Raw genomic sequence first — 72,089 nt, 5'->3', positions numbered from 1 at the left:
CTATGACTTTAATGACCCCATACATAGTTAAAGGAATTCACAGTCTAAGTTACTTGTAATGGCACCTACGTGGTGCTGTTTTCATTAATATACGTACCCACAACAGAAAAATAAATTAATAAATAAAATGTACCAGTGTTATTAAAAGCGCTCGCTTCTTGCTTTAAGCGATGAGGCGAGGCACAGGGTTAGCGCTTTTCTGCTAAAAAAGCGACTCACATTCAAAAAGCGTGAGCTTTTCTTGCTTAAGCGAGAAGCGAGCCGATAGAAAAAGCGAGAAAAAGCGTGCTTAAGCGAGCAGAAGGCATCAGCTAGGGTTTTTATAAAAAAATTTGGCAAATAAACCATCTGTGAACAAACAAACATACGCGACTTTTTCTCCAGCGAACTCCAGCGACGACCACTGCTGCTTCAACGACTTCTTCTCCAGATCTCGGTATGTTTCTTCAACTTCTTCTTCTTCTTCCGTTCTTTTGTTCTTCTTCTTCTTCTTCTTCTGGTCTTCTTCTTCTTCTGTTATTCTTTCAATTTTTTTCACTTTTAAGCGCTCATTTTGTGCCCTAAATGACTTCTTCTTCTTCTGTTATTAAAAGTGCTCTGTTTTATGCTGCTGTATGCTCTGTTTTCTGCAATTTATGTTTGTTTTCTGTTTTCTGCAATTTATCAGTTAATTAATTGTTATTTTTTTTTTTTTGGGTTGTTGATTGTAGTAAATTTAATTTGATTATTCAGTGGCATCAAGCCATTTGCTTAATATGTTATTTTTAATGAGTTCTTAGCCATTTATCTATGCCTATTTTATTTTTTATTTACGTGTTAAATTGTGCTTCACATGAAAAAAGCGCGCGCCTCGCTTCTGTGAAGCGAGGCCTCGTCGCTTTTTTGCGCTTAACGCTTTCCAAAACATTGCCTTTTACATTTGACAATCATTGTCAGACATTTGTTCATTCTTGGTAAGATATATGTTTCTTAACCTGTGTCTTTATCACTTTCAGTGTTAGAGCTATATGTGGGCTGGATTTACAGAAGAATTGTGTTCATGGTTCTGACTCACCTCAGTCTGCAGCCCAGGAAATAACTTTTTTCGTTGAAAGGACATCATCAGGTCACTACTAAGCCCATTTTATGCATGTTTTTCTAATTATGTGTCACGACCCTAAAACCGACCCTGTCGTGATGGCGCCTATCGTGAAACTAGGTCAGCCTCCACAACTCCCGATTCAAACCATTATTCTATAAAAGTCATTTGTTAGCCATTAATTGACAAGAAATCTCCTAATATAAGTTTAAATAACCAGTGTGGAATAAATACACAAGCCCGACATCTGGGTGTCACAAGTCACGAGCAACTACAACTCTGTCTCAATACAATAAAGTCTAAACAAGATTGGAAGACCATACTAAATAAATCTAGGAAAGATATGAGGGAGAAGAACAGGGCTGCGAACGCCATGCAGCTACCTTGTCGACTCCGATGAACCTGCCACTGAGTAATCAACACCCGCTACCGGTTTCAGAAATACCTGAATCTGCACACAAGGTGCAGGGAGTAATGTGAGTACGCCAACTCAGTAAGTAATAAGAGTAAATAAAGACTGAGCAGTAAAAAAACACATAGTCCATGTCATAACACCACAATAAGTACAGTGTGTTTCCAAAACAGTATATAAATCAAATCATTTCATTAAAAATCCAGTTTTCGGTAGAAATCGTTTGAAGATGTGTAAAAATCCATTTAAAATATCTTTCAGCAGTTTTCAAACAAGTGATGAAACAGTGAGTAGAAATGATGAAAACATAGTCGGCCCCTCGGGCAAAAACTCACTCGTATACAGCCCCTCGGGCACAATGAATTATAAAGCGCCCCTCGGGCAAAATATCAACAGAACCAGCCCCTCGGGCTACCTCACAATCACTCGTAATCAGCCCCTCGGACTACCTCACAATCACTCATATACAGCCCCTCAGGCAACAACATGAAACAACAACAGCCCCTCGGGCAATAACATATCACTCACACTAGGTACCCGCGCTCACGGGGGGTGTTCAGACTCCGGAGGGGCTCCTACAGCCCAAGCGTTATAACAAGCCATCTTGTGGCATAATCAATCAGGCCCTCGGCCTCTCATATATCACAAATCAGTACAACATGCTGCGGCGCGCAACCCGATCCCATGATATCCTCACAACGCAGGCCCTTGGCCTCACTCAGTCAGAAATCTCTCAAGCCACTCGGGCGATAGTAAAATAGGATGCTCAGCCCCAAAATATCATTTAAAATATCAAAACAGTGTAAATATGGCTGAGTTGTGAAATTAGTAAAGCACAGCATGACTGAGTATAGATATTAAGTCAAAACAGTGAGGAATAGTAGTAAAAAGCCCCTAAGGGTCCAAAACAGTTGGCACGAGGCCCAAATATGGCATTCGGCCCACAACATAGTAATACTTTCCAAAACACAATAGTATCAAATAGTTTTCAATCAAATACGCGACTTAAAATTCGTACGGGACAGACCAAGTCACAATCCCCAACGGTGCACGCCCTCACACTCGTCATCTAGCGTGTGTGTCACCTCAAAGTAGCACCACGATGTGAATTCCGGGATTTCATACGGTCCAAGCTCTAGCATGCGATGTCTTTGCCTCTCGACTCGGCCTCCAAATGCACCAAATCTAACCAAAATCAGTTTCACATCATTAATATACGCTAAAGGAGCAAAACCCAAGCGAAAATAATCAAATTAACTCAAAACTCCCGAAATTAGCTCAAACCCGGACCCCGGACCCCGGGCCCACGTCTCGGATTTTGATAAAAATCACACCACTAGAATCCTTATCCTCCCACGAGTCCATACATTCCAAGAACATCAAAATCGGACCTCAAATGGCCCCTCAAATCCCCAATTTACACTCTCTAATTTCAAGCCCTAATTCCCCTATTTTAGGCTTTAAATCCCACTAATTTCATGTCTAAATAGCTAGAAATCACCATAGAATCGAGTATTGAGTTCAAAAACCTTACCTCCAAGTGTTTCCCTTCGATTCCCTCTCAAAAAGCTTCAAAGCCGTTCAAAAATGGTGAGAAATGGGCTAAAAATCGCGGAGATGAGTTTTTATTCATTCTGCCCAGGTGCTCTCTTCATCGCAAACGCGACCATCCTCTCGCGTTCGCGTAGGCCAAACTCAGACGACCTCCGCTTAACCCTTCGCGAACGTGACAACTGTTTCGCAAACGCGATGCTTAACCAGCTCACTCCTTCGCGAACACGGACCTCACCTCGCGAACGCGTAGACTAAAGACCTGGGGTCCCCAACTGCCTCACTCCTCTTCGCGAACGCGACCCCACTCACGCGTCTGCGATGCACATGCTGCCTTAACCTTCGCGTTCGCGTCCTCTCCTTCGCGAACGCGTAGAACAAAATCCACCACCACAGAAGACACCCTCCGCGAACACGATGAACAAACTCTCTGCAATAGAAAACCAGCAAAAATCTGCAACTCCCAAAACCAAGAATTGGTCCATTAACCACCCGAAACTCACCCGAGGCCCTCAGGACCTCAACCAAACATGTCAACACATCCCATAACATCATTCAAACTTAGTCGAGTCTTTGAATCACTCAAAACAACACGAAAACACCAAATTAACCTCGTATTCAAGCCTAAGAACTTAGAAACTTCCAAATTCCACAAACAACGCCGAAACATATCAACCTTGTCTGAATGACTTGAAATTTTGCACACACATCACAAATGACACTACGAACCTACTCCAACTTTCGGAATTCCATTCCGACCCCAATATCAAGATTTTCACTACCGACCGGAAACTCCAAATTTTCAATTTCGCCAATTCAAGCCTAAATCTACCACGGACCTCCAAATCACATTTCGGACGCGCTCCCAAGTCCAAAACTCACCTAACGGAGCTAACCAAATCATAAAAATCTAAATCCGAGATCGAATACTAAAAAGTCAAAACTTTGTCAAACCTTTCAAATTTAAAGCTTCAAACTGGGAATTGTTCTTCCAAATCTATTCCGATTATCCTGAAAACCAAAACCGACGATTTGCATAAGTCATAATACATCACACGGGGTTAGTCATGCCCGAGAACTGGCGAGCGAAGTGCAAGTGTTCAAAACGACCGGTCGGGTCGTTACATTATGTGCATGACGTTTCTCTTTCCTCAACTCTTTACAATGAAAAGAGAAAAAGGGTGATGGTATTCGTTCTTTTTTGGCTGTGACATGTGTGATGATATTTGGTTTTGCTGGCTGTGACATAGCTGGTCAGCAGTAGTTACTTTTTAGATCCTGCTTGAAATTCTTGAAAAGTTATTTTTATACCAACTGCTAATTACTGCTACTTCTTTGGCACTTGTCTCTTCTGAGATTTTCTTGGCCAAAGAAGTGGGTGCAAGAAAGGAAATAAAGCATTAGTTTGATATTTATCACCCAAATTGATTATTTTTGCATAAAATGCTAATGTAGCTTTTAGCTGCATTCTGTAGCTGATTATCAAAGGCAAATTTTGAGTAAATTGCATTTATTGGTTGTCAGTATAGCCGAATTGCATCAAGGTGCTTTCACACGTACCACATTTAATTAACCTTTTAGATTGAGACAAGTGAAATTAGTTGCTCTGCCTGTTGGTTGACGGAAACAAGGATTCTAACAGTTACACCGGCTTTTAACACCCAGTGCCCCATCTCTGTTGCTTCTTCCCTTGAACTTCTAAATGCTTCCTTAAAACCTGTAACATTGTTATGAATGCATGTTCAACCCCCTCTGAACTAGATTAAATTTCCAGGATAGGAGATGAGATAATAAGATCTACGTCTGACACTTTTACTTTTTACTTTGGGGGTGGGGAGTCACCGGATCATATGGTTTGAAATTTTTGTTTAATTTGATCAACTTCAGCATAAAATGGACTAAATTAGCTCATTTCAAAATTTTATAAGATTAAAAATGTTTTGAACACGATAAGAAGGGACAAAATTTGAAATTATTCTGGAACACGTGGATAGAAAGTTAATAAAATCTACCGATCAGGGAAAAATAAGTGCAATGAAATCCCTTCATTTTGATGGGAGTATCCCGAAACAAATGTCTTATTTGACATTTTACTTTTCCTGCTTCTTTTAAAAGTTGTTTGGAGAACTAGGTAAAATGTCTGTCTCTCCATTTTAAGCGTCCTTCGCCAAATCCCCACCCCAATCAAAAAGAAAAGAAGAAAAAGCATTAGAAGAAAGAAAGAGCACTAGTCTTTTGCTTGTTTGATGTACGATGTAAACTCCCTGTAGATTCTACTAACTAGAAGTAAAATGGAAAGGGGAAATAAATCTGGTGTCAGAAGTTTCCGCTATGTATCTTCCACTTAAAATCAATGAACTAACATCTTATCAAAGTCAAAACTGATCACCTCCATATATCTGTCTTCCATTGTAAGAATGGAGAAACTTTTCAAGAGATAACTTTTTTGCAAGATCAAGCTTAGCAGATTGGTTATTGGGGGTGAGACAGTAGACTTCATCTTGGCAGTTAACTGAAGATGGATGGTGCCTATATTATATGGGTAGAGTTGTCAGTATCTTCGACATGGAACATATATAATGTGTGTGCGAGTGAAAAACAATATAATGTCAACAAATATTATATCCTAAACTCATAATAATGAAACTACAATGAGTTCAGAACCTTAAGGGGTCGTTTGGTACGAGGGATATTTTGGATTAAGTTTGGGAATAAATTTATATCGTGTTTGGTTGGCGGTTTAAATTTATGGGCCAGGATATCCCATCTTATCCAACATTATTCCATCAAACTTGAGATTATTTTATCCCACCTCCCATGTGGTATAAATTAGTCCTGGGATTATAATCCTGTAATTCCGGGATAATTTAGTTCGCGTACCAAACGACCCCTAAAGATTGAATTCATCAAAGTTTAAATTATGGATCCGTCTCTGCAGTTATGGGAATTCCCTTATCTAGTGAATGTTGAATGTTGTGGGAATTCCCTTATCTGTCTAAGCATGGACATACAACATTGTGAACCATGGCAGAGTATCTTAGTGGATCAGTATCAATATATCCATATGAAAGAACAGATTTCACACCAGATGATTGCCTTCGGTATTAGCTCGTTAAATCATTCCCTTTGTTTAAGAAGCCGGCTGTCTTCCAATTTACACATTTTAGATCATGTGTTACACAGACGTACTAAAGTTTGAGCCTCCGAGGCGTTGCTATATTATATTACTGCCTCTTTCTATGGCATGTTTTGGCTTTCTACTACTTTTATCTTTGATTCGTCCCTAGTAGTTTGACTAACACTGGTCATCAGAACACCAACGCCTTGCTTGTTTTTATTGGGATTAAAATGTCTGAATCTAAATACATGATTCAGAGATCGTCTCCAAATATGAAAATTAGATAATTAAGACTATTTGTTTTTTCAACTTTTGAAAAATCTTTATTTAAAAGTCACTGATGAACATAAAATTCATATAAATTGGTAACTCAATATTACATCCACAAACTTTTATAGAAAATGTAAATTTCCATGTTATTGGAAGAACTATTTGCGTGACGAAATGATCGATGCTAGTGATAGAAGTAGTTGGTGGTGGTAGTTGACAGTAGTGGTTATACTGAATTAAAGCTGGTTGTGAATGTGGCTGGTGGTGGTGGTTGCAAAGTGATATTGGCTGACAGTGGAGAGTGGTTATTGATTTTGAATTTTTTATTGTGTAATGAAGGTTTGTGGTGTTGTAAAAGATCACATTCTCAATAATTTTAAGATTTTGTAGAATATCTAAATGAATGAGATTCGAATGATTCTATTCAAACATCCATATTAAGTGAAAATAAATGCCCCTAGTTAATTATTTATCTGTTTCAATTTAAATGACACACTTTTCTTGTTAGTCCATTCCCAAAAGAATGACATATTTCGACAATTGAAAATTATTCAACTTTAAACTCTTTATTTTACCAATTTCTCTTAATGAGAAACTTTTATAACCATACAAATGTCATGGTCCCACAAAGTTTTTACCCCTTAAGTTTTTAAGACCACAAGTTTCTATAGTTTCTTTTTTTTTTTCTTAAACTTGGTGTCGAGTCAAACTACCGTATCTAAATTAAAACGGAGGGAGTACTATTTAGTTAAAACAGTATGGGTTCGCCGGTTTTTAGATTGGTAATTAAAAAATAGTCAATGTTTGCAAAGTAATTGAAAAATAGCCACTATCTAATACGGAGATAAAACCTACAAAACTACCTTTAGCTTAAATACGAAAAAAAAATTCATCATAGTATGTTGGATTATAAAACTCTTGTGCATAAAACTCGAACATATTATGCTAGAATTCAAACTTCAAAGACACCTTTATGCGGATGCTGGAGTTTAATTTATAAAAGTTCAAACTCCAATATATTATGTTGGAGTTCACATACATGGTATTATGAACTCCAATGTATTATGCTGGAATTCCATATATAAAAAGTTCGAACTCCAACATATCATGTTGAAATTTTTTCGAATTTTAACTTAAGGTATTTTTGTTCAGATTTTATTAGCGTATAAGAAAGTAATTAAATTTTAATTAATTTTACAATAGTGACTATTTTCAATTACTAGTTGTAAATCAGGTTAATTTTGAATTTCTCCCTACTATTTATGTACTATTCCCTATTATCTGTCATGTTTCTCTTTTATCCGTCCCTTAAAAAATATTAAATAGGAGAGATTTTTGACTATTTACCCTTATTTATGTCTTAAGATATAATCTCTATTCATTTAATATTTACTCATAATTGAGGTATTTGTAGTCTTCAAACATAAGCGGATCTAGGATTTGAAGGTGGCGGATGCCATATTTTCCTTTAATGTACACCTTGTAATAACTAATATAGAGTTTGTTCGAAAAGTTTGTTCGATTTATTTTCTAAAATTTATCCGGGCAATTTAATAAGTATTTTATTTGCAAATATAAAAATTACATCTCTTTCCCATATCCTATTTGTAGAATTTCACTGGGTATGTTATTGTTTTTGTATGAAAAATTATGTATCAGACATCAAGAAGCAAATGTAATTAGAAGTTTAAAGAAGGAATCACAAGTAAAATCGATATTTTGATTAGGGACTACATCCTTTTTTGTATGCAAAAAATAAATTTGCACAAGTAAATTAACATCTTCATAAAGAAATTCCACCAATCAGAATAAGAAAAATAAAAAAATATTTTTAATAGATAAATTTTACCCCTCAAGTAAATGTAGAATTTAATAAACTACAAGATCCCAAAAATTAAAATCATAAATCTCATCTTTTTCTAGGTAATGCTTGCGAAATATTCATAATAATTTAATAATAAAGAGATTTAAATGGTATTTAAGAATCATAGAATAGCACAAATTTTTATGTTATAATAAAAAGAAGAAATTATTATAATTAAATTTTTCTCAATCCAAAATTCCTATGAAGACCGAAATTTTTTTATTTTTAAAGAAAAAAATAAAATTTGAGATTAATAAATGCTTATTTTATGGAATTTTTAAAATTTGGAGGCTCTTTTTTGAGTGTTCTTGCTAAAGATCACAGATAAAATAATAAAATAGAGAAAAAAATTAAAAAAAATAATAAACGACAAATAGAAAATTGGTAGGTAGCCAAAAAGGAAAATGATTGGGAAAAAGAAAATAAAAAGCACAATGAAAAGGAAAAGTCAGGCAAGGTCCAAGATAAATTCGAACTTGAATTTTATACGAGAAAAGTTTTCAAAATGGTCTGCCAGCCATGACACTTTTGTCTAGTTTGCGACTAGGGGTGGCAGGATCAAATATTTAACCTAGTGTAAAAAATTTTTTACATAAATATATAATAATTTTACCAACCTAGTGGGTGTCATACCACCCCACCCTAAAGGGTGGATCCGCCACTGTCTTCAAGAACAATTAATATTAAGGTAAAATAGAGAAAAAATAATTAATTTAATTTTGAACTTCTAAAACGATAAATAATTTGAGACAACTATTTTTACCAACCACCGCAAATAATTCGAGATAGCTGGAGTAGTAATAATAGATTCTATATGCAAATACAAACTATTCGTAAGTGCAGATGATCAACCAGAATAAAATCTAGCCTAGATTAATGCCGCGTGTCATCTCATTGCATGTTTTGCAGCTTGGCGTAATCAAGAATTTCATAGGGAACATCAATAAAAGTCAATTTATTTAAAATAACATTAAGTAGGAGATAAAATAATGTAAAATAATATAAAAAATATCCAATGAAAAGCGAGCTAGTCAAAGTGAGAATAAAGGCACTTTACTATGGAGGAGACAACTCCACATCATATATAGACTTAGTTTAATTGAAGTAAGGTCAAGAGCATTCCACATCTAGCAAATTCTCTCGATATTAGTTAGTAAGATATGATTTTACAAGTCACTAGAATTCTAGTTGTTTACTCACATGGCCTATCTAATCTTTACTTAAACTTTTAAATTAACCTTTCTTGGTAGGGGTGAATAATTAATTTTCTCACTAATCTCTTTTTTTCAGTCTTACGTCAATCTCGAGGTAAAAAAAGCTTCTAAGCAAATTTTATGACGGTGATTCTTACTCCTTCCGGTTCACAACAATAAATAATTTTTTATTAATTGTTTTCACACAAATTAAGAAATTTAACTTTTAACATTAATTAGCAATAAAATTAACCATATTAACCTTTACTATCTCTTCATATAAATACTCCTAACACATATTCAAACACTATTTACTCCAAGGGCAATGTAGGAAACAATTAATTCATTCATTCTTGAAATCTGAAAAAATCAAGTATTTTGAATCACAAAAAAAAAAATCAAAAAATCACTTATTGTGGACCGGATAAAATACTATTTTCCTTCTTTGTTTAATCCTAATTGAGTTGTTGCAATTAATTTTTTAAGCATTTTGTGGTCTAAAAATCTTTCAATGACGAACTTCATGACGTCAAAGAGTTCTTATTATATATATTTGATTACTTACTTCAACTCCCCATTGGTTAACTTGTAAAGATTCCTAACTTGGCAACACATGTGTCTATACCAAAAATAAAAGTACTTGTGTTGTGGTATTTCTCACATTGAATTCCCTTAAACAGTTTTTTTGCATGTTTTTCTATTATTTATATTTTGACTTTAGTGAAAGTCATGGCTCAGTCACTAGTGATTTGAACTCTCTGACTTAAAGAATATAAAGAGTCGTTTGGTAGGTCTATAAGAATAGTACTGAATAGAGTGTATTAGTAATAATAAGATTAGTTATACTGAGATTATTTCTTATAGATTGTTTGGCTTAGTGTATTAAAAATAATATGTATGGCATAATTTTTTTTTTTTTAAATTGTTTGTTACAAATATGTGTTCCATATTCTTTGGAAAAGGTTTTGAAAGGACAGTTCCATCGTTATATATGCTTGTCCATATATTAAAAATCATGGTATTGCAGTTAGAGACGGATCTAGGATTTGAGGTTTATGAGTTTCTACCGTAATTTTAATTAATATGCAATAATAACCGGGTTCACAGTTAGATATTTATAAATATTTAGTGAATTTCTTAATATAAATACAGGGTCTACGCAAAAGTTACTGAGTTCTCGGAAACCCGTATTCTGTACTCTAGGTCCGCCCCTAGTATTGCTAATGCCATGATTTGCTACGTATAAGAATAGCACTGAATATGGTATATACTTATTAGATGTATTAGTTATACATAAGTCGAAAAATATTATTAAATAAAAGATTAATAATATCAAAACTAATATATATGTTATTTTTCCTAATCCTACTAAACGACCCTTAAGTGTATTATGAGCCAAGATAGATCTATCTAGAGTGAAGATGGCATATGATCACATGCTAATTGTCTCCTCGTAGAAACTTCATGAACTAAGCGTACATATGGTTTAAAAGATGGACATCAAAGAGAGGGTTAATCATCACCACTAATTCTTTAAGAGCAAATTACTGTGCATATTATTGAAACTTGAAATCCAATCATTTCAAATATTATACTCTAGTCAATGGATGAAAGACAAGTCAACTAAACCTCGACTTCATACACGTGTCAATCTGACATAATCAATGAGCTTTATATTTGTTGCTACTTGTGCGGTTCTATCTCCACGTTCTCTATGTGGTCCTTTTCTTTTTTAATTTCTTGAATGGTAGTCCGATGCACTAAGCTTTTGTTATGTGCGGAGTTTAGGGAAGAGCCGGATTATCACGATTTATCGTATGCAATCTTATCCTATATTTCTGCAAGAGGTTGTTTCCACGACTTGAACCTGTGACCTCCTGATTACATGTCAACAACTTTATCAATTACGCCAAGGTTTCTCTTCTCTTTTTTTTTCTTTTATTTCTTATTTCTTGGAGAGGATTTATTAGGTGCTTAAACGAATTCAAAAATTTAAATCGCTAATTGTGAATTATCAAGATTCACGACATTTATTACGGATTACTTATTACTTTTTCCAGTCCATTTTAATTGATTGTTTCGCCTTTTTTTGTAGTACATAATATTTAATTTTTTTTCAAAAATCAAAAAAGAATTTAACTTGTTTTTCCAAACTTTTTTTGAAGCGATAGTTAGCCCTTCAGGCTCTGTCCGGAGCATGAAATACTTTAGTATTTAATACACTGAATAGATTTCAATTATATTAAAATGACATCAAATGGTAGATGGATTATCAAGTAGTAGGTTAATTATTATTTTAATCAGATTATCAATTATTAATATTTTTCGTAGACATTTTATATAAAACAAAAAAATGACGAAATGAGTGATGCAATTGGGCTTGGCACGTGTATAAACATATGGGCCTACTGAAGTTTACCTCCTTTTCTGGGAGATACCTTTTCACTAATTCCAACATTGAGCCCTTCTTGGCTCCTGTCCGTACCTATATTTTTCCGGGATTTTTTTTATATATATACAATAATAGAAATTTATTTACCTATTTATTAAGATTTTATAATTTTTAATAAATATTTAGATTTTTCTTACAAATTATATAAATTCCTTTTTAAAAGGCTTCCATCCCTTTATTAGTGCCTTCAATTAAATGATTTCTTCCCCTCCGGCCCCCCTCTCCTCTCTCCTCTCTCTTCTTTTTTCCTTTCCCTAATTTCTTCAGTTTGTTTGCCTAACACACTCATCCACAAATTGGTCCATTCGAAGACCAAAATACAATGATTCTCGAGCATACATATATATATTTTCGGGTTTTAAGTTTTTGTGATTCACTACATTGATCATGGATTACTTGTTACTCCCTCTGGTCCACTTTAATTGATCTTTTGGAATTTTTTATGGTCCACAATATTATTTTTTTGAGATATCAAGAAAAGAATTAACTTCTTTTTTTCAAGTTTATTCTTGGAGTAAAGAACCTCAGAGTATTTGTTATAATTTTAATGAACAAATTAAGATTAATATGGTCAATTTCATTATTAATTAATGCTAAAAGATAAATTCCTTACTATGTGTGAAAACAGTAAAAAATCAATTAAAGTGGACTGGAGGGAATAATAAAGAGCATTCTTGGGTTAACTTAAAATTTTACCAAACCAGCTTAAAAGCAACACATTGTATTTATTTGTTACACTATTCGTCCAAATTTATGCGTGCACTTTGATTGAGAATGGAGTTTAAGAAAAGAAAAATATATTTTTATGGTCTTAAATAAGCTATAGTTTTCGGAGAACATGTGATGGTAATTAACTAATACTCCTATGTTGATTATAAGAGGCTTGGAGCATATTCTATTACAAATGAAGAAAGTTATTACCAACAAGAGTTGTGGTGCAGTAGTAAGTACTCCTTCATTCTTAATTAGAGGTCTCAGGTTCGAGTACCCCCAAATATAAGACTTTTCAGCGTGAATCCAGATTTAATCGGGCCCCAATGCGGAAACCGAACACCGGAAAAACCTAAAAAAAAGAAAGATATGAAGTATTGAAATTTGGGGGTTGGGGGTGTGGGGGGGGGGGGGGACACAGTACAGTATTTTATTTCTACTTTTATTTCAGTGGCCATATTGTAGAAGAATCTTTTTTAAATTTTTCTACTTTGGCTAGTTATTTAGCTAGAGCCCAAAGAGAAAAGGCCAAACTCCTTTGGAAAAGAATGATGGGTTTCTCATATCTCAATAAGTGCTAATTGAACTTCAAAAGATCATTCATATCCATAAAAATTACTTGTGTCCAACTGCTCTTTGACAACCAAACATCCCTCAGTCACTATGTCTCTTACCGACTGGCCCTTTTTTGTGGCTCTGGTCGGTACACAACTTATTGGAGAAAAGGAAAGAATATTTACGCATATCATGTCGTTAACGGTAAAATATAAAATTTATAATTAAAGAGTTTCCAAGTACAGAAGTTGTCATTTTTTTTTTTGAAATAAATTAAGTGAGCGTTTGGACAGAAGAATTGTAAAAATGAAAATGGTATTTGAAAATTAGAGGTGTGTTTGGACATGAATATAATTTTGGGCTTTTTTTGAATTTTTGTGAGTGATCTGAAGTAAATTTTTTGAAAAAAAAAGCATTTGGAGTTTTTCAAATCTTTGAAAAATTTCGAAATTCATCTTCAAGTGAAAATTAAATTTATGGCCAAACACTATTGTCGGAAAAAAAGTGAAAGCCAAACGGGCCCTAAATATGACAGTGTCATATAAAACGTAATTTAAAGGATGCCTAAAAAAGCAGACTATATCTGATGTAATTCTGAATGGATTCTCTTTTATTCCTGGCGTGGTTAGACCACTAATGATAATTAATCAGAATGTTAATGCCTTTGCTGATAAGTGGAAGGAAAGTATTAAGGATAACAAAATATATTTACCCCCTAAAAGAACAAAAGAAAGAAAAAAAATAAGCGAGTTGTTGGTTATTTAATTAATTAGCTCTTAACCCACGGTGGATAACAGAATAAGAAAATAAAATTCAAGAATGAGATTTGAAAGCAAACTTATAGATACTACAGTACTACTAATGCGTATTCATTAAGTTGGAGATATTTGTTTGATGTCATTAGGAGGGATAGTCATACAAGTCGTGGCGTCACAACAACCGTTGGATAACAAATGTTTTCTTTGAGATTGATTCTCCTCATTCACACACTGATAATGTAAAAGAATGTTTAGGCTCACCTAAACGATAAGTAAGAGTAAATATCATCGGTAAATGGCTTTAGTAACCCGGAAAATGAGACAAATTAAATAATATACTACAACAGGTTAAAATATAGCAATAGCGTGGACGTTCTTTACACTATCGGTGTATATAAAAAGTAGTGTATTAAGCTGCTACACCCGTGACCTTCTGGTCACACGACATCAACTTTACCAGTTATACCAAGGCTCCTCTTTCCACTATCAGTGTATATAATTAGTTAAATTAAATCCATACTTAGAAGCTAGAAAGATGCCTAAAGATTAGCATTAATCTAATGGAAGAAAGCATAGCCACGCATTCCTCTTTCAACAGTGTGGTCACTCAAGTACTATACTGTGCGCGCACATTACTCCTCAATGTGTGCATTATCTTTATTCTACATAGGCAAATTTGCATGTTTCACTTTTGTCCATATAAAAAGAGAAGAAAATGTCTTGGGCTAGTAATAGAAACTAATAGGTCTATGTTTTGATACTACTAATAGTTGACTCAAGAATACTAATAGAGAGTGACAAACTTACACCAATCTTTATTTATTACTACTTCTAAAGTTCCTTTCTCATTGACTTATCAGCTTTCTTCTACTGTCCAATTACCAACTTCTCAAACGTCAATAGCAGATTCATTTCTGGATATGAAGGTTGGTTAAATTAGTATGAAAGTTGCAGCAATTATTCTAAAGTTGTATATTGCTAGGTTGATAAATTTACTCGGTTTTGGTTTGCAGTTCTTAAACTGGATGCATAATAAGTTAAATGGGGGACAAGGAAGCAGAAAATGTAATGCAGTTCCAACCACAAGTAAGCCTTCTTCCTCTTCTCTTATTAGCAAAACCAAACTCCATTCTCTTGGTGCAGCTTTTCCTAGGACATGCATGCAAACTATAGTAGTTAGTAGGTAGTCGAGCATTTTTCTTTTCTTTTCCATACCAGTAGTATTAAGTGTTAGTTTGGTATTTTCCTTATTCCTAGATTGCTATTACTAATACATGTTGTTCTCTTATTATCTTTTACTTCGGTTTTCTTAGTATGTTGTTGTTGTTACTGTTTCTTTTCATCGTTCATTGAACCGAGGGTCTATTACCAATTGCATATACACTATCAGCCTCACACCTCATTTATGGGATTTCACTGGATTTTATTGACATTGCTATTCTCATTTACCACAGAAGTTATATTAGAAGTAAGTTAAAGAATTTTTTTTTCCCTCAAAACATTTATGGGGAAGGATAAGGGCCGGTTTTGGAAAGGTCGATATAAGAAACTAACGCATTATTTACACGTGTAGTGACTATAATGGCAAAGCCAGAAATTTAGTTAAGGTGTTTAAGTTTTAATATACTTGTATGAGAAAGTAATATTTGACTCAAGTATACAATACATTTTTCCTTCAAATGGTGTTCAACTGACCATCTTTTACAGGGGAATGCATTCTAATTTCCTCAAATACTACATTATACCTTAATTAAAAGTAGACAATAAATTTTCGAAATTTGAGAAAATGCTGGACTGTCTCTTTAAGTTGTTAGATTGACTGTTTAATTTTTGGTCACAGATCAAACAAATGAAGAGTTCACAGATTGGCCATATTCATTATTGACAATTGGAACTTTTGGCAATAAGAGCAGTGATTTCAAACAGAGCCAATTACACGTACAAAATGATCATCTCCTAGAGAATTCACCAGATTTAGCAGAGTTCACACCTGAAGAAGTTGGCAAATTACAAAAAGAATTAACAAAATTATTATCCCGAAAACCGGCTGCTAATAATGCTGATGATATTCTTCCATTGGACAGATTTCTTAATTGTCCATCAAGTTTGGAGGTTGATCGTAGGATTAGTTCCAGCAGATTAAGCAGTACTAACTCAGACAATTTTGATTATGACGAGGAAGAAATTGACAGAACTATAAGAGTGATTATAGGAAGATGCAAAGATGTCTGTAGTAAGCACAACAAAATTGGGAAGAAATCTATTTCTTTTCTTCTCAAGAAAATGTTCGTTTGTGCAAGTGGTAATTTTGGTCCAGCTCCTAGTTTACGAGACACATTTCAGGAATCAAGAATGGAAAAGGTATAAATATATTTCTATTAATTTTTATTTCCTATCCTTGTTAAGGTTTTTGCAACTTCTTTTATGTTCTTCTCATATATAGCCGGATCGAAGATTTTAACTTTATAGGTTCAGTATTTATGTTTTTGCCACCGGATCAAATTATGGATTCAATTAATCTTTTTTTCTTCTAATTTTGTTTTCATAGATCTTGAAATCATATTAATATTCATTCCGAGTTCTCTAGAATGTATTAATTAGCTAGACTCATATTGTGAAATGTTTCTCTAAAAGAAATACGTGGTTTTGCTTCTAATAGCAATATGTTTGATCCCGCTTATGGGGTCAGGATCGATTGAAATCCTCTAATTGTTTATACTAGATGGGAGTCTCACTAGTTCTTATTTTGCATAAAATTTGGTTAAATGTAGTATTTATTAAAACTATGCATAATCAAGTTTCGTGTCAAAAATATTGAATCAGCTATACCTTCTTAACTATATTCACCACTAATTTTTCTTTAACAAATTTATCTTGTGTTATTAACAATTGCATCTTACTATTGCAGCTTTTGAGGACAATACTTTCCAAGAAAATAAACTCTCAAAATGCGTCTCGGACATCGACAAAGAGATATTTAGAGGATAAATATCCACAAAAGAAAGAGCAAGAAGAGAAAAAACGAGAGAAAACCTGTAATGATGGATCTAAATGGGTGAAGACCGATTCTGATTGTAAGCAACATTCAATAATTTTTATATCTAAGAAAAAAAACCAAAATTTAGCTTAACTCTAGCTAACGAGAGCTTATTTTTTTTTCATTTTGCAGTTATCGTCTTGGAAATATAGATAAACCTTTCTGTTGTTCCATTTCAAGGAAGGCCAACATATTAGGATACTATCAAACTTTTGAGAGAAAATGGTCAAATTTACCCATGTACTTTCCAAAATTGAGGAACTTTTTTGCTCCGTTAAATTTTTAGTCTAATATTATCCTTGTCGTTAGAAAAAGTTTCAATTTTGTCCTTGAGCCCTACCGGGTGGGGCAAAAATGAGACGTTGTACTAACTGGTAGGGTAATATTAAGATCAAAATTTTAACAGGGGACAAATTTACTCAATTTCAAATAGTCCAAGAATAAATTTGGAGTTTTTTCCAACTTCCTATTTTTTTATAACCATGTTTTGGTTTTTTCTAAAGAAACCACTTTTCTTATAACCACAGGCTCCGGAAATTATGACTCTCCTATGTACAAAGATAACAATATAATTATCTTTTTGGAAGGGTACTTACGTCTTTTTCCATGGTTGTATCCTTTGATGGATGCAACACATGTTGTGTAATGTTTCAAAGGGAATCTTGTGATTTTGTACTACTGTGGAATTGTAGTACAAGAAGTCTCTCCACTCTTCTTTTAGTACTATTTGTGATCTTGAAATTTTTACATTAGTAATGTGCCTTAGTTGGCTATTTGGCGTGATATGTGATGTTATTTAGCTAGTCAAATCAAAATACATTAGTTCATATTTTCAATCAACATTATTTGTTACATAATAGTGTGTATGGTTAAGAGAAGCTGTTAACTTTATGACACAAATAACAGGGCAACATACCTTTTTTTTGACATTTTTCTTAGTAATCTGCATTAATAACTTTTTTTTTATAGTCAAACAAATAAAGGAATAATTGCATGCCGTACAACCAACAATACGACAACAGAATTAGATGCGTTTAGTTTATTTTTATTTTTTTCCTCGTATAGGATCAGAGATTGATTGTGGAACCAAGCATAGGAAATAGGGGTTATGCTAGAATCCGGCCTGGAGATAGGCTAGGCGGAGCAGTTGTTTACTTTCATTTCGATACTAGTATTAGCACCCGCGCGGATGCGCGGACACTAATCATGTCAAATATTTAAGTTATTTGGATTGTATGTAAATAATTTTAAAATTTACACTTTCTCAGTAAATATAGATAATCATTGGATATTAATTACATGAAAAATTAACCATTTCTTATATTTTTCTTTTTTGATACCATTCTTGCCGGTGTCATTGGATCCTAAAAATAGTCAGGAAGTAAAATAATAACTCATATTTAAGTCAAAACAATCAAATGTCGAGACAATGAATGACTCTTTGGATAAGAGTTAACTCTTTTACTACTACTTGAACTCTTATTTGGTGTGTTGATATCTCTTAAAAAATATTTCTTTCTTAAAATTTCAGTTTCTAAAACATAATTTTTCAATAATAATTATTTTTATAATAATGTAATTGAAAATATTATTCTTAATTCAAAACTCATTTTAGTTTGCTATCTAAAAATATAAAAAATTCATTAGCTAGTGAATTTTTTTACTCCATTTTGATATTTGACATTAACCATGTTAAATATTTGGTTATTTGAATTATATGTAAATAACCTTAACATTTAAACCTTCTAAATGATTATAGATAATTGTCAGATATTAATTAAGAAACACTACATGAAAAAAGACTAAAATTATTTCAATTCTCGTAGTGATAATTTTATTTTTGCACTATTCTCATATGTATCATTGGAACCTAAAAATAGTCATAAAGTGAAATAATAACTCATATTTATGGTAAAACACAAAGGTTGACACGATATAAACGATTCTTTGATTACGAAGTAACTCTTATACTACGATTTGAACTCTTATTTGGTATGATTTTATCTTTCAAAAAATATTTCTATTCTAAAATTTCAATTTCTAAATTTTTTTATATATTATAATAATGATTATCTTTATAATGATGCAAATGAAGATATTATCGTTAATTTAAAATTCACTTTAATCGACTATCTAAAAATTTAAATGATTCTTTGGCCGGATTTATTTCAGTATGACTCCGCTTTAAATTTACCGATATCTCTAGCCTCATAATTTGAATTTTTAATACTCTATATATACAAAAAAATTGTTCTTTGAATCATTAAATGTTAAATTAGTTGATTATTATTATAAAATATTGCATATATTGTCTTAAAATTGTCAAGTAGTTTATTTTTTGACACTATATTTGGCTTAACCTCAATGCAAACAACTCAAATTGCATTCCAATTCAAATTCGAATATCATATCAGTTTGTTAGTAATAGTGATTTTTTAAAAACGAGACATAATGTAAATTAAAAAAATATTCTAAGATATCCTTATCTTATAATCTATGTATTTGCGTTGAAAAAAATATATTTGAAATTGATGAGATTAACTTTCAAATTTTTATACTCAACAAAGATGAAACATAAGAAGAAATTTGTTGTCATCTTTTATTTCTCGTTTTTAGATCTTTCTAACATTTTTTTCAATATTTATTTTCTTTTATCTTATTTTTTATGTCATTATTTCTTTTGTTACAAAAATTAATTTATTTCACTATAAAAGGATGAGTTTTAATAAAAATTATCTACATATTAACTTTAATTATATTTTTAGTATCTGGTTGAAATTATTTCATATTTTTCTTTTGGTTTTATCTAATCAGCCTAAATAGGTGCTCACCCGACCACTTAAATTAAAAAATTGAATGATGTGTAATTTATATATAATTCATATATAATATGTGTATAATCGTATGTTATCGGTATATCGTCTATTTATATTAGCTATAAAATATAAACAATAAATATGGCCGGATATTATGTGAATATTCCATAAGATTTAGGTTTTTTGAGTTTATCCATGATATAACTTCTATTATAATAATTTTAAAACTCTCTACTAATGTTCAAAAATATTTTATCTTTTTATTATCTTTGAATTAAAAAAGGTAAAGAGTTTTTTCGAATTATTTTTTTTACAGTTTTTAAAAAATATTTCACGTCATATCAATTTTTTCTTTATATATACTCTTGTTACACTTAGAAGTCGCATTAGAAACTATCAACTAGAAACCAATTTCTCTCTTGTTGAGTTTGTCTTTCACATAATCTAATGATTCAAAACTAATATTCTTCAACGAAAAAATATTATACACTTGCAATATTGGCCTGACTACAGCTAAATGAAGGGGTTTCAGCTTATACCCTTCAATTCCTTGAATGTGCTAAATTGAAATTAATATAGCACTTGTATAGCCAAAGTTTTGTTATTTGTTTGATGTCCATTTATGCAAATTGACTCTTCAAACAAATATTCTTCAAGAAGAAAAAAGAAATAATTTTTTTTAATATTGACTGATTTTGTGATGTTTCTTTCTCCAGCATGTATTTTTACTTTATCATATATGTAAATAAACTTTATTTAGTTTTATAAACTCTTTTTTGTTATTTAGATAAACATAGATGTGTACCCTATAAACATAGATGTGTGCCCTATATATTACATTTGTTTTAAAAAAATTTCGTTTTATTCAAATCCAGCTACAGTGTTTCAAAGAACTATACTTATAGTATTTTAAATATGAAAGAGTTTTATAGTTATACGAAGTAGTTTTTTTTTTTTTTTGCTAGAGGCGAAGTAGTATCTAAATAATTAGAAAAAATAATAAAAGTTCCTAACATGATAAAAAAAGATAATTTTTTTTAATTTAAATTCATATTTAGAACTTTATCTAAAAATAGATAATAACTATATATATATAGATTTTAGAGTAAATTTCACTAAACTTCCTTAACCTATATTTTGGAAACAATACCCTCTTAACCTTTTGATTGGGACAATAAACCTCATCAAAAATACATAAGTTACCCCTGAACTATGGACCAAATTCCTGTTATGTCGACAAAAATTATCTAACACACTCAACCTTTCATAAGTATAGTTAAGATACGACACTTTCTTCTTGACCGGTTTGTCAAAGTTTGTGTGATATCACACACCAATAAAGTGATGGCACATATTATAACTCAAGAAAATTAAAATACATTTTTACCATCCTAATTAATATTTTTTCTTAAAAAAAAGAGTCAAAGTATCCCCTCTCCAACGCATCTCACCTCTACCCCAACCTCACTTTTAGTCATCTTCCCCGTTGTAAGTGTTTTCCTCCATTAAAATCCACCGAAATAACCCCTCAAAATCACTGGCCGTCGGACAACTCCATGTCGGCCGGCTGGCGAAAGTCGCTCCTTTGCCATTGCCAGACAATCAAATCTGGAGGAAACATGTCGAAGAATGGTCGAATCGTGGCCAGATATACAGAATCTGGTCGGAAACGGAGCTTCTCCATCGTTCTTTATTTTTCTATCTTGATGCAAGATCAATGGAACAGTAAATAAAAGCGGAAGAAAAGTTTGAAAATCTAGGCTAAAACTATTCTAGGGGTTAAGTTAGTGATATTTTCATAGATAATAATCTGCAAAATGCAAGGAATTACAAAATATATAGAGGAATATTCCCCAGGTTCATTACTAAGAGATAAGGCTCGTACCCTCCTCTGTTGTCAGTACTATCGAGGACCAAAAATGCCCATCGTACAGAAATTACAAACTTAATGTGACTATGATATAAATATAAAACATAAACCTCAGTGGACTAAAATGTAACAAAAGAAATTTTCAATTTAAATAGACCCCAATGAATTCTAACGGTCTGGTAATATTCCGCAATCCTTAGGTACTATCTCCTCAAGCAAAGTAGTTGCATTTCTTTTTCCTAGCAATTCATTCTGGCATCAGCCCTTCCCTTGCAGAACCTTCTTGTCCTCAAGGAAGGAAAAAAGGAAACTTCAGCTTCATAGTTGAATAATCTTCCCGGGTAGCTTGCTCCTTCAGTATTTTTGACCATAGTACCAAAATTTGAGGGACTGCCTTGTTCCCTCGTTTTATCATCCTTCTGTCCAGAATTTCTTGGGGTTCCACATAGTAGGGGCTGGTGATAACAACAACTGAAGGGTGATTGAATTGAGCAGGGATGTCATATCATGGTTTAAACTGGAGACATGGAAGGTGGGGTGGATAACAACATGGGAGGGAAGTGATAGTTTGTAAGCAATTGGACCAATTTTTCATATAATCTGGTAAGGGCCATAATACTTGGCTGAGAGCTTAGAGAAAGAATTTAGAGAGGGTAATTTGCATATAAGGTTGAAATTTTAGATAAAACCAATCCCCTTCATTGAATTGTCTGTCGGTTATATGTTTGTTCATAGCTACCATTCTTAGTTGTGCCCTGTGAATGTGAAATTTGAGCAATTGGATCTTCAGCTCCCTTATAGTGAGTCTTCGTTGTATTGTACCACCATTCTGCCAGTGATAAGTAAGCAGCCCAATTATGCTGGTTATCCGAACAAAAATATCTTAAGTCTCCATAGTTCTATTGAGTACCTCTGTTTGCCATTTGTTTGGGGATGATAAGCTGTAGCAGTACTGAGTGTTACGCTTTGCATAACAAAAAGATCCTGCTGTATATTGTGGACAAACACTGGATCCCTATCACTAATAATGTTTTCTCGCACATAGGTGGCAGAGTAGGAGTGACTTATGGCCAAGAAGTGGCCACACTTTGTAAGTCTATCCGCCACTGCCAATATGGTTGTCTTGCCTTTAGATTTTTGGAAGTCCATATATGAAAACCATACAAATGCTGGACCAAGCAGTGTTAGGAATTTGCAAAGGTTGTAGCAACCCTGGGTAAGCACTTCTATCATACTTGCTTCTTTGACAGGTAGCACATTTTCTCACATAGACTGTTATGTCTTTCTTGAGCCCCTTCCAGTAGAAGAGACTAGATACACTTTGTAAGTGTTCTCTATTATGGAGTGACCTCCTGCAGGTGTTTCATACCATGTTTGAATGATTTCTTGCTTCAAGAAAGTGTCATTCCCCACAACCAGCTTGCCATTTCTTCTTAGTTGTTGGTTTACAAAAATGTATCCCTTTTGTCTCTCTCCTTATTCTTGGATGTGAGCTATGATCTTTGTAGCCCATGTATATTTTACCCAAATATCCTTAATTTTCTGGAAGATATCATAGTTAGCTAGGGTCAATAAAACCATGGCTAACTCTCCTTAAAGAACTTTGGATAGGGAGTCAGCTGTCTTTTTCTCTCTTCCCTTTTTGTATCTATCACAAAATCAAATGCATATGTTTGGCTATCCACTTCATTTGAGATCCAGTGAGGAGATTTTGATCCAATAAGAACTTCAATACTTTTTGATCAGTTCTCACTACAAAATGTCTCCCCAATAAGTATTGTGCCCACATAGTAACAACCATAACAAGAGCTAACAACTCCTTCTTATAAACTGAAAAGGCATGATGCCTTCCTGATAGACCTTTCCTGAGATAAGTTATATGATGGCCGTCTTGCATCAAAACAACCCCACTGCTATAGTCACATGTATCAGTTTCTACCACAAACATAAATAGATTGTTTGGTAGTGCCAACAAGTGCTGAAGTAAGGGCATCTTTCAACTTGCCAAATGCCTCATCTGCCTTGCTTGTCCACTGGAACCTATCCTTTTTGAGTAACTCTGTCAATGGTCTACTAGTTACCCCATATTGTCTGATGAACCTTCTATAGTTACTTGTCAATCCTAGAAAGCCTCTTAACTCCGTGACATTCCTTGGTATTGGCCAAGAGTGCACTGTTGCAATCTTCTTAGGATTAGTGGCTACCCCTTCACCAGATATTATATGCCCCAAGTACTCAATTTTGCTAGCCCCAAAGAACAATTAGACTTCCTGGCAAACAACTTGTGTTTTACTAGCAACTCAAAGTTCATCCTAAGATGTACCAAGTGTTCAAACAGATTTTTGCTAAACATCAAAATATCATAAAATAACACCAAAATAAACTAAGGCGCTCTTTGAACACATTGTTTATCAAACTCTAGAAATAAGAAGGAGCATTGGTGATCCCAAAAGGCATTACCAAATACTCATAATATCCTGAGTGGGTTCTGAAAGCTATCTTAGCTACATCTTCTGTTACCATCTTAATCTGGTGGTAACCAGGCATGAGTTCTATCTTTGAGTAAAATTGTGATCCACCTAACTCATCAAGTAATTCCTCAATAATTGGGATAGGGAACTTATCTTTGATTGTAACCTTATTTAGGCCCCTATAGTCAACACATAGCCTCCAACTTCTATCCTTTTTCCTTACCAAGACTACTAGAGAAGCATAGGGGTTGGAGCTTGGCTGCATAATCCCTTGATCCAACATATCTTGTATCAACCTCTCAATTATATCATTTTGTCGTGAAGAATACTGTAAGGTCTGAGGTTAACAACATCGTACTCTACTGCCAAGGAGTCTTGTGATCAAATAGCCCCCTAGATTGAGGTAATCCTTGAGGGTCGGTAAATAGTTTGTGGTATTCCTCAGTGAGTGATTGAATATGTAAAGGCATGGTAAGATCAATCTCTGTCTGCTCCTCTTCCCTGGGTATTAGCACCCTAAGCATAAACAATTGTCCCACATTGTTAGCCAACTTATCTAGTTTCTTGGCTTCCATAGTTTTGATTTTCTCCACTTCTCCTTTCAAAACACATTCTCGTCCTTGATAACTAAATCCCAAGGTTAGCTCCCTGAAGTTCTAATTAAGATCCCATAATGGAAGCAACCACTGCACACCTAAGATTATGTCATAAGAACCTAGAAAGAGCAGTAAAAAATCTGTTGTATAGGTAACCCCTTGCAATAACCAAGACTATTTACAGACCTCATCAGTTTGCCTATTGTTGCCATCAGTCACATTCATGGTTTAAGGATTAATCCTCATTCTTGTGACCCCCAACTCCCTAGCTACTTCCTCATTAATAAAGTTGTGTGTGCTACCATGGTCGACCAAAATGCTCAGTGGCCTTTTCTCGCAGTAGCCAGTCACTCTCAAGTTATGGAAGGTTGGTACTTATAGAGCATTGACTGAGATTTCACATACTTGACCTTTTACTTCATTTCCTATTTCCTCGGTCACTTCTACAGGTTTCTCTATCACCGCTAATTCTCCTATTTTTTCTTCATTTTGCCCTTTTTCTTCTACCTCCAACAAGTACAATTGTTTAGCTCTACCGCATTTGTGACCAGGAAAAAACTTCTCATCACTGAAGAAGTATAACCCCTTTTGCCTCTTTTCATTCATCTCAGTTGTGGTGATTTTCCTAGTGTTCCCCTTGTTTCAATTAGCAGCAACATTCCTTTTTAATAAGTTCCCATCATTCTTGTGGAATGCCCTCTTTGTTGCATATCTATATATGTTTCCCTTAGTATAAGATGACTCCAGTATACAATTTAGGCCAAGTCATCTTCAACTGAGCATTCACCTAAGCCTCAGTGTTTCTAGCCAACTGGTAAATTTGAGGTAGTGAATAGAGTTGGTGGGTTTTTACTATAAAACCAATCTATGGCGTGAGGCCAGTGATGAAGGCATTAATAGCACACCCAGGAAGGATGTACAACCTTGTCATAATTCTATCAAACTTCTTCTGTTAGTCCTCCACCATTCCAGTTTGTCTTACTAGCTTAAGCTCTGATATGGGGTCATCATACTCGGCCTCAAACCTATATATGAGTGCATAAATATACTCCTCCTAGCTAGGGTAAGGCATGTGAGATCTACTTCTCAAGTATGCAAGATGACACTTAATGGCTGTATCATCAAAGTGTATTGAAGCTATCTTAACTCTCTGGTTATAGTCAACCTCATCTAAAGAGAAAAATTGTTCTACCTTGCAGATCCAAGCTTTAAGATCGAGGTCACTGAAGAGAGGGAACTCCTGTCACGACCCAAATCTCCCTCCGTAAGACGTCGTGACGGCACCTTGTCTCTACGACTAGGTAAGCCTAACAAATTGCGATATAACAGAAATGAGAAACAGAATTTAACAACTAGACTGCAACAGATAACTATAAAATAATAAAATGCTGCTTAGCATGTACAAGTAACCCAGTACTCGAGTACACATAGTATTCCCAAACCCCGGTAATCATAAGTCACAAGCTATAGAAGAAAAACTAAGTATCTCTATACACCAGAGTCTAAGAAAGTACGGAAAAGCAAACGACATAAGAGGGAATAAAGGGGGACTCTGAGGTCTACGAACGAGAGCAGATATACCTTGAAGTCTCCAAAATCTCACTACTCACTAATATCGAGGATGATAAGAAGCACCTGGATCTGTACACAAAACACGTGCAAAAGAGTAGCGTGAGTACACCACAATGGTACCCAGTAAGTACCAAGCCTAACCTCAGTCGAGTAGTGACTGGGTCAGGTCAAGGTCCTACTAGTATATAATAAATAAGGTAGAAGAATATGGCAATGCAATAAGAGAATGGACAATTTTCAAGAAACAAACCACAGAAAAATAGCAGCAGAACACAAAGGGGTAAACAACAAGGATCTCCCGAGATACCGTCTCGTAGCCCCAAAAGTAAATATGCAAGGAGATCTCCCGAGGTACCGCATCATAGTCCCAAAAGTAAATGTGCAGGGGGATCTCCGTAGGTACCGCCTTGTAGACCCAAAAGTAAACACACGGCTCGAAACCGATGAATACAACAATTAACAGCAAGGATTTTACTGTTAAGACTGATACAAATCAAGGAAAACAGAAAATCAACTAAGCATGCTGTACAGATTTCAAATAAGCATTTAAGACACATAGACATGCGATATTAGGCTAAAATAGGATAACTACACATGTTGATATAACTCAATTAAGATGTAACAGGTTACTACTCAGTGAAAACCAAAATTTTCAATAATTAGCCCGTGTACGCACTAGTCACCTCACGTACATGACGCTCACATATCACAGAAGTATCACAACAGTACCAAGTCCTAAGAGGATTTTCCCCAAACAAGGTTAGGCAAGCCATTAACCTCGAACCAAGCTCAATCAATCGGTCAGAATGCCTTATCCATAATTTTCCGACACCGAATGGCCCAAATCTAGCCAAAAGCAATTACATAACATAAATATAACTATAAGAAACTAATCTAATTAATGAAATCAAGACTTTAACAAGAAATTAGAAAATCGCCCCAAAAAGTCGACCCAGGCTCACGTATAGGAATCGGGTAAAAGTCACAAAATACGAACACACATTCACCCACAAGTTCACTCGTACCAAAATTACTCAAATCCGATGTCAAAATCCCAATCAAAACCCAAAAATTTGGTTGAAGAACTTTTTCCCATTTTTTTTCAAATTTCCCAACTCAAATCCGAAATTAAAGGATGTAATTAACGATAGATTAGTGGAATATAACCAAAAACAAGTGAAGAATCACTACCCAATCGGTGCCTCTGAAAATCACTCAAAATGTCTTCTAAATCCCAGCTCTGTATCTCAAGTTTTGATAAAAATAGCTAAACCCTCATTTTTGAAATGTTATAGCCTGCCCAGGCATTTCCTTCTTCACGAAAACAACCACATTATCACGTTCGTGTTGAACAAATAATCACCGACCAAAAATCCCTCCTTCGTGAACGCAAGTAACCTCTCGTGAATGCAGAGCTTCCACAGCTTGTTGCTTCGCGAACGCGTTTACCACTACGCTTTCGCATAAGCCAAATGCCTGATGACCCATCTACCCCTTCCTCTACGCCAATGCAAGGGCCCAATCGCGAACGCGTAGGCCTAAGACTATAGTGCCTCGCGAACGCAGAACATCCTTCACGAATGCGAATGCCAATTTCAGTAACACTCACACTTCCTCTACGCGAACGCAGGAGAACCTTCGCGAACGCGTAAAAGGAAGCCACACGCAAGATATTCCTGGAACTTCAGCTGTAACACTAAGTCCAAATTGATCCGTTAACCATCCGGAACTCACCCGAGGCCCTCATGACCTCAACCAAACATGCCAACAAGTCCTAAAATATCATACGAACTTAGTCGAGCCCTTAAATCTCATCAAACAACAACAAAAACATGAATCACACTCCAATTTAAACTAAATGAACTTTAAACTGTAAACTTCTACAACCGATGCCGAAAACTATCAAATTACGTCTGATTGACCCCAAATTTTTCACACAAGTCATATTCGATATTACGGACCTACTCCAACTTTCGGAATCGGAATTTGACCCCGATATCAAAAAGTCCACTTCCGGTCAATCTTCCTAAAAATTCAACTTTCGCCATTCCAAGCCTAATTTAGTTACAGACCTTCAAAACACAATCCGGACACGCTCCTAAGTCCAAAATCACCCAACGGAGCTAACTGAACCGACGAAACTCCATTCCAAAGTCGTCTTCACACAGTTCCAACTATGGTCAATATCGTAGAACTTAAGCTTCTATTTTAGGGACTAAGTGTCCCAAATCACTTCGAAACCAAAAACAAAACCTCTCGACAAGTCACATAAGCAGAAAAAAATACGGGGAAAGAAATAAATAGGGGATCATGGCTAATACTCTCAAAACGAACGACTGGGTCATTACATCTGCCCCCTCTTAAAACAATCGTTCGTCCTCGAACGAGTATAGAGACATACCAGAAGTGGTGGAAAGATGAGGATAACGGCTGCGCATATCATGCTCGGTCTCCCAAGTCGCCTCCTCGACCGGTTAACCCCTCCACTGAACCTTAACGGAAGCAATGTTCTTTGACCTCAGTTTTTGAAGCTGCTTGCCCAAAATAGCCAATGGCTCCTCAATATAAGATAAATCCTTATCCAACTGGATTGAGCTGAAATTCAACACATAAGACGAATCGCAGTGATACTTCTGGAGCATAGAAATATGAAATACCGGATGGAATCCTACCAGGCTGGGAGGCAAGACAAGCTCATAAGAAACCTCCCCAACACGCCGCAACACCTCGAACGTGCCAATAAACCTTGGGCTCAGCTTGCCCTTCTTCCCGAACCTCATAACGCCCTTCATGGGTGACACCCCGAGCAGGACACACTCTCCAACCATGAATGCAAAATCACAAACCTTCCGATCTGCATAACTCTTCTGTCTGGACTAGGCTGTGCGAAGTCAATCCTGAATCACGTTAACCTTCTCCAAAGCATCCTGAACCAAGTCTGTACCCAATAGCCTAGCCTCACCCGGTTCGAACCAACCCATTGGAGACCGACACCACCTACCATGAAGAGCCTCATACTGTGCCATCTGAATGCTCGACTAATTACTGTTATTGTAGGCAAACTCCACAAGTGGCAAGAACTGATCCCAAAAACCTCCAAACTCCATTACACACGCACAGAGCATATCCTCCAATATCTAAATAGTGCGCTTGGACTGTCCATCTGTCTGAGGGTGAAATATAGTGCTCAACTCAACCTGAGTACCTAACTCATGTTGTATAGCCCTCTAGAACTGTGATATAAACTGTGTACCCCGGTCAGAGATGATAGATACTAGCATACCATGAAGCCTGACAATCTCGCGGATATAAACTCGAGCCAACTTCTTGGAAGAATAAGTAGTCATCACATGAATGAAATAAGCTGACTTGGTCAGCCTATCCACAATCACCCAAACTGCACCAAACTTCCTCTGAGTCTGTGGAAGCCCAACAACAAAATCCATAGTGATTCGCTCCCATTTCCACTCCAGAATCTCTAGCTTCTGAAGCAATCCACCTGGCTGTTGATGCTCATTCTTCACCTGCTGGCAATTTAGACACCAAGATGCATACTACACATGTTCTTCTTCATTTTTCTCCACCAATAATGCCGCCTCAAGTCCTAATCCATCTTACCAGCACCCAGATGAATGGAGTATCGCGAACTGTGAGCCTCCTGGAGAATCAACTCATGCAATCTATCTACATTGGTTACACATAGCCTACCTGCATCCTTAAAGAACCATCATCTCCAATAGTGACCTCCTTAGCATCATCGTGTTGAACTGTGTCCCTAAGGACAAGTAGATGAGGGTCATCATACTGATGTTCCATGATCCGATCATAAAGAGAAGACTGAGAGACCACACAAACCAAAACTCGACTCGACTCAGAAATATCCAATCTAACAAACTGGTTGGATAAGGTCAGAACATCCAACGCCAATGGCCTCTCTACTACTGGTAGATATGTTCAGCTCTCAAAACTCTTCGGCCTGTGACTCAAAGCATCGGCCACCACATTGGCCTTCCTGGGATGGTGCAAAATGGTAATATCATAATCCTTAAGCAGCTCCGACCACCTCTGCTGACGCAAGTTAAGATCCTTCTATTTGAATAGATGGTGCAAACTCCGGTGATCGGTGTAGATCTTACAAGAGACACCATAAAATAGTGCTGCTAAATCTTCAAGGCATGAACAATAGTTGCTAACTCAAGGTCATGGACATAATAGTTCTTTTCATGCACCTTAAGTTGTCTGGACACGTAGGCAATCTGCCTACCATCCTGCATCAACACCACGCCGAGACCAATCCGCGATGCATCATAATATACAGTATAAGACCCTAAACCTGTAGGCAATACCAATACTGGGGCCGTAGTCAAAGTTGTCTTAAGCTTTTGAAAGCTCTCCTCACACTCCTCTGTCCACCTGAATGGACCACCCTTCTAGGCTAGCCTGGTCATAGGTGCGGCAATAGATTAGAAACCCTCAACAAATCGACGATAATATGCTGCCAAGCCAAGAAAACTCTGGATCTCCATAGCTAAGGACGATTTGGGCTAACTCTGCACTGCTTCAACCTTCTTCGGATCCACCTTAATCCTATCACTCGGTAATACATGACCCAAGAATGCCACTAAGTCTAGCCAAAACTCACACTTCGAAAATTTTACATATAACTTCTTTCTCTCAAGGTCTGAGCATAGTTCTCGGGTGCTGCTTATGATCCTCCCGAGTTTAGGAGTACACCAGAATATCGTCAATAAACACAATGACGAAAGAGTCAAGTTAGGGCCGAAACACACTGTGCATCAAGTGCATGAATGCTATTGGGGCATTGGTCAGCCCAAATGACATCACAAGGAACTTGTAGTGACCAATACCGAGTCCTAAAAGCAATCTTCAAAATGTCTGGCTCCCGAATCTTCAACTGATGATAGCCCGAACGTAAGTCAATTTTGGAAAACACTCTGGCACCCGGTAATTGATAAAATAGGTCATCAATACGAGGCAATGGATACCTGTTCTTCACTATAACTTTGTTCAAATGGCGATAATCAATGCACGTACGCATAGAACCATCCTTCTTCACAAACAAGACTGGGGCACCCTAAGGTGACACACTGGGTCGAATGAAGCCCTTATTAAGCAATTCCTATAAATGTTCCTTCAACTCCTTCAACTTAGGAAGAGCCATACGATATGGAGGAATAGAGATAGGTTGAGTGCCTGGCAAAAAAATCAATACCGAAGTCAATATCCCTATTAGGTGGCATGCCCGGAAGATCAGCTGGGAATACATCTGGATAATCCCTTACTAGTGGAACTAACTCAACTGTAGGGGTATCAATACTGACATCTCTCACATAAGCTAGTTATGCATCACAACCCTTCTCAACCATTCATTGAGCTTTAAGAAATGAAATAACTCTGTTGGGAGTATAATCTAAGGTACCTCTCCACTCTAACCGTGGTAATCTTGGCATAGCCAACGTCACGGTCTTGGCGTGACAATCAAGAATAGCATAATGGGGCGACAACTAGTCCATGCCCAACATAATATCAAAATCTATCATACTGAGCAATAATAAATCAGCTTTCGTGTCAAAACCACTAAGAATCACCAAACACAACTGATACACGTGTTCAACAACAATAGAATCTCCCACAGGTGTGGACACATAAACAAGAGAACTCAAAGAATCACGGGCTACACCCAAATATGGAGAAAAATAAGACGACACATAGGAATAAATGGAGCCTGGATCAAATAAAACCGACGCATCTCTATGACAAAATGAAACAATACCTGTAATGATAGAGTCGGAAACAACTGCCTCTATACGAGTAGGAAAGGAATATATCTGGTATGGCCTCCCCTCTAGGGCGACCTCTACCTGCCCGACCTCCACCTCGAGCTGGCTGAGTAGGTGGAGTGGTTGTTCGGGCTGTAATCATACCATGAGGACCTAGTGGGGCACGCGATGCCTGAGGAATCTGTGGAGGTGCACCCCTCCTAAGTCTAGGGCAATCCCTTACCATATGGCGAGTGTTGCCACACTCAAAACAAGCTCTCGGAGGGCGTGGCTGCTGTGGTTGGCTCGGGATAGGTCGGCTGGATTGACCGCTGAAAGCACCCCATGCAGGAGGTGCACTAGACACTAGTGGTGCATAATAAGGCTCCTGGGGCCTAGGAGTAGCCGGAATACCACTGGCGGCTGAAAGTGCTGAATGGACAAGGCGACTCACATAGCCCTTACCATGATGAACTGCAGCTGGGGCAGAGTACCACTTTAAGTGCCAGACTCTCGAGACCTCTTAGCCCCCTCTCCTCTCTCTCCTAAGAAAGCATACCCTCCACTCTCCTAGCAATACCCATAACCTGCTGGTATGAAATATCCATCTCCAACTCCCGGGCCATGTTAAGCATGATACTGGGGTGGAGCCCCTCGATAAATCGACGGACCTTCTCTCAAACTGTAGCAACCAAGACTGGTGCATGCCTAGCCAAATCATTGAATCAAACCGCATACTCTGACACAATCATAGCACCATAGCACAACTGCTCAAACTCTATGCGCCATACATCTCTAAGACTCTGGGGAACATACTCCCTCAAGAACATATGCGAGAACTGAGTACAAGTAAGTGAAACTGCCTCAGTCGGACTACCCAACTCATAAGCATGCCACCACTGATAGGCTGCTCCTCTAAGCTGGAACGTAGTGAAAGAAACCCCAATCGACTTCGCTACACTAATAATACGGAGGATACGGTGACACTCCTCAAGAAAATCCTAGGCATCCTCTGGCGCCAAGCCACTGAAAGTAGGAGGGTAGTACTTCTTGTACCTCTCAAGCCTGAGCTGCTCCTCCTCTAAAACTGTTGCCTTAACCTCGGGCTGAACTGGAGCTATCGACTGCAACGGTATGATCTCTAGAACCTAGTCGACCTGAACCCGCTGCTCTGGGGTACGAGAGGCGGGACTCTGTACTCCTCCCCCGACCTGAGATGGGGCAAGAGCAAGTGGAATGAATCCAGCCTGAGCCAAGGTGCTGAACATGCTCAGAAACTGGGCTAGAGTCTCCTGGAAGGTTGGTGCAGCAATAGGTGCCTCAGGTGCCTACCCTTCAGCTGGAGCAACTAGGGTCACCTCTGTAGCACCTCGTGGGGGTGCTCTAGCTGCACTGCATGGACGTCCTCGGCTTGTACCCTAGCCCCGGCCTCTCGCGGCTCTAGTAGGGTGTGCGAGTGCCAGTTTATCAGATCCGCCTGTACGTGTTATCACCATCTGTGAGAGAATATAAAATAGAAGTTTAGAATTTCGAAGTCAACAATTTCGCACGACAAGGGATCAAAGAAGTGTAATTTTCCTAACAGTTCCATAGCCTCTCGAAGATAAGTACAGACATCTCCGTACTGATCCGCGAGACTCTACTAAACCTACTTGTGACTCATAACACCTATGAACCTAGAGCTCTGATACCAACTTGTCACGACTCAAATCTTCTTTTATAAGACATCATGATGGCACCAGTCTCTATGACTAGGTAAGCCTTACAAATTGCGGAATAACATAAATGAAAAAATAGAATTTAACAACTAGGCTGCAAGAGATAACTATAAAATGATTAAATGCCGCTCAACATGTACAAGTAACCTAGCAGTCGAGAACACACAATATTCCCAAAACCTTGTAATCATAAGTCACAAGCTATAGAAGAAAAACTAAGTATCTCTATACACCAGAGTCTAAGAAAGTACGGAGAGGTAAACGACATATGAGTGAATAGAGGGGGACTCCAAGGTCTGCGGACGCGAGTAGATATACCTTGAAGTCTCCAAAATCTCAGTGCTCACTGATATTGAGGCTTATAAGAAGTACCTGGATCTACACACAAAACATGTGCAGAAGAGTAGCGTGAGTACACCACAATGGTACCTAATAAGTGTCAAGCCTAACCTCGGTCAAGCAGTGACGAGGTCAGGTCAGGGTCCTACTGGTATATAATAAATAAGGCAGAATAATACAGCAATGCAATAAGAGACTGGAAAATTTTCAAGAGAAAAACCATAGAAAAATAGTAGCACAACACATAAGGGTAAATAGCAGGGGATCTCCCAAGATACTGTCTCGTAGTCCCATAAGTAAATATGCAAGGAGATCTCCCGAGGTACCACCTTGTAGTCCCAAAAGTAAATGTGCAGGGCGATCTCCCGAGGTACCGCCTCGTAGTCCCAAAAGCAAGCACACATCTCGAAACCGATGAATATATCAATTAGCAACAAGGATTCTACAGTTAAGACGGATGCGGATCAAGGAAAAATAAGAAATCAACAAGCATGCATCACAGATTTCAAATAAGCATTTAAGACACGTAGACATGCGATATTATGCTAAAACAGACTAACGACATATGCTGGTATAACTCAATTAAGATGTAACATGTTACTACTCAGTAAAAATTAGATTTTTCAACAATTAGCCCATGTACGCACTCGTCACCTCACGTACACGACGCTCACATATCAAAAAGTATCACAACAGTATCAAGTCCTAAGGGTATTTCCCCCACACAAGGTTAGGTAAGCCACTTACCTCGAACCAAGCTCAATCAATCGGTAAGAATGCCTTTTCAACGATTTTCTGACTCTGAGTGGCTTAAATCTTTCCAAAAGCAATTACATACCATAATTATAACTATAAGAAACTAATCTAATTAATAAAATCAAAACTTTAACAAGAAATTAGAAAATCACCCCAAAAAGTCGACCTGGAATTGGATAAAAGTCACAAAATACGAACACCCATTCACCCAACTTAAATCCCAAATTATAGGATGGAATTAATAATAGATTAGTGGAATATAACCAAAAACAAGTGAAGAATCATTACCCAATCGATGCCTCTGAAAATCCCTCAAAATTTTGTCCAAATCCAAGCTCTCTATCTCAAGTTTTGATAAAAATGGCTAAACCCTCGTTTTTGAAATGTTATAGTCTGCCCAGGCATTTCCTTCTTCGCGAACGTGGCCACATTAACGCGTTTGAGTTGAACAAATATCACTAACCAAAAATCCCTCCTTGGCAAATGCGAGTAACCTCCACGAATGCGAGCTTCCACTGCCTGCTGCTTCGCGAATGCGTTCACCACTATGCATTTGCGTAGGCCAAATGCCTAATGACCTATCTGCCCCTTCCTGTACACAAACGCAAGGGCCCAATCATGGACGCGTAGGCCTAAACCATAGTGCCTCGCAAACTCGGAACATTCTTCGCGAACGCGAAGGCCAATTTCAGTAACAATCACACTTCCTCTACGCGAACACGGGAGAACCTTCGCAAACGCATAGAAGGAAACCAACACCAGATATTCCTGGAACTTCAGCTCCAACACTAAGTCCAAATTAATCTGTTAACAATCCGAAACTCACCCGAGCCCCCGGGACCTCAACCAAATATACCAACAAGTCTTAAAACACCATACGAACTTAGTCGACCCCTCAAATTACATCAAACAACAACAAAAATCCGAATCACACTCCAATTCAAACTAAATGAACTTGAAACTGTAAACTTCTACAACCGATGTCGAAACCTATCAAATCACGTCCGATTGACCCCAAATTTTGCACACAAGTCATATTCGACATTACAGACCTAGTCTAACTTTCAAAATCGGAATCCGACCCCGATATCAAAAAGTTCATTTTTGGTCAAACTACCCAATAATTCAACTTTCGCAAGGGCCCAATCGCGAACGCATAAGCCTAAAACCATAGTGCCTCGCGAACGCGGAACATCCTTCGCGAACACGAAGGCCAATTTCATTAACACTCACATTTCCTCTACACGAACGCGGGAGAACCTTCGCAAATGCGTAGAAGGAAACCAACACCAGATATTTCTGGAACTTCAGCTGCAACACTAAGTCCAAATTGATCCGTTAACCATCCGAAACTCACCTGAGGCCTCCGAGACCTCAACCAAATATACCAATAAGTCCTAAAACATCATACAAACTTAGTTGAGCTCTCAAATCACATCAAACAATAACAAAAACACGAATCACACTCCAATTCAAACTAAATGAACATGAAACTGCAAACTTCTACAACCGATGCCGAAACCTATCAAATCACGTCCGATTGACTCTAAATTTTACACACAAGTCATATTAGATATTATGGACCTAGTCCATTTTTCGAAATCGGAATCCAACCACGATATCAAAAAGTCCACTTCCAGTCAAACTTCCCAAAAATTTAACTTTCACCATTTCAAGCCTAATTAAGCTACAGACCTCCAAAATACAATCTGGACACGCTCCTAAGTCCAAAATCACCCAACGGAGCTAACGGAATTGATGAAACTCTATTCCGAAGTCATCTTCATACAGTTCTAACTACGGTCAAAATCCTAGAACTTAAGCTTCCGTTTTAGGGACTAAGCGTCCCAAATCACTCTGAAATCAAAAACAAAACTTCCCGGCAAGTCACATAAGCAGAAAAAGATACGGAAAAATAGTAAATAGGGATTGAGGCTAATACTCTCAAAACGACCGACCAGATCATTACAACTCTAACTTGGTCATGCAAGTTATATTTGTTCCCTTGGGAGAAGTAGCTGCAGAGTTTTGAGCTGCTGGAGCAAACTCACCACCCTCATTATGACCAACTGATGATTGCCTTGAGCAAGGCCACCATCATGGATTCCAGCTGTTGAATACCCTTAAACAGGGTCTGCAGGAGCCTGCCTATGAGGAGAAGCAACACCCTTAGACCCTGAAATTGAGGCACAAGCCCCAATCCTACGTGGTAGCCAGCAGGAAGAAAACTAAGAAGTAGCAAAATCACTATGATTACCATGTACCCAAGCAGTAGGGTTACTTGTAGGTATATAGATCTGCCCCACCATCTACTTCTTCTATTCTTTTTCCTCGATCATACCTTTTCACAACATGCAAGGACTTCTTTAGCTTAGTAAAAGCTCTTTCATGATGATTTTTGAGTTGTGTTTGCCTAATTGAGAAGTTTGTGATTTCAATAGTCATTCTCTCAAACAGTGACTTGATCTCGTCCATATCTGCCATTTTTATCACCCATAGAGCTCAAGAAAGTGCTCTAATACTAAATGATACAAGATCAATGGAACAGTAAATAGAGGTGAAAGAAAAGTTTGAAAAACTATTCTAGGGTTCAAGTTAGTGATATTTTCATAGATGAGAATCTGCAAAAGTATACATCTTAAGATATATATATATATATATATATATATATATATATATATATATATATATATAGGAATATTCCCAGTAAATGCGAATGGTATATGCTAATACCCTTCTATGCTATCAGTACTATCGAGGACCAAAAATCTCAATCGTACACAAATTACAAACTCAATACGATTATGATATAAACATAAAACATAAACCTAAGTGGACTAAAGTCTAACAAGAGAATCTTTCTATTTAAATAGACCTCAATTAACTCTAACGGTCTTGGTACTCTACCTCCTCAAGCACATAAGTTGCATTTATTTTTTCTAGCAGTTCATTCGTGCATCATATCTCTTCTTTTCACCTTTTTGTTTAATCTGAAAGATTGACCGGAAAATTAAAGACTCTGGTGACCCATAGTTTTGTTGTCATCCATTTGTTTCCCAGTTGCCTTACCACCACAGCTCTGGCGATTGCCACTGTTGTAGCGGTATTTCTATTTTATTGTATATTGGCTTCTTCTCTATTGATGGTGGATTCATATTTGGAGTTTTTTTCAATGTTATTGTATCTATATTTAAGCTATTTCTACAATTATTCTCTATTAGAATTCGACTGATTATTGTGTGGAATAGGGACCAAACTATTTGGTGATATAGTTAAAAATAGAAAAACCAAGAAATAACTCAAAAAAATAAAAAATAAAAAGGCTGAAAATGAGGCATTTAGATAATGGTTCAGACCCAAAAATTTAAATTCACTCACCTATTTTTTGTGTAAAACACGGGCTCGCCAGCTGTCAAAAGTGGTGTGTTTCAGCTACACTTTAGAATGATTGAGTGTGTAGGTTAATTTTCGGCAAAAAATGTGTAACATGAATTTGGTCTATAATTTAGGGGGTAACTTATGAATTTTATCTTTTTTCAGTATTCAAACTTACTTTGAAATAGATAACTATTTGTATTATTAAGAAATTCATGTTATACATGTGTCACATTTCCTAATGATCAATGAAAATAAAAGTCAAAAAATGGAAGGAAATAGTTCATAATAATTTATTTGAAATAGATAACTACATACAATGATATTAATACCTTGATGTCACGACCCAAAATCTCACCTGTCGTGATCGCGCCTATCGTGGAACTAGGCAGGCCTCAACTCGACATCTCAACAAAGTAGAACTTTTAAATAAAGGCGGAAGCAGTTAATATTAAAGAAATTATTTTAAAAAAATAGAATATAACTCCAAAATTACTATACAATCCATCCCCAAAATTCGGTGTCACTGAGTGCATGAGTATCTAAATGATAACAACATCCGACTGATAAAAACACTGTCTGAAAATATAGAACAATACAACATGAAAGGAAAGGAGAGTCAAGGTCAACGAACGCCATGCAGCTACCTCAATAGTCTCCTGAGTTTGACTCCTCAATCAGCAACCGCCGTGACCAGAAGTGTCTGGATCTGTACACGAGGTACATGGGGTAACGCGAGTATGCCAACTCAATAAGTAACATAAATAAATAAAGAACTGAGAAGTAGTGACGAGCAATGCAAATACAATTATCTCAATAACTTTCAAATAAGAGTAGTCATACTTTCAATTTAACATTTTAAGTCTCATCAGTGCGTACTCAAATAAACCAGATATCAAATATTCCAGAAATATGTACGACAAGGACAAATAGCAACTAAGTGTAGCAATTAACTGAAAACAAATATGGCCTCTCAAGGCAACAATCACTCAGCTCATCTCAACAGCTCAATCACTCGGCTCTCAGCCCTCAATAATCATACTCAATAGGTACCTGTGCTCACTGGGGGGTGTACAGACTCCGGAGGGGCTCCTTCAGCCCAAGTGCTATAAACTGCACGGATAACTCACGTGCTGCACGGACAACTCACGTGCTATCATATACCTGCGCTCACTGGGGTGTGCAGACTCCTGGAGGGGCTCCTTCACCCCAAACGCTATAATCTGCACGGACAACTCACGTACTGCATGGACAACTCACGTGCTATAATATAATATCTAGATCTGCATGGACAACTCACGTGCTGCACGGACAACTCATGTGCTATAGTATTAATATCTGGATCCGCACGGACAACTCACGTGCTGCACGGGCAACTCACGTGCTATAATATCAATATCTAGATCCGCACGGACAACTCACGTGCTATAGTATCAATATCTGGATCCGCACGGGCAACTCACGTACGGCACGGACAACTCACGTGCTATAGTATCAATATCTCACAACTAGGCCCTCGGCCTTACTCAGTCATCAATCTCTCCAGTCTCTTGGACTCTCAGAAAATTTTATAAACAGCCCAAACAGAAGTAATATCATGTATCAACAATAAACAGTAAGAGACAAAGGCATAATAAGCAAGAAAAGTTATGACTGAGTACAAACAGTAATTTAGCAGCTAATTCAGCAAGTACACGACCTCTCAGGTCTCAACAATGATCACATAAGGCCTAAACATGATTTCTAACATGAAGTACAATTAATTTCTATGAAAATAGAGAGAACAAGTATTAAACAGTAGGCCAATTGATTCCACAATCTCGCGGAAGGACCAAGTCACAATTCCTACGCTGCACGCCCATACGCGTATCACCTAGCATGTACGTCATCTCCAAAATAGTCATACGACACAATGTTCGGGGTTTCATACCCTCAGGACCAGATTTATAACTGTTACTTACCTTAATCCGAGCAAACATCCTACTCCGAAATGCCTTTGTTGCTCAAATCGGCATCCAAACGTCCCGAATCTAGTCATAATTAACTCGATTCATGCAATACATATTATAGGAATTAATTCCATATGAAAATACAAATTTTCCAACAAAATTCGAAATTAACCCAAAAATCGCCTGTGGGGCCCACGTCTCGGAATACGACAAAAGTCATGGAATATGAACCCCCATCCAACCACGAGTCCAACATACAAATTTTACCAAAATCCAACATCGGATTGGCTTTCAAATCTTAAATTTTCGTTTTTGGAAGATTTGGCTAAAAATCTGATTTTTCTTCTATAAACTCATGGACTCATGATGTAAATGTATATGGAATCATGAAATATAATCAATATAGGATAAGGAACACTTACCCTAATGTTTTCACGTGAAAATCGCCCAAAATCGCCCAAGAACCGAGCTTCAAAAATTCCAAAACGAAATGGCAAAGTGACTGATTTTTGTGGTTAAATGTTTCTGCCCATCCGTCACTAAAAGCCATTTTCTTCACTAAAAGTCTACTAGAAACAGCTTTACCAGCCCTTATTCAGCTGATCATAACCTTCTATACAAATGTCTAAATAATGAACGGTTTAATGTTCTGAAAACTAAAATGCAAGAGCTACAACTTTCATGTTTTGAAAATATTCAGATTCCCTATAGCTTTCGAGATATAAGCTTCCAAAGTAGCCTCCTTGCATCAGAAAGTTCTTGAAAAATTTCAATACAACATTATCAGCCTTTATTCAATCGATCATAACTTTCTGTACACAAATCTAAATGATTAATGGTTTAGCTTTTTGGAAACTAGGATGCACGAGCTACAACTTTTATGTTTCGCAAATGTACAGATACCTTATAGATTTCGAGATATAAGCTTACGAAGTAGGCTCTGCGATTGCAGTAGTTGCTGCCAAAGACTGCTTCTGCAGAAATTTCAGCAGCTTCAACAAGGCGCCAAACTATCCGAACCCCATCCGAGCCACTCGGGATCTTGTCCGAAAATACCAACATTTCGCAAAATATAATACTAACTTAATTGAGGCTTCAAACCACGCCAAACAACACCAAAAGTATGAATCGCGCATCGAATTGAATTATGAGTTTTCAAATCTTCCAACTTCTATATTTTTGCGCCGAAACATATCAAATCAATCCGAAATGACTTCAAATTTTGCACACAAGTCATAAATGACATAATGGAGTTGTTCCTATTTTCAGAATCAGATTCCGACCCCGATATCAAAAAGTCAACTCTTGGACAAACTTATCCAAAAATCTTCTATTTTCCAACTTTGGCCAAAATGCGCCGAATTGTCCTATGGACTTCCAAATCCAAATCCGAACATGCTCCTAAGTCCAAAATCACCATACGAAACTATTGAAATCATCAAAATTCCATTATGGAGTCGTTTGCTCAAAAGTCAAATCTCCTGTCAAACTTAAGAAATCTTTAGCCTTAGATTTCTAGATTCCGTTAAATGACGATAATTTGATCTAGGGACCTCCGAATTCGATTTCGGACATATGACCAAGTCCCAAATTACGATACGGAACTGCCGGAATGGTTAAAACTTGGATCCGGGTTCGTTTGCTCAAAATGTTGACCGAAGTCAACTCAGTTGAGTCTTAAAGCTCTAATTCACAATTTAATCCATTTTTCACATAAAAACCTTCCGGAAAATTATACGGACTGCACACGCAAGTTGAAGAATTATTGATAGCGCTTTTCAAGGTCTTAAAATACCGAGATAATTATTTAATTTAAAGATGACATTTTGGGTCATCACACTTGATGACCAATAATATACTGTTCTTGTTCTTCTTTCAAATGTTATAACCAGGGGCGGAGGTAGTGCCATAGAGTATTGCTTACATGTTCAAACAAATTCAGTAGCACTCTGTATTTATATTAAGAAATTCTTTAAAAATATATAAATATTTATTTGCAAACTCAATAACTAAGACGTGTTGAGTTTGGTTACAAATTCAGAACCCATAAATTTCAAATTCTGACTATAACTTATAGAGAAGAAAAGATGGGGATACCCGGAAGAGTATAACCAGAATCAACAATAAATATGTTGCCAGATACATAATTGGAAGAGTCATGGACCAAGTATCTCACAAGTGAAGTTAAACCAGGATTTGTAGTTCCAAAAGTTTTCAATGGAACACTTCTTGTTGCTACATTTTTTAGCCAATCTTTTTGCAATAATTTCTCAGTAATCTCTGATTTAAAAATTCCTGGAGCTATTGCATTGACTCTGATGTTATGTTCTCCCAATTCATATGCCATTACCTGCAAATTTTCATTAATATATAGAGAACAATTTAGATTTTGCGAGCTTAGTTTACGTATAGATATATCAAAATGTTAATGTATGAAGAAAAGAGAAGGAAGAAACATTTGATTAGGACAAATAATTTTTTAAAAAGAAATTAATTAGAAGCTACAATGCTAATACAGAAAGCTGGGAGAGATAGTAAAAGGAACCAAATACCGATTGAGAAATTAAAATTCATAAACGGTTACTATAAGGATTAGGGGTGTGTTTTGGTACAACGGACTTCATTTTTAAGAAAATGTATTTAGGCGTTTGATCGGAGAGCTAAAAATATTTTCTTAAAAAAAAAATTATTTACTAAAGAATGATAATAATATAGATAGTGTTTGAACAAACTTTTGAGTAGTAAGTAAATAATAATGGTCATGTATTGGTTAAAATGGTGATATATGAAAGCTAACACTTGAGATAATGTAAGGGAAAATGACTCTCGCTAAAAAGTGAGGGGAGGGGAAGTTATTTCCCCTTTTGGTTGAAAAAGCTACTATATTTTCTAGCAACCAAACATGCACCCGGAGAAAAAATATGCACCAAAAAAGAGTTCATCACTTAAATGGTCACTTAACTATTTAAAATTATTTAGTAAAATTGTGTTTCTTTTGTTTGCAACAGAAAAAGTTACTTTACTATTTTTATAGCACTCAAAAGGTCAATCAACTAGATTTCTCAAACTTTTTGTAGCCAAATACCTATTTTACCTTTTAAATTATTATCTTTTTTAATATTATATTTTTTTTCTTCTCTATATTATAGACTTATCCATAAAATAAATAAATCTTATTTTCTTAAAAAAAAATATTTTTCTTCGTTAAGATAATTTTCCAAAATTAGACCTTCGTCATGGTATCCACGGCAGCCTTGGAGGAAGAATAGGCAATACCCCCTCGCATAGATATTCTATTTAAACCACCAATAGATGAAATATTAATAATAGAGCCTCCTCGTTTTGCAGCTTGCATGTGTTTTCCAACATATTTAGAAACTAGCCAAGATCCTGTCAAATTTGTCCTTAAAGTGTTATGCCACTCTTCCTCAGAAATATCCACGGCTGATTTTAATCCACCTATAATTAAAAATCGATCAAAAGTAGATTCATCAAATTATAATGGAGTCAAGCAACCTAAGAAATTCCATCATTCTTTTTAGGACAAATAGTATAGATTATATATATCTAAAAGTACAAAAAGATATTTGTTTTTACTCATTTCGTCTTATCGATTGGAGGTTCCAAAATTTCTCATTTCAAAAATTCAAGATTTGAATTGATGTCCTTTCATTAATTCCTCCTAATTTTTTTTTTAATAAAGATTATATTTCTTGCATAACGTTCACTATTGGCAAAAAGGTTGACTATGGAACTGACTTAACAGCCTGACATTTTCTCTCAAATACAAATGCCAAAAAAACAGTTCTCGGATAAGTGAATTTATTACTTAAAAAACACTTTTATTTTCCTTAGTTCCTTAGATAAGTGAAGTTATTGCTAAAAAATACTTTTATTTTTCTTTTAAAACTTCTATCTTCATATTATCCGTGGGAAAGTTGGGTCGTAAAGACTTTATCTTCATAGTATCCGTAGGAAAGTTGGGTCCACTCATAAGCACAATAGGGTTATTAGTCAATCATAATATTAATTACTTCTATCTTCATAGTATCCGTAGGAAAGTTGGGTCCACTCATAAGGAATACGTTAAAGCACAATATGGTTATTAGTCAACCATAATATTTTCTATGCAAGTACACTTACAATGTACAAAAAAAGAAGAACCTTGAACAGTATTTTTCCAAGCTCTCTTCTCCCAAATTAGTTGTGATATAGAGTGTTCCTCCAATACACCGTGACAACCACCACCGACCAGTAACTCCCGTTGTTGTTCGTTTCAGATTTTCGCTTCACGAAAAACAAGTAAGTTCTCGTTTTACATTCAATCTAATTAATACGTTTGGATTAATTGCGATCCTTCAGCATCAGTATCAAAACTTGTGTTTTAGTAATTACCAACATTACATACACTTTGTAGGCAAAATTAGACGTAACCTACGTACCTCTAACACCAGCATTGTTAATGAGCACATCAATGTGGCCAAAAGCATCCCAAGCTTTCTGTATCGATGCTTCAATGAGTGGACCATCAGCAGTAACATTAAGTTCAATAGCTACAGCTCTAACAATTTGAATATTTGAATTAGCCATTGCATTGATCTCATCACAAAGGGACTTCAATCGATCGGCACGACGAGCGGCCACCACGACTTTACAGCCTGCCCTGGCAAGGTCAAGGCAGTATTCGCGGCCGAGCCCCGCCGATGCTCCGGTGACAAAAACCACTTTGCCTTCCAATTGCCGCCATGGCTCCAAATGGTCTGCCGCATTGCTCTTCTTTTCACTTGTCATATTGCTATGGGACTTGCTAGTAGTTTATATGTGATGGAGCTAAGCTAAACCGTACATTTATAGGATTCAAGGTGCGACATTTCGAGAATAGTGAGATAATTTTTTCTTCTAAATTAGATAATAAAACGTGTTTAAGATGTTCGAAGCCATGCGGTCTTAATTGTATGTCGGGTGCTTAATTTTTTTTTTGGTGTCCTACTAGGTGTCCGGTATCCGTATTGGAGCCCGACTAAATTTAGACTTGTGCCGCATAGGGCCCCATTCAAGGGGAAGCGCTTCCTATCAAGGATTTTTTCGTACCCAGGGCTCGAACCCGAGACCTCTGGTTAAAGGAAAAACAGCCTCATCCGTTACACCACATCCTTTTGGGTCGGATGCTTTAATTAACATATAGGGTGTGTAACGTAAGATGCCTTAATAGATTCCAACAAGTTTGTCAGGTATTTTTTTTTTCCCAAATAAGATTTTCACCCTATAATGTTTTTTTTTTTTATTAATGTGAAAGAACACGTAAAAAAATGACATCAAGTCTTAAGATGAGTACATGGGTTTAAAGCTTTTAAGTTGAGAACATTATATTTAGTAAAGTTGAGATAGCAGTTAATAAAAGGATTACTTTCTCTACATTAAAATTTAAAGGAATATTTGAAGGATTGCGTATAGGTGTTCGTAACACGCAGCGGAAGACAATAACAATTTTAGACAAATCTTTTTGTGTTTAAAAATTTATTTACATGTCAATAGATCGGATCTAAGACGTACCTGGTGAAGAAAGTCTCGTTTCAAATTCTTCGATAGTGCGAAGACTCTATGCGTATCTACACCGAGACTGATCCTTGCTATCAACTCTTTGATCAATGAAACCCGCGAACAAATTGAACGAAAAACTTGTGCTGAAATTTTTCTCAAAAATCTCAATTCAAATTAGAAGAACAAGAAACATTTTTCTTGTAATTGTATTTTCTCTCTTGGCTTTGTGTTGCACTCTCACTTTCACAGAGTATTTTTCTTTTCAAGAATTAATAATACGACAAATTTCTCCATCACCCTTTATATAGCATCACCTATAAACCCTTTTCCTATTTGGGTGAGGTAATGATTTACTTAGGGTAAAAGTTTATTCCAAAAATAAACTAAATTTCAACGGAAATTTGTATTCCCGTTCCAATTGGCATCATGACTGCCAAGACTTTCCCTAAGATCCAATTATAAATTGGATTATAAGTACTAATTAATATTTTATATTAAGAAATACTAATCACATTCTCAATGGGTCTAAAGTAGCCGCACGTCCTTATGGACTTCTCGTCAATCCAATTCAATATTGGATTTACTTAGAAGCCTATTAATATTTTATACAGTAACTCTTATATAAAATAAACATTATCCTTTTATATATATATATTACATATATGTGTCAACCAAGAGATAAATATTAATTTTTCTATTCCAAACAGAAAACTTCAATTTGTTGATGATATTAATTATATCCTTTGTGCTAGCAAGGAATATAATAATATTTCATTTGGACTAACTAACTAAATTTATTTGACTAATTAAATTCTGTAATTTAATTAACAAATAATAAAGTAATTAATCCTTTAGCAAAGATTAGAACACTCGTTAGTGTGCGACCCCATAGGTTCAATACTAAACCGGTAGTAAATTGACCACATCAATATACTAATCAAGGGTGGCGTCTAGCAACACTCCTTAACAACCGGATAGCATGAAGAATACAATTTACTCTCAAGAACCAGTAGAAGAATAATGTAGTAATTTCTTCTGTCCTTATAGCTTTGGATCACCCTAGGATATAGTTCAACTGTCAAATCCTAATAGGCGACCAACTATGTGTTCATGTCAAATATAATTGACGATTGAATGACCTAAGAAACTCTTTTCTTCTTTCATTCAATTGTCCTGGCCAAGATCTTAATTTGGTCGTTTATAATTCATGACAACATGGAGCTTAAACTCATTACCAAGAGTTGACAGATTCCATCTTGATCGATCACTAATTCTACAAGTATTCAATCGTACCCAATATCCTTTCAACTATCGCCCTAGGGTAGGTGTCTAGTATTAAAGTACAACAAATAACTTGTCAATTACTATGATGATCTCAGGTCAAAGGAAACTCTTACATCACAGTCTTCAAGAGAATATTCTATTGATAGTTTATGATACTTCTAACCATTAGGAATTATCCAATGAGTCGGTTCAATGATCATATCTCTATATGCATTATCTATCTATGTGATTTAGTTAATGAGATCAACTAATCCTTATCCGATAAAGACGATCACATACATATTGATCTAACCGGATTACTAATGTTCAAATTAATAATCCTATAATCAAGAACAAATTTAGATTAAATTATAAGAAACTTTACTCTCATTATCATGATCTCCATCACGATGACAAGTCTCAAAATTTAATCAAGGACCTTATCAAATTAATCAAGAAGTTAATAACAATGATAAAAGAATATCAAATGCCATATATTTTATATCAAATGACGTTCACAAAAATATATTCAAATCATCAAATATGATATTGGATCTAGGACATATCTACTATCTCTAACAATATTACCCAAAAAAATTAAAAGGAATAATTATGATAACCTTTCTAAAACATATGAATATCAACAATCAGATAAATTCCAAAGTGTTCCTTCTGTATATGGACAAACCTACCAAGAAGCAGAAATTTATTGGGACAGACAGACCAGCAAGATATCAATAGCATAATTCAGATTCAGTGCCATACATCATTTATTACCATAATTTAGTCTTGGAATACACAATCTGGGTATGGAGCTATGGGGTCCAAAGACTTTATCTCCAATTCCAAATTAATGTTTACTTTATTTTTCAAGTGACTTCGGGCTATTGTCTAGAAAATGATACTTTTTATATTAACATATATCAATATTTAATTATAGTGAAGCGGTGTCTGATGACACCACTTGCTCAAGACGTACATCTATGCCACCAGCATAATTATTAAAGGGAAAAATCATTATTAACTGCAGAAAGTTTAGCGAAACTTTCTAAGTTTTCATTACCTGCGTTTCACCTAAGCTTATTATTAATTAACTTATTGAAAATAGCTTATATGTAAAGTATTGATAAGCATTTTGCTTAAAATAATTTTTACAACTAAGCAGCTAAATAAATAATTAGATTGAAGTGTCGAAATTGATAATAAGCAATAGTTGTGTTTGTTAATTAAAAAAAAGTGTTGATAAGATGATGTTGTTTAAGATGCCCGTAATATTGTTTGCAAAAAGTATAAGAAAAATGTCCAAATTTACTTATATCTGTCTATCTATCTATTTATCTATACTATATTAAAAGCACGGATGCCGTTAGCGAAATATCGTTCGTCTTTTTTACCCTTTAAAAACATATTTCATACTAGACAAAATAGTAATTTAACTATTCCCTATTATTTAGAAATAATTATTTAATTATTTCACTAATATTTAGTACTTAGAAATCAACTAAACTTTATGTATTGAATCCTTCCTCACTTAAAATAGGTAAGACAACATATTTGTAGAAGGAAGGTAACCGCCGAAAGAATTAAAGTTCCGCCTACTTAGAATTCTTTTTAGGTTATTTTATGTAGTGATGTATAACCAATTATTTTTTATAATTTTATTATTTTAGTAAAAACAATTTAATCGACATAGAATAAATAGAAAACTACATATAAAGTTGTGACGATCCGGCTAGCCGTTTCATGAGTTTCCGTTCCGTTTTCCCCATTTCTGCTTCTTTATGCTTCGTTATCCGTGTTTTAGGTGGTCGAGTTGAGAAGTTTGCATTCAGAGGGGATTTGGTAAGAAATGAGACACTTAGTCTCTTTTAAGAAGATTTAAATTGGAAAAGTCAACCGGATGTTGATTTATGAGTTAGAGGGCTCGGATGTGAGTTCCGATGGTTCAGTTAGCTTCGGGAGGTGATTTATGACTTAGGAGTGTGATCGGAATTGGTTTTGAAGGTTCGGTGTAGAATTAGGCTTGAATTGGCGAAGTTAGTATTTTGGCGATTTCCGGTTGATAAGCGAGATTTTGATCCGAGGGTCAGAATGGAATTCCAAGAGTTGCTGTAGCTTCGTTATGTTATTTTTGATGTGTGTGCAAAATTTCAGGTCATTCGGACGTGGTTTGGTTGGGTTTTTGATCCAAAGCGTATTTCGGAAGTTTTTAGAAAACTTAAGCTTGAATTCGATGTGAATTGATGGATTTGGTATTGTTTGAGGTGTTTTGATAATTGGAACAAGTTTGAATGAGGTTTTAGGATGTGTTGGTGCTTATGGTTGAGGTCCTGGGGGCCTCGGGTGAATTTCGGATGGTCAATCGGACCATTTTTGGCTTTGAGAAGTTGCAGATTTGTTGTTCAGATGTTTCAGAGATTTTGGCCTTCGCGATCGCGTAGATTGTGTCGCGATCGCGTAGGAGGAATTTGGAAGGCAGGAATTTAAGACTTCGCGTTTGCGTTTGAGGCATCGCATTCGCGTAAGGCTGTGAGATGGTTCTTCGTGTTCGCATGAAGCTTCCCGCGTTCGCGTATAAGGATTTGTGGTTCAGGGGTCATTGCTCTTCGAGTTCGCAGCTGAGGTCTCGCGTTCGCATAGTTTGGAAAAGGGAAACATCGCGTTCGCAGTGTAAGGTCGCATTCGCGAGCCCTTGGTCGCGATCGCGTAGAAGGAAATCTGGTCAAGATAAATTTGTGCATAGCGAACGCGAGTGTTTGACCGCGTTCGCGAAGAAGGAATATCAGAACTGGGCAGAAAGTTTATAAGTTATTTCATCCGCGATTTTGAGCCATTTTTTCTCCATAGCTGAGTATTTTGAGAGCTTTTTGAAGTTGATTAAAGAGGGATTCAATGAGAATTGATTGGAGATAAGATTTCTGAACCTAAAACGTGATTCTATTGTGAAATTAACCTAGAAATTCATGGAATTTAAGCTAAAAATGGAAGAACTAGGGCTTGGGATTTTGAACTTTTGAGTTGGGATTTGAAGGGCCATTTGAGGTCGGAATTGAGAAACTTTGGTATGTATGAACTCGTGGGGTAATAAGGAATCTAATGATGTGAAAATTTCTGAGTTTCGAGAAGTGGGCTCGGGGCTCGGGTTTTGCTAATTTCGGAATTTTTGATATTTTTCGATTGTTTTCGCTTGGGCTTTGCTCCCTTAGCATATTGTGATGTATTCGTTCTGATTTTAAATAGATTCGACGCGCGTGTAGTCCGATTTGAGGGGCAAGGGCGTCGCGAGCTAGAGTTGTAGCCGGTTCGAGGTGAGTAATGATTGAAAATGATGTTCTGAGGGTTTGAAACCCCAGATTGTACATCGTAGTGCTATATTGAGGTGAGGCACACGCTTGATGACGAGCGTGAGGTCGTGTAATATTGGGGATTGTGACTTGGTCCGTCCCCCGATCGATGATTTTACCGCGTATTTGATTGGAACTTATTTGTTATCATCATGATTTGGGCTGATTGCCATATTTGGGCTTCGTGCCAACTATTTGAACCCTTCGGGGATTTTTATCACTGTTTCCTCACTATTTTGACTTATTATTTGAACTCAGTCATGTTGGTATCTACTGTTTTACAAACTCAGCCACTTTTATTCATATTTGGAACTTAAATGATATTTCTAAATGATGTTTTGGACTGAGAACTACTGTTTTGCTAATGCCCGAGGGGCTTGTGATGATTTTCGGACTGAGTAAGGTCGAGGGCCATATGTTAGGATATGCTGAGTGATATGAGGCTAAGGGCTTGAGATACTTTTATGCGCCACGAGGTGGCTTGATATAGCACTTGGGCCGTAAGGGGCCCCTCCGGAGTCTGCACCCCCACTGTGAGCGCGAGTACCCATCATGATTTGAGAGTGAGCCCAAGGGGCTGATACTGTACTGAGAGTGCACCCGAGGGGCTGATATTGTACTGAGAGTGAGCCCGAGGGGCTGATACTATTCGGAGTGATTGTTACTGTGCCCGAGGGGTAGATTTCTACTTGTTATATACCTGCTAAATTATCTGTTTTACTTGTTTTAAAGGGATTTCATTTGACTTCCTCACTGATCTACTGCTTTAAGTGATTTTACTGCTTGGTATAGAATTGCTTTGTGCCTTTACGTGTTTTCTTGCTTTCAGCCATTATTTATGATTATTACTCACTGAGTCGGAGTACTCACATTACTTCCTGCACCGTGTGTGCAGATTCAGGCATCACAGAGTCCGCTCCTTAGTGCTGATCCTTCCAGTCCAGGCAGTATTTCCAGAGACTACGAGGTAGTTGTTGGCGTCCGCAGCCCTCGTGCCTCCCTTATCTTACTATTATCATGTTCTTGAACCTCTGTATCGGATTTTGTATCTAGTAGACTGATATCCGGATTTATTAGTTGCTCATGACTTGTGACACCCCGGTTTGGGCTATGTCGGGATGGTTTCTACCGTTGTTATTGTTATTTCCGCAAATTATGGTTATTATATCATGTTTTTAGAACTATTTATGGTATTTAACTATTTAAAAGAGGTGTTCTATTTTGGTCTGGCTGGCCTCGTCTTCACGAGAGGCGCCATCACGACCGGGTTTGGGATTAGGGTCGTGACAAGTTGGTATCAGATCTTAGGTTACATAGGTCTCATGAGTCATGAGCAGGTTTAGTAGAGTCTCGCGGATCGGTACAGAGACGTCTGTATTTATCCTCGAGAGGTTGTAGAACCTTTAGGAAAAAAAACTTCATATTCTTGAAACTCTTGTCGTGCGAACTTGTTGGTCTGAGTACTAAACTTCTGTTATTCCATTCTCTCACAGATGGTGAGCACGCGAGCTACCGGACGAGGTGGACGACCACCAGTGCCATCAGCGGAGACCACTAGAGGCCGTGGACGCGGTCGTGGTCGTGGCAGAGGCAGAGCAGCGAGGGCAGCACCTGTAGATCCACCAGCTGCCTTAGCTCCGGATTAGGCTCCAGCTATGGATGGTCCAGCAACACCAGTTCAGGCATCAACTATGCCCATCGTGATTTCGGGTCTTCAGGAGGCCTTGGCACAGATCTTATCAATTTGCACTGGCCTGGCTCAAGCAGTTTCAGCCACCGCAGCAGCAGCTACTTCACAGGCCGGGGAAGGCAATCAAACCCCCGCTGCTCGCACACCTGAGCAGGTAGTGTAGGGACTTCAGACGCCGGGGGCACCTCCAGCCCAGCTGGTTGTACCAGCTAAGGAGTTTGTTGTGCCAGTTATGCCGGATGATGAGCAACATCATCTTGAGAGGTTTGGTAGACTCCAGCCTCCGTCATTCAGTGGTGCTGAGGGCGAGGATGCCCAGGGTTTTATAGATAAGTGTCAGCAGATGCTCCGTACAACATGGATTCTTAAGACTAGTGGTGTGGCATTTACCACCTTTCAGTTTATTGGGGCTGCCTTTACTTCGTGGGAGGCGTTTGAGAGGCTTAGGCCGGTTGGTGCAATGCCCTTTACTTGGCATGAGTTCTCCGTTCTTTTCTTGGAGAAGTATGTGCCGCATTCGTAGAGAGGAGTTGCGTAGACTGTTTGAGTGATTGAGGCAGAGGGATATGGCTGTGTCACAGTATGAGTCAAGGCTTTCTGAGTTAGCTCGTCATGTCGTCTGGATGGTTCAGACAGATTGTGAGAGGATCAGGAGATTTGTTGATGGCCTTAACTATCATCTCCGTATTCTTATAACCAGAGAGAGTGTTGGGTGCTACGTTCGAGAAGGTGGTTGATATCGCTCGCGAGATTGAGACGGTCCACCGTCAGGATCAAGAGGAGAGGGAGGCCAAGAGGCCTCGAGGATCTGGCAGTTACAGTGGTGCTCCTTCGAGGGGCCAGTTCCAGTATAGTAAAGGTCGTTCTTTTAGGCCTGCTCAGTCAGCCCGTCCAGAGTATCATGAGGCATCTTCAGGTCGTGGTTATCATGAGTCTCAGCAGGGCCAGCCTTCACTCAGCTCCCTCCTAGCTTAGAGTTCATCTCGTGCCCCGTCAGCTCAGGGTTCTTCTATGTCGAGTGCATCAGCTAGTCACTCCGGTGCGAGGGGTTCCCTTCAGTCCCCTTCTCCAGCACCTGAGAGTTGTTTTGAGTGTGGAGAGTTTGGGCATGTATGGAGGCAGTGTCCTCGTCGTGTTGCTAGTTTCTTCCAAAAGAGGGGTCAGCCCTCGACTTATGCTCCAGTTACTTCACCACCCGCCCAACCAGCTAAGGGTGGAGGTCAGGCAGTCAGGGGTCGCCCCAGAGGGGGAGGTCGATCAGGGGGCGGTCAGGCTCATTTCTATGCACTTCCAGGCAGGCCAGATGCCATTGCTTCAGATGCTGTCATTACAGGTATTGTTTCAGTCTGCCATGAAGATGCCTCTATATTATTTGATCCTGGTTCCACCTTTTCTTATGTGTCATCATACTTTGCTCGTTAGTTGGGTATGCCCCGTGAGTTTCTTGCTTTACCTATTCATGTATCTACCCCGGTGGGCGATACTGTTGTTGTAGACCGTGTGTACCGGTCATGTGTGGTGACTATTGGGGGTCTGGAGATTCGAGTGGATCTATTGCTATTGAGCATGGTGGATGTTGATGTCATTTTGGGCATAGATTGGTTATCTCCGTGTCGTGGTATTCTAGACTGTCATGCTAAGACAGTCACTTTGGCTATGCCGGGTGTGCCGCGGATCGAGTGGCGTGGTGTGACTGATTATGTTCCTAGTATAGTGATTTCTTTCTTGAAGGCACATCGTATGGTTGGGAAGGTTTGCCTTTCATATTTAGCATTTGTGAGGGATGTTGGAGCTGGGACTCCTAGTATTGATTTTGTCCCACTTGTAAGGGATTTTTCCGATGTGTTTCCTGCAGACCTGTCGGGCATGCCACCGGACAGGGATATTGATTTTGGTATTGACCTGGTGCCGGGCACTCAGCCCATTTCTATTCCGCAGTATCGTATGGCACCAGCAGAGTTGAAAGAATTGAAGGAGCAGCTTTAGGAACTCCTAGATAAGGGGTTCATTCGACCTAGTGTGTCACCTTGGGGTACACCGGTTTTGTTTGTGAAGAAGAAAGACTGAACTCCTTATTACACCGTGACAAAATAAAAGAAGCCAGACTAAACTATGATATACGAATTACAAGAATCCTATCTATATCTTGAACTTGCAGTTTTTGCTGCCCTGCTGACTTGTACTCTCTGAGTGAGATTCCTTTGTTGCTGACTTGAATTGCATTCTGAGATGCTTTCCCTTCATTTTTCAGGTGGTTTCCTGATTTCTGAACTCCTTTGAACCTTGCTGCTTCCCTTCGTTCTCCAGGTGGGCTCCTGATTACCAACACTTGCGCTGCTTTTCCTCGAAACTTGAACTGCTTCCCTTCATTTTTCAGGTGGTTTCCTGATTGCTGAACCCCTTTGAACCTTGCTGCTTCCCTTCGTTCTCCAGGTGGGCTCCTGATTGCCAATACTTGCACTGCTTTTCCTCGAAACTTGAACTGCTTCCCTTCGTTCTTCAGGTGGGCTCCTGATTACAACACTTGGCTTGTTGCTTCCCTTCGTTCTTCAGGTGGGCTCCTGATTACCAATACTTGAACTGTATTCCCTTGCTCTCCAGGTGGGCGCCTGATTGCCAAAACTTGAATTGTATTCCCTTGCTCTCCAGGTGGGCGCCTGATTGCCAAAACTTGAATTGTATTCCCTCGCTCTCCAGGTGGGCGCCTGATTGCCAAAAATGGAATTGTATTCCCTTTCTCTCCAGGTGGGCTCCTGACTGCTAAAACTCGAATGTATTCCCTTGTTCTCCAGGTGGGCTCCTGATTGCTGAAACTTGAAATGTATTCTCTTGTTCTTCAGGTAGGTTCCTGATTGCTAAACTCGAAATGTATTCCTTGCTCTCCAGGTGGGCTCCTGACTGCTAAAACTCGAATGTATTCTCTTGTTCTCCAGGTGGGCTCCAGACTGCTGAAATTTCAACCGTCTTTCCTTGTTCTCCAGGTGGACGCCTGATTTCTGAAACTTGGTCCATCTTCTTCTTGAAACTACTTTTCTTTGACTTATTCTCCCTCGTTCCTCCAGGTGGACGCCTGATTACCAATACTTGTGCCAATCTTCCTTGAAACCTGATTTGTTTTCCCTTGTTCTCTAGGTGGGATCCTGATTGCCGAAACTCAAACTGTTGTTCCGTGTTCTCCCCGTGGATGCATGATTACTGATACTTCAACTATTGTTCCTTGTTTTCCAGGTAGACGCCTGATTGCTAGTACTTGGTCACGCTCTTATATTTGATATCCGTGTTGTTCTCCCTATTCTTCAGATGGGCACCTGACTTCAAAAAATAGACAAAACAAAAGAAAATTTTCTGCCCCAGTTTGGTAGCTGGGCGCATCTGTGAGTTTAAACTGAATCACATCACCAAATATTACTAAGAATTTGAAAGCTAGGTCCCATTATCCAGGGGGTCCTGACAACTCTTAACTAAACGACGATTTTAAATCTAAGCCATATCTTGTTATCTAAGGAGGTCTTAAACTACTCCCTATTATCCAGGAGCGTCCTGACAATTGTTAATTAAACGACAATTTTAGAGCTAAATTATATCTACTGAAGGGTATGTCTTATGCTAAATCTTTTTATCCAAACCAGTTTTAAACTACGTCTTATTATCCAGGCGGGCCCTGACAACTCTTAAATTAAGTCTTATCTTAAGAGTGACAATTCTACGGCTAAATTATATTACCCTACAACAAGAACTTATGCTAAACCTTGTTATCTAATGGAGATCTCAAAGTTAGGTCCTATTATCTAGGAGGGTCCTGAAAACTCCTAATTGAATCATATCTTAAACATGCGAACTTTAAAACCATCTTATTCCTTGGGATACATTTATGCTAGATTTTACTACTCATGATTGTTTTAAATTTTAAACTAGGTCCTATTTTCCAGGAGGGTCCTAACAACTCCTAACTAAATTCTATCTCCAGAATGAAAATTTTGAAACCAACTTATATTCTTTTGGGGTACATTTATGCTAGATCTTGCTACTCAGTCATGTATTTTGAATTTTAAACTAAGTCCCATTTTCCAGGAGGGTTCTGAGAATTCTGCGATCAAACTTGCATGATATTTGTCTTCCTTACAGGGTGTTTCCTGAAACAAATGCCATCTTTGCCCCTGTTTCAAATCAAAGAAAATCTTGTCAGTTTAAACGTGGCGGTTAGTTGTGGCATTCTTGCTGGGGTGGTTTTCTCTTTGCTAGGCTCTACTTCGTTTCGACTGCCTTGAACATGGTCGAAGGATTGTTTTGACCTTCTGACTGATCCTTAACTGCAGGATCCCCAACTGTTGTTCTCCATTTCTGACCTTTCTGTCTGAACTCGTATATCTCCCACGACATTATTGAACCATTCCACCGATTTAACTTTTGCTTACACCATATGTCCCACTTTTCATCATATCATCTCTGGCATGTTTTAGCCACATTTTGCTTTGTGCAATTTCGAAACTGGTAGTAAGCTTTGAAATTCCTTCTTATTTGTTGAAACAAGGCTAAACTTGAAAAAATTAACAGCAATGAAATGCAATGATTTTGGGAATTAAGAATAAAGAAGAAAATCCGAATTTGGATGACTGCTGGAGATAGGAAAAAGGAACTTATCTGAGTGGAGTCACTGACACCAATGATCATGGTATGCATTTTGGATTAATCAGCCCAGTCTATTTAACCAATCTCTTTTCCAATTGTTTTACTTTGTGCTCCAAGATGTTCCACAACCCAATTTACTTTCCGCCAACTTTACGGATCTTGTTCGACTGCAGTGCCCTGAAGGGTTTTCACCGACAAACCTCTCTCATTTGTTGATTCCTCAATTCTTTGTCGCCTGATGGTGCCCATAAAGGTTTTCACCAATAAGACTCTCTCATTTTTATTTTCTCTCAGCTTTCGTCGCCTCATGGTGCCCGTGAGGGTTTTCAACAATAAGACTCTCATTTTCATTACTTTTCCTGTTTGGACCAGAGTGTTACCCTGATATGAATCACCTCTATTTTCTTGACTTGGCATCTCTCGAAAACTGATCGGAAGGTCTTTCTTTGGACCGTAATGTGGGCTTTTAGATGGGGTTAGAAAAAAAGGGTATCAAAGGCTCAAAACAATTTGACATGGGTTTAAAATTACAACTTTTGGAATCACATTTCTTATTACAAATACAACCTGTGCCCCAGTTTCTTGCTTGGGGATCTTTTGACTTTTATTTTACTATGACCGAACTGTAAAGCTGCCTATGTATCCTTAACAGGAATCAGGTCAAATGTAGTTCACACCTGAATTTCCTTGTTGTTATACTTTTCACTTCTTTTCTTTTCCCTTTTTCTTTTCTTTCCTTTTCTTTCTTTTTCGTGGTTGATTCCAAAAGAGGGGTATGAAAGAAATAAATAAGGCTTAGAAAGGGGAAACAAAGGGTAAAGTATTTAGATAGCAGAACAAATTGCCTTCATCATTTCAATCTTCGAAATAATGCCAAATACAAACAATCAACAATTATAACAAAGAAATCATATATAATATCTTTTTACTGCATCAGAATTGATAGTCATGTCTATGCATTTTCCTTCGATATCTGTTAAACATAAAGCACCATTGGACAATACTCTGGTTACAATGAATGGCCCTTGCCAATTTGGGGCGAACTTGCCTTTTGCCCCAGCCTGATATGGAAGGATGCGTTTCAGTACCTGCTGGCCCACTTCAAACTTTCGGGGACGCACCTTTTTATTGTATGCTCTTGCCATTCTCTTTTGATACAACTGGCCATGACACACAGCTGCCAATCGTTTTTCATCAATCAAGCTCAACTGCTCCAAATGGGTTTTGATCCACTCATCATTATCAATCTCAGCCTCAGCGACAATCCGAAGGGACGGGATTTCAACTTCCGCAGGTATCACTGCTTCGGTTCCACATACCAACAAATAAGGGGTTGCACCTACTGAAGTACGGATGGTAGTGTGATAACCTAGCAACGCAAATGGTAATTTTTCATGCCATTGCCTGGAACCTTCTACCATTTTCCGAAGTATCTTCTTTATGTTTTTATTTGTTGCCTCAACTGCTCCATTCGCCTTGGGACGATATGGGGTGGAATTGTGGTGTGCAATCTTAAACTGTTGACATACTTCTTTCATCAAATTGCTGTTAAGATTAGCACCATTATCCATGATGATCACCTTTGGGATTCCAAATCGACAGATGATATTTGAATGAACAAAATCGACCACTGCTTTCTTGGTTACAGACTTGAAAGTTTTAGCCTCAACCCACTTGGTGAAATAATCAATGGCTACCAGAATGAATCTATGCCCATTGGACGCTTTTGGCTCAATTGGTCCAATGATATCCATGCCCCAAACAACGAAGGGCCATGGTGCCGACATCGTGTGCAATTCCGATGGTGGAGAATGAATCAAATCTCTGTGTATCTGGCACTGATGATATTTGCGCACAAAACTATACAATCTCGCTCCATGGTGAGCCAATAATAACCTGCTCGGAGAATTTTCTTTTCCAGCACATATCCGCTCATATGTGGTCCGCAGACTCCTGAATGTACTTCGGACATGACAGTCGTATCTTGTCTAGCATCTATGCATCTTAACAATCCAAGGTCTAGTGTTCTTTTATACAAAACTCCTCCACTTAAGAAGAATCCACTTGCCAACCGTCGAATTGTTCTCTTTTGATCCCCCGTGGCCTGCACTGGATATATCCCCATTCTGATGTACTCCTTGATATCATGGAACCATGGTTCGCCATCAAGTTCTTCTTCAATCATGTTGCAGTAAGCATGCTGATCTCGTAATTGAATGTGCAAAGGATCGACATAAGCTTTGTCCGGATGGTGCAACATTGACGCTAGGGTAGCCAAAGCATCGGCGACCTCATTATGGACCCTTGGAATATGCCTAAACTCCACTGATCGAAACCGTTGACAAAGATCATGCAAACATTGTCGGTATGGTATGAGCTTCAAATCGCGTGTTTCCCATTCTCCTTGAATTTGATGTACCAGAAGATCCGAGTCTCCTAAGACCAAGACTTCCTGGACATCCATGTCTGCAGCTAGCCTTAAACCCAAAATGCATGCTTCGTATTCATCTATATTGTTGGTACAATGAAAACGAAGTCGAGCTGTAACAGGATAGTGATGCCCTGTTTCAGAAATAAGCACGGCTCCTATTCCCACTCCTTTCATGTTAGCAGCCCCATCAAAGAAAAGTTTCCAACCTAGTTTTTCGGCCTGTTCTAGCTCGTCAATATGCATCACCTCTTCATCGGGAAAATAAGTCCTCAGTGGCTCATACTCTTCATCGACCGGGTTCTCGGCCAAATGATCGGCCAATGCTTGGGCTTTCATCGCAGTCCGAGTCACATAGATGATGTCAAATTCTGTAAGCCAAATCTGCCACTTCGCAAGTCTTCCTGTCGGCATAGGCTTTTGAAAGATATACTTCAATGGATCCAAGCGTGAAATGAGGTAAGTAGTATAGGATGACAAATAATGTTTCAATTTTAGTGCCACCCAAGTTAGGGCGCAACATGTCCTTTTCAGGTGAGTGTACTTAACCTAATAAGCCGTGAACTTCTTGCTAAGATAGTAGATGGCTTGTTCTTTCCTGCCTGTGATGTCATGCTGCCCCAATACACAACCAAATAAATTTTTCAGGACAGTCAAGTAAAGAATCAAAGGTCTCCCTGGTTCTGGGGGTACCAATACAGGCGAGTTAGACAAGTACCTCTTTATCTCGTCGAATGCTTCTTGACACTCATCAGTCCATTTGATCGCAGCATCCTTCTTCAGCAACTTGAAAATAGGCTCACAAGTTGTCGTGAGCTGAGCAATAAACCTGCTGATGTAGTTCAACCTTCCTAACAGACTCATCACTTCAGTCTTGTTCCTCGGAGGTGGCAATTCTTGTATGGCTTTGATCTTTGATGGGTCCAATTCGATGCCTCACCGGCTGACTATGAATCCCAACAGCTTTCCGGATGGAACACCAAATGCACACTTGGCAGGGTTAAGCTTGAGGTTGTACCTGCGAAGCCTCTGGAAGAATTTTCTCGAATCCCCAACGTGGTCGGCCTGACGCTTTGATTTTATGATCATATCATCTACGTATACCTCAATCTCCTTGTGTATCATATTATGAAACACGATAGTCATGGCCCTCATGTAAGTTGCCCAAGCGTTCTTCAAACCAAATGGCATTACCCTGTAGCAATAAGTCCCCCATGGCGTGATGAAAGCCGTCTTTTCTGCATCTTCTTCATCCATTAGAATCTGATGATACCCGGCATAGCAATCCACAAAAGATCCTATCTCACGCTTGGCACAATTATCGATCAAAATGTGGATATTGGGTAGTGGGAAGTTATCCTTCGGACTTGCTTTATTGAGATTGCGGTAATCGACGCATACTCTGATCTTGCCATCCTTTTTCGGTACATGCACGACATTAGCCAACCAAACAGGATATCGAGTGACCCGAATAACCTTTGCATCCAACTGCTTGGTAATTTCTTCTTTAATCTTCACACTCATATAAGTTTTGAATTTCCTCAACTTTTGCTTGACGGGAGGGAATGCTGGATCAGTAGGCAATTTGTGGACCACTAAATCAGTGCTCAAACCCGGCATGTCGTCATATGACCATGCAAAAACATCTTTGTACTCGATGAGTGCTTTGATTAACTTTTCCCGGATCTCTGGCTCGAGGTGGACACTTATTTTAGTCTCTCGGACATTGTCTGTGTCCCCTAAATTGACGACTTCTGTATCATTCAGGTTGGGTTTGGGTTTTTATTCGAAGTGAATTAACTCCTTACTAATCTCTTCGAAGGCTTCATCCTCATCATCGTATTCTGATTCGTAATCACAATCTACTTCTTGAACTAATATTTCAGAATCAGATTGATTTTTAAGACTGGGCTGAGGATTCCTTATGCATGCCATGTCATTAAAACCAGCGTAAAAAGAACTGTATAGAAAAGAAAAGAAAACAAAAAGGAAAACCATCAGTAATGATGAAGAAAGGGAAATTGTATTTCATTGAATGATAAAAGATAACAAGGTTTGCACACTCAAACAGACTAAAAAATGAAATCTGGATTACAACCCTGGAATAATCCATACAAACTTAAAGGAAAATCAAAGCAAACTACCAAGACTCCTTCCGAGTGGGGAGAGGAGTAGCCTTCCAATTATTAAGCTTTGTTTTTGGCCCGACAAATTGCACTTCCGCGTTGCTAGAACCTTCTCCAATTTCCACCATGTTCACACTATCTAACAACTTCTCAAATCTTTCAATTAACTCCTTGTCAGGATCAATCACATAACTATGAATTGCTATTACTGGGTGACTCCTCGTACCGGACTTGATAAATAATCTGGAAAGACGTGGGACCGGCTTTGGAAGGACCCATGCCCTCTGTTTCAATTTCCTGGATCTTTTTATGTCTACGGCTGTGGGCTTGAATCCCAGACCAAATGTTCCCAAGTTTTCAGGAAGAGACACGGGCTGTATGATGCCTTGCAGAGCTGATCCCAAACCCTTTCCTAGTACAAAACCATTCTTCAGCATTTCATACGCTACCATGACTGATGCGGTGGTTATCTTTGGATTTGGGATACACTTCCCTTCTGGAACATTCTCGACTGACATTGCATTAGAAACTTGGTAGACCCATGGTCCGTTGTTATCTTCCATTTCAATGAATGGCACAATGGTGTTGCTGTGAGTGCAAAAATTATCTTTGCCGTGCACAACTATTTCCTGTCTGTCCCATTCAAATTTGACCATCTGATGGAGTGTTGATAGTACTGCTTTAGCGGCGTGAATCCATGGTCGCCCTAATAGAAAATTGTAGGAAACAGCTATATCCAGCACTTGGAATTCCATTGTGAATTCTATTGGACCTATAGTTAGCTCCAACATTATGTCCCCGATGGAGTCTTTGCCTCCGCCGTCAAATCCCCGCACACAGATACTATTCTTATGGATCCTCTCATCTTCTACTTTCAGCTTGCTTAGAGTGGAGAGAGGACAGATGTTCGCACTTGAACCATTGTCAATCAATACCCGGATAACCACGGAATCCTCACATTTCATTGTAAGGTAAAGGGCTTTGTTATGATCAGTACCCTCTACGGGCAATTCATCATCGGAAAAAGTGACTCTGTTTACTTAAAAAATCTTGTTGGCTATCTTTTCCAGATGGTTTACCGAGATCTTGTCGGGGACATGGGCCTCATTCAAGATTTTCATCAGCGACTGATGGTGCTCATCTGAATGGATTAACAATGAGAGCAATGAGATCTGAGCGAGCGTTTTCCTCAACTGCTCTACAACAGAATAGTCATGCACTTTCATTTTCCTCAAAAGTTCCTCTGTCTCTTCTTTAGTTACAACTTTCTTTACCGACATTGGATTATCTTTAGCTCTTCTTAACTCCTCGGGAGTGAAACACCTTCCTGAGCGAGTCAAACCTTGTGCTTCACAAACTTCTTCTTTGATTTATTTCCCTTTGTAAATCACTGTCACCCGTTCATAATTCCAAGGAACAACCTTGTTGTTGATCACTGGAAGCTGAGTTACTGGTTTTATAATAATAGGCTCTGTGCGAGCACCCTTCACGACCACAACAAGTTTACTTGCAACCCCTGGTACTACCACTTTAGCTTTCTCTGGTTTTACTGCACCAGTGCTTGACTACCCTTTCTCGGCTACCACAGCTGGCTTATTATCTACCCCTTTCAACTGGACCACTGATTTCCCACTGGTTTCCTTCTCCTTTGAACTGGTTTCGCTGGAACGGATCATCATTACCGTATGCGAGGGTTTCTTAGGCTCATCTCCTTTGTGTACCAACTCAATCATATGGGTCTCCTGGTGAGTTGGCAGTGGATTATGATTGATATTTGGTGCTTCTAGGGCCTGGACCTCGATCCGATGAGTATCAATAAGCTCTTGCACAACTATTTTCAGTTTCCAACACTTCTCTGTATCATGCCCAGGGCCCTCTGAACAGTACTCACAACTCACCGAGTGGTCAAGATTTCTAGGAGAGGGATTTGGCATTTTAGGCTCAATTGGATTCAGCATGCCCAACTGCCTCAACCTGTGGAAAAGACTGGTATACGATTCCCCCAGTGGAGTGAAAGTCTTTTGCTTCTGTAACCTCTCACTCTTGAAGGCTTGGCTTGGTCGGAAACCCGTTCTGGGGGGATTTATGTAGGCTCTTGGCGGTGGATATGTGTTTTGTGGAGCTGGGTATGGATTTTGTGGAGCTGGTGCACGCCATTGTGCGTATGCCGGGGTTTGGGTATATATTTGTGCCTGGTGGACATAAAATGGGGATCTGGCGGTGGGTAGTATTGTTGTGGAGGGCTATATGGAGTGTGGGGGTAATTTTGGTAGTAGGGTCGGGGTTGGTTATAGTAGGGTGATGTGCCTCTAGATCCGAACCAGGCTCCGGACTCAATTGTCACAACATCTTCTTTTTTCTTTTTCCCAAGTACAGCCCCAGTGCCATTTTGGATGGCCTAGGTGGTTGCCTTGATTGCTGAATAACTCATGATCTTTTTGGACTTAAGTCCCTCCTCGACCATGCCTCCCATTTTTACAACCTCATTAAAAGACTTGCCGATTGCGGAAACCAAATGACCAAAGTAGGTCGGCTCTAAAACCTGCAAAAAGTAATCAACCATCTTGCTCTCTTTCATTGGGGGATCTACCCTTGCTGCCTGTTCCCTCCATCGGAAACCATATTCTCTGAAGCTTTCACTGTGCTTCTTCTCCAGTTTAGTCAAGGACAGTCGGTCTGGAATGATCTCAAGATTATACTGGAAGTGACAAGCGAACGCTTGTGCCAGATCATCCCATGTGTACCATCTTCCGTGATCTTGGCGGGTGTACCATTCCAATGCTGATCCACTCAAACTCTGACTGAAGTAAGCCATTAACAATTCATCTTTTCCTCCGGCTCCCCTCATCTTACTGCAAAAACCTCTTAAGTGTGCTACTGGATCACCGTGCCCATTGTATAGATCAAACTTGGGCATCTTAAAACCTGGCGGCAATTGCACATTTGGAAACAGACATAGGTCCTTGTAGGCCACACTTACTTGACCTCCTAATCCTCGCATGTCCCGAAATGACTGTTCTAGGCTCTTAACTTTCCTGAACATCTCCTCATATTCGGGATTTTTGGCTGGTCTCTCAGTTTCTCTCGGGAGATCAGAACGTGGATTATAGGGGTAGGTTTCGGGAGCTTTGAATGTGGGCTCCGGGGGGTAGTACTGGTTGTCCTGAGCTTGGAACATAGGCTTACTCGAGGATCTAAGGAGTGCAGCTGGTGGAGATGCCACAAAGACAGGGGTGACTGGCGGAGGGGGGTATGGAATTGATTTGGGTAGTGGAGCTTGTGGCATATGAGAAGTAGTGCCATGGTAATGTTGGTAAATGGGAAAGCTTGGATCGATGGCAGGATGATCCTGAGCCTGAGGCGGTGGTGGGGTGGAAGCAGCGTTAGCAGGGTAAGTTGGGGGTGATTGTCCTTTAGACCAGGCCTGATACATCTCGGTCATCTGTTGCTTAAGTTTGAGCATCTCCTCTTTCATTTTACTGACGTCCAACTCCTCTACCTCAACACTTGTGTCGACATCCGGGATAGACATGATTTCTGGTATTGGTCCTTTTGATCTGGTTTGGTAATGATAATGTGTCAGTATCCTCTAGATAAACTAATTGCTTGAATTCTCTGAAAAACAACAAACTTGTTAGTTTTTAGAGTTTAACACATATGCAATTACATGTTGGGATGCAATGCACCTAGGCAATTAACCATTTTCTATTATGTATTTGCTTCGGTTGCGTGCGTCATTCCGGCCTCTCATAATTGTGCCCCTTCTTTTAAGCTTCCTTTATTCTATCCTCCTTTATTTATTTTTCATTTCCCCCTTTTCTTTTTAGTGGTGGTCGAATCCTATAGAGATTGCCTACGTATCATGTCCCCGCATGAATCAGACCGTGCGTTGTTCTAGCAGATAAGTGCACAAGTAAACAGCTCTAAAAAACAAATGCTTCCATTACAAAACTCAAAACTAACAAATTCCAAAAGACTAACAGATTCTGATGCAAAGACGAAATATAGACTCCGAAAATAAGCTATCATACTCCAACAAATAGAAATACAGAACAGAAAGAAAATACAAACTCAACATGACTGACAGACTTTAACCGAAACAGAAATACACACTTCATGAGAAATCATGAATACATCAATGTTCCTGGTGCCCGCGGAACATCATTCGGTCTCGCCGCGGGCCTATATGCAAGATCCCTTTGAAGTCGGTCCAAGTCACTCATTATCTGCTTAACAAATGTCATCACTGCTGCGAAGAAGGTAGTGCGAGTCATATCCTCACAGATCTGGCACTTCATAACGACGTAGTCAGCGATGTTTCTAATTCTCTCTCTTATGACGCCTTTTTCTTGTAACAAACGCCCAATCTGCTGGGCCCTGGCTTCCAAAGTTTGGTCGGCCATATGATTCTGCTCTTGAAGTTATTGCAAGTCTATTTCTAATTGCGCCAAGGCCGTATAACAATGTCCCCTTTCAACGCTGAAGTCTTTTGCCTGTTTGATCATTTTGTTTTCTGTGGCGATGACCCTTTTCTTTAGCCCTGCAACCTCATTGTCATACTTTTCTTTCAGCTACTTAACCAGACGTGCTCGTTCTGCCGAGTTTTCGGCCAATTGTTTTCGAGCCCTGGTTAATTCACTTTCTGCTTTGTTCAGATCAAAATTATATTCACCCACTTTCCGCCTCAGGTTATCTATAAGTTTTTCATCTTTGGCACTTCAGGCGGGGGTTTTTTGCAGCTATTTTCATCTTTAGAATTTGGGCTCGAAAGGCCTCATTTTCTTTAGCTAGTTTTTTTTTCTCCCCCTCATTTGCGGCGGCCTGCAGATCTTTCTCAAACTGCAACTCCATGACTTGCTTTTCCAATCTGCCTATTGTGGCCATGTACTCATGTTCTTTAGCCAATCAATCCCACTGTTCTTGCGACGCCCCGACGAACTCTTGGAGATGGGGTCTCTTGGCCGGCCTCCCAAACTCGATTTCTCTCCTATACCAAGCAAGTTATCCCGGCAAAACTTCACCTTTGGACCGATCATGTACACATGTATTTGCCGTTAAGTATTGACACTCGCTCCAAATTTGGCGGACTGCTGCTTCGTGAAATTGTCCGTTAGGCCCGATCTCGACCACTTGGCCACTAAGATCTTCATCTTTTGGAACTATTTGGAATCTCCCCAACTGCCTCAAAACTCACTACGGGGCATAGGGTTGGATACTCCTAAGTCCCATCAAAAGGAAATGGGATCCAGTGGCTGGCATATATATGATTTCATCCATAGGCAACAATCCAAATGTCCACTCTATTTGGCTTGCAGTGACGGAACGGAGGCGTGCTATCCACTTTGTGACCCCTTCTGGCAAGCTGATTCCATCAACCCTCGTAGAAAATTCCTCTATGCATGTTTTCTCTGTCGACCCATAACTCATAAATTGAGGACGACGGCATAGGTTTTCGATCATCCACATCTGCAGCAACACCTTGCACCCCTCAAAAAAGTCTCCCCCGGCTTTGCAGGCTGTGAGAGCGCGAAAGATTTCAGCTACTATCATGGGTGTGAGGGTGTTGTTGGCCTGAGTAAACAAAGTGCTGACAACCCCGGCTACTCATATGTCAATATTCCCATCTTTTCTAGGAAACACCAAAAGTCCCAAAAAGACCACCATAAATGAAAAACATCTGTGTTCTTCCCACTTAAGGCAGTTTCTCTTGCTGCAAATTTTGTTTTCCGGGTTGTTGAACCCCCCTATATGACCATATCTGTTGTATATAAACTGCAAAGTACAAAAACCAGTTGCCAAGTCTGGGTTGTGGATCTCCCTGCTTATTTTCAAAGAGTCTAGGAACCTGTGCACGGCTATGGCCCTCGGAGCAATTAGGTATTGGTGTCTCAGAGGAACTTTGGGACCCCCAATATATCCGGCTATTTCTTCCAATGTTGGGGTAAGTTTAAAATCTGAGAAATGAAATACATTGTGAGCCGGGTCCCAGAATGTGACCAATGCCTTTATGATATCCCCTCTGGGATTAATTTTCAGCAACCCAGCGAGGCCTCCTAAGTATAGATTGACCGTGTCTCGCCCTGATTTGCCCAAGTCATCCCACCACATGTGCAACTCCAAAGGGATCTTGTTCATAATTGTTACTGGTAAATTCTGGCTTGTGCTCATTCTGCACATTTATTAAGGTGATTAATCATGATTTACTCTATTTTGAATCAAAACTGACCCTTTTTCAGATTTTTTTTTCTAAAACCAAAAGCCCAACTTTGCAAATACGCCTTTCAGCACTTCCGGAGGGAGATTTTAAGGATGTGCCTGCTAACTGGCCAAAAATTGGAAAAAGACCAAAGGTGGCTGTTTATGCGAAATCAGCCTTCCGGCATCCCTTTCGGGAACATTCGACTATTTTTGATAAAAACGGCATCACCTTACCTATTTACAATAAAATAATTTATTTATTTTTCGTTTCGGGCTATTTTTGGCAAAAAGAAGTTGGACCCGATGAGGGTTGCCTGCGTATCTCACACCCTGTGAGAATTAAACTAACGTAGTTCGGCAAATAAAACAAAATATTTTTGAAAACAAGATTCTTTTTTCATTTTATTGGCAAATTAAACAAACTATTTTTGAAAACAAATCTTTTTTCTTTTCCTTCTCCTTTTTTTTCTTTTTTTCTTTTTAAAAATTTTCTCAAAAATTCGGCAAAGTTTCGGCACTATTTGGACATTGTTTTTTTTTTCAAAACAGGCGATTAACTCTCTTTAACCCTCATACTGCTATTTCTCTTTCTTCAAAATATTAAAAAGCCGGTCAGCATGTAAGTCTGAAGCAAATAAATGCACAAGTAGCAAGTAAGATGCATCAGGATGGTCTTTTTCATTTTTGGTACACCTGTCCTAGACAGACCTAACCCCTGTGTTGAGCCTCCAAAGTCAAATGCACATTGTAAGCACGTGATTTTTGACCCTCCCCGAGAATTTTCACATTTTTAGCATGAATATGAGAAATTGAGTCTAGTATAGCTATTTTAACTATTTTTACTTTATTTCGGTGCAAAAAGAAAATTTCAAAAAATATATATATAAATTTTAGTTTATGTATCTCTCATAAACTTGAAAAATACAAAAAATGTACTTTATTTTGGTACTTTATATAAATTCGAAAATTACAAAAAAAAATATAATTCTATTAATGTTTTGTAATCGTTTTAATTTTGGAAAAATACAAAAAATATTACTTCATATTTTATCTTTATTAAAAAACGAAAATTACAGAAAAATAGTTTTATTAATATTTTATAGTCATTTTAATTTGGAAAAAATACAAAAACAAATATTACCTCATATTTTATCTTAATATTTAAAAAACGAAAATTACACAAAATAGTTTTATTAATATTTTGTAGCTATTTTAAATCTTGAAAAATATTTAAAAAAAAGATATAGTTTTGTTTAAATACTAGTCTTATTTTTGGTAGTTATTTTGTTTACATAGGACTAGTTAAGCAACGTTTTCCTATTTCTCGGGTCCGGGCAAAAGAATAATATTCGGGTTCAAACTACCCGGTTTTAGGACTAATTTTCGGACCTAGCCCATAATAAACCGTGTCCAGGACACATGGGGAACCCCACCACGCGTGGGGGACATAAACCTTGAACCCCACCTGGGGCTCATTTTTTCTTGGCAAAACATTACAAAACACGGACAAACACATTTTTGGCAGGAGGACTTTTGAAAATTGTTTTGGGCAGGGCACTATTCATCTTCTTCTTCAAAAAGAAGAAGAAGAAAAAAACCTAACGGACGCTCACCCTCCAGAAAACCACCAAACGACCCATCAACCCAACTCCTCGACCCTACGCCCAAACACCATGTCCAAACCCTTCCCCGGCACCCCCACTGTCGACAACCACCCAACCAGCTGCCTCAAGACCACCGTCGAACCACCAGCTTCCCTTCTTCCTGACGAGAACCCTAAACCAAAAAACCGTACTGAGCTCGACCACCCGCCACCTTCTCACACAACCACCAAACGTCACCTTCCTGGTCGAAACCCCTCCGCCATCGTCGACCACCACCCCTACTGTCGCACCCAATCACCCATCACCAAACGACCACTCCCTCACGTCCAAAACCAGCCGCGACACCCACTCCTTCACGCCCGTCGACCACCGTTCGCCATCGTCTTCCTCATCGTTGCAACCTCAGCTCACGACCACCCTTCCATAACTGCCCAAGACACCACGACCAGCAGCTCCCCCCCTCCTTGTCGTCAGGCAACCACCCTCCTCCTCCTAGCCCCATACACATCTCGTCCACCACCCAAATCGTCGCAACACTCGAAAACCACCCGTCCGTCGAACATCACTGAACACCACGTCCAAAACCACCAACAAACCACCCCATTGACTCCCTCACGTCGAAAAACCATCACCCTACTGTCCAAACGACCCCTTTCGTTGCATTCTCTCGAACCAACCTGCTGCGTCGAGAAAAATCCAACAGCAGCAACAGTTTCTTGGTCCGAGCTCCCTGCTTCCATCGAGGTCGTCGTAGTTCGTCGAGGTCCGTCTTGAGTTCCGTCGGGGTCGTGTTTATCGCCCTGAGTTTGCCTAGGTTCAAAGGTTAGTAGACCTCAAGCATTAAATAAGGAGATGTTATGTCAAAAGTTCAAAAATGCAATATAGAAATTGGTATGATAATTTTCTGCTTATGTTTTCACCATATGCGTTTTTGTTCATCTGTGGTGTTATGTATTTTTGTTTATTTGATATCGTTTAATTAAGTAGGGTTAGTTGGTCTATGACGCAGTTTAACGTCAATTTGTTCGTCTTTGCCCTTTGCTTAGTTCATTCGGATAAAATTAGCATTAGTACTTGTTGTTACTACTCCCGAAACACTCATTCGCTAAACTCATTTTATTAATTTTTTTTGGACAAGTTATGAGATTTTAGTTGTAAAGAAGTCGTAAGGTTTAGTATTGTTAAAGGCGTAGAAATGGCATCCTTTAAAAAATAATAAAAAAAATAAAAGGTTCAATTAATAAATAATATATATATATATATATATATATATAAATAAATAAATAAATAGAAAACGAGACTAGGTTCGCCAAATAAAAATGTACAGATTGCGGAGCCCTCACAAAATATATGTATTAAACACTTAGATTCCGGGACGGGCCGTTTAGAAAATTTCACGGCCCCACCCAAAATAATAATGCGCTAGTTGCTTTAGGCGCGCCTTTAATAATGTTATCTCCCTAAACTCGGGTGCACATTTATGTGACCCAAATCCAAATCTCAACGAAATCGAAATGTGTCTCTAATCACGGGTACATTGACTGTGACGTGGTCTGAGATGCATTTCCATGACGTTGCGAATTCATTTTAAAATAATAAATGGGACGAGCCTCGACAAACCAAAAATGCAAATTGCGGGGCCCTCAGTAAATACTTGTTTTAAAGTTATTTAGAATTCAGGAGGGCCGCTTAGCGAATTTCGTGGCCTTCCCAAAATAATAACACGATAGTCTCTTTAGGCGCGTGTTTAATAATCTACTTTCTTAAACTCGGGTGTGCATTTCATGTGACCTAAATCCAAATCTCAAAACATCAAATAAAATGCGTTCCGGATTGTGGGTGCATTTCATGTGACGCAGTCCAAAGACGTGTTTTAAGCGATGTTCACATTCTTGTAAAAACAATAATAATAAAGCGGTTAAAAGTTAAAATTTGCACATAAGTTCATACTTGTATAAAATCAGATAATCAAGCCGAATATAACAATTGAGCGACCGTGCTAGAACCACGGAACTCGGGAATTCCTAACACCTTCTCCCGGGTTAACAGAATTCCTTATCCGGATTTCTGGTACGCAGACTATAATATAGAGTCATTATTTTCCTCGATTCGGGATTAAAATTGGTGACTTGGGACACCCTAAATCTCCCAAGTGGCGACTCTGAAATAAACAAATCCCGTTCCGATTGTCCTTTAATTGGAAAAAACTCCCCCTGCGCCCCCTCGGGTGCGGAAAAAGGAGGTGTGACAGCTCTGGCGACTCTGCTGGGGATGATACCCAGAACCACTGGTTCAGGGTTAAGAATTCGAGCTTAGAATAATTGTTATTATTTGGCTTTATTTATTATCTGATTATTACATGTTTTGAGCCTAATGTGCTAAATGCTGCTTTTACCGCTTTGATATTATTTGAACTGTATATAAATTGTGTCGAAACATTTCTCTTCTTACCTCCGGGGATGTGCTTACTGGTTGAGACTCCCTATTCTGTTAGTGTCATACCCTGAATAAAAGAGGCTCGGAAAGTTTCTAAGCCGGCTGGCCTTTTGGTTCCCGGAAAGGAGCTCCTTCCTCAGCTCGAGTTGTCCGCTCGGGTACACTGTCTAGAACACCGACCCAGGTTTTTGAACCTAGTATAACAAAGCCACATGCCGGATCCCTAGTAGGAACGTTTATTTGCATCATGTGCATTTGACTTAGGGGACTCAACATAGGGGTTGGGTCCGTCTAGGACAAGCAACCTGAAAATAATAGACAATCTTTCGGCATCCTATGTGCTACATGTTGTATTTAGTCAAGGGCGTATGGGTCATTTGGTCATTTCCAGCATGATGTTATTTTAATCAAAGCATGGGGAACATTTGTGGAATCCAAGAAGCCTTGGAATTCCCTATGTCCCCCACGCTTGCTTTTTGGGAAAGCACATGGGGAACATTTGTGGAATCCAAGAAGTCTTGGAATTCCCATATGTCCCCCACGCTTCATATGTAGGGAAAAGCGCATGGGGAGCATTTGCGGAATCTAA

The 72,089-nt window shown here is 38.2% G+C and overlaps 3 protein-coding genes and 1 long non-coding RNA gene across 8 annotated transcripts in view; 2 read left to right on the top strand and 2 right to left on the bottom strand.

Moving 5' to 3' along the window:
- LOC107802142 (putative nucleoside diphosphate kinase 5) overlaps positions 1–6,858 on the top strand; it is a 10,616-nt gene extending 3,758 nt beyond the window's left edge. The window contains exons 5-6 of one of the 3 annotated variants that reach the window (XM_075240689.1): positions 385–436; positions 996–6,858. In XM_075240689.1, coding sequence (XP_075096790.1) covers positions 385–436; positions 996–1,001 — 58 coding nt within the window. In that variant the 3' untranslated portion in view covers positions 1,002–6,858. Of the gene's footprint in view, positions 1–384 lie in introns of all 3 variants that reach the window. The other 2 variants (XM_016625588.2, XM_075240688.1) reach the window with 2 other exon arrangements.
- Positions 6,859–14,637: 7,779 nt separating this feature from the next.
- On the top strand, positions 14,638–17,585 carry LOC107802140 (protein NEGATIVE GRAVITROPIC RESPONSE OF ROOTS-like). The gene is made up of 5 exons (XM_016625587.2): positions 14,638–14,888; positions 14,976–15,048; positions 15,803–16,323; positions 16,871–17,036; positions 17,132–17,585. Exons 1-5 carry the CDS (start codon positions 14,883–14,885, stop codon positions 17,149–17,151), a joined length of 786 nt encoding a protein of 261 aa, XP_016481073.1. The 5' UTR covers positions 14,638–14,882; the 3' UTR covers positions 17,152–17,585.
- Positions 17,586–21,624: 4,039 nt separating this feature from the next.
- LOC107802141 (uncharacterized) lies at positions 21,625–38,106 on the bottom strand. 3 transcript variants are annotated; one of them, XR_001651774.2, is made up of 2 exons: positions 37,825–38,106; positions 21,625–26,393 (listed from the first exon to the last, which is right to left on the bottom strand). It is a non-coding gene; the product is annotated as an uncharacterized LOC107802141 (long non-coding RNA). The 3 variants fall into 3 exon arrangements; XR_001651773.2 differs by lacking the exon at positions 37,825–38,106 and adding an exon at positions 35,206–37,537; XR_001651772.2 differs by lacking the exon at positions 37,825–38,106 and adding an exon at positions 37,175–37,537.
- A 4,143-nt stretch (positions 38,107–42,249) lies between these two features.
- On the bottom strand, positions 42,250–45,128 carry LOC107802138 (uncharacterized). The gene is made up of 3 exons (XM_016625586.2): positions 44,684–45,128; positions 43,471–43,700; positions 42,250–42,591 (listed from the first exon to the last, which is right to left on the bottom strand). The coding sequence occupies exons 1-3, from the start codon at positions 45,030–45,032 to the stop codon at positions 42,313–42,315; spliced, it is 858 nt and encodes a 285-aa protein (XP_016481072.1). The 5' UTR covers positions 45,033–45,128; the 3' UTR covers positions 42,250–42,312.
- Positions 45,129–72,089: the final 26,961 nt, after the last annotated feature.

This window comes from Nicotiana tabacum, chromosome 20, assembly GCF_000715075.1.
Source record: "Nicotiana tabacum cultivar K326 chromosome 20, ASM71507v2, whole genome shotgun sequence".
Classification (NCBI taxonomy): Eukaryota; Viridiplantae; Streptophyta; class Magnoliopsida; order Solanales; family Solanaceae; genus Nicotiana; species Nicotiana tabacum.
The sequence above is the reverse complement of the archived record's forward strand: the minus strand, read 5'-3'. Positions and strand labels throughout refer to the sequence as shown.

Excerpts from the sequence above, each read along its gene's own strand:
- LOC107802140 (XM_016625587.2), top strand. Across the intron at positions 15,049-15,802 it reads TAATGCAGTTCCAACCACAA|ATCAAACAAATGAAGAGTTC; the intron begins GTAAGCCTTCTT and ends TTTTGGTCACAG. Across the intron at positions 17,037-17,131 it reads GGTGAAGACCGATTCTGATT|TTATCGTCTTGGAAATATAG; the intron begins GTAAGCAACATT and ends TTCATTTTGCAG.
- LOC107802138 (XM_016625586.2), bottom strand. The coding sequence starts at position 45,032 with ATGACAAGTGAAAAGAAGAGCAATGCGGCAGACCATTTGGAGCCATGG. Across the intron at positions 43,701-44,683 it reads TAACAATGCTGGTGTTAGAG|GTGGATTAAAATCAGCCGTG; the intron begins GTACGTAGGTTA and ends TTTTAATTATAG. Across the intron at positions 42,592-43,470 it reads CCGTGGATACCATGACGAAG|GTAATGGCATATGAATTGGG; the intron begins GTCTAATTTTGG and ends GAAAATTTGCAG.